The sequence below is a fragment of the Lactuca virosa genome, chromosome 5, assembly GCF_052849685.1.
Source record: "Lactuca virosa cultivar CGN04683 chromosome 5, Lactuca_virosa_CGN04683_v6, whole genome shotgun sequence".
Taxonomy (NCBI): domain Eukaryota; kingdom Viridiplantae; phylum Streptophyta; class Magnoliopsida; order Asterales; family Asteraceae; genus Lactuca; species Lactuca virosa.
This window is the reverse complement of record NC_136430.1, coordinates 229475811-229547899: the sequence shown is the minus strand read 5'-3', so window position 1 is coordinate 229547899 and position 72089 is coordinate 229475811. Positions and strand designations below refer to the sequence as shown.

The 72089-nt window shown below is 35.7% G+C and overlaps 2 protein-coding genes and 1 long non-coding RNA gene across 11 annotated transcripts; 1 reads left to right on the top strand and 2 right to left on the bottom strand.

Moving 5' to 3' along the window:
* Positions 1-41933: 41933 nt before the first annotated feature.
* LOC145112449 (uncharacterized) lies at positions 41934-44025 on the bottom strand. The gene is made up of 5 exons (XM_079048612.1): positions 43998-44025; positions 43133-43884; positions 42672-42878; positions 42561-42595; positions 41934-42234 (listed from the first exon to the last, which is right to left on the bottom strand). The coding sequence occupies exons 1-5, from the start codon at positions 44023-44025 to the stop codon at positions 41934-41936; spliced, it is 1323 nt and encodes a 440-aa protein (XP_078904738.1).
* Positions 44026-52066: 8041 nt separating this feature from the next.
* LOC145117388 (FBD-associated F-box protein At2g26860-like) lies at positions 52067-54795 on the top strand. 2 transcript variants are annotated; one of them, XM_079053682.1, is made up of 3 exons: positions 52068-52671; positions 53499-53666; positions 54450-54795. In XM_079053682.1, exons 1-3 carry the CDS (start codon positions 52234-52236, stop codon positions 54615-54617), a joined length of 774 nt encoding a protein of 257 aa, XP_078909808.1. In that variant the 5' UTR covers positions 52068-52233; the 3' UTR covers positions 54618-54795. The 2 variants fall into 2 exon arrangements, with proteins under 2 accessions (XP_078909809.1, XP_078909808.1); XM_079053683.1 differs by lacking the exon at positions 54450-54795 and having other exon boundaries at positions 52067-52385; positions 52485-53619.
* Positions 54796-58574: 3779 nt separating this feature from the next.
* LOC145115422 (uncharacterized) lies at positions 58575-61101 on the bottom strand. Of its 8 annotated transcripts, none has more exons than XR_013711565.1 (4): positions 60786-61101; positions 59975-60565; positions 59437-59891; positions 58575-58909 (listed from the first exon to the last, which is right to left on the bottom strand). It is a non-coding gene; the product is annotated as an uncharacterized LOC145115422 (long non-coding RNA). The 8 variants fall into 8 exon arrangements; XR_013711566.1 differs by having other exon boundaries at positions 59975-60538; XR_013711564.1 differs by having other exon boundaries at positions 59975-60032; positions 60279-61099.
* Positions 61102-72089: the final 10988 nt, after the last annotated feature.

Here is a 72089-nt window from a genome sequence, read left to right as displayed (position 1 = left end):
AGTTTCAAATCGATCTGATTCTGGGGGCGGCACCTATTGCCAATGCACCTTATTGCCTTGCGCCGCCCAAGATGTAGGAGTTATCCTCGCAGCTCCAGGAGCTGCTGGGGAAGGGTTTCATTAGACCGAGTAGCTCACCGTGGGGAGCGCCGATCCTTTTTGTCAAGAAAAAAGATGGTTCACACTGGATGTGTATCGACTACCAGGAGTTGAACAAGCTGACGGTCAAGAACCGTTATCGATTACCGAGGATCGACAATTTGTTTGATCAGTTGTAAGAGGCATCTTGGTTTTCCAAGATTGATTTGAGATATGGGTATCATCAGATGAGAGACTATGAGGAGGATATCCAAAAGACGGCCTTTTAGACTCGTTATGGGCATTACGAGTTTGAGGTGATGCCTTTCAGGCTCAACAATGCACCAGCAGCATTCATGGACCTCATGAATCGGGTGTGCAGGCCCATGTTGGATCGGTCGGTGATTGTGTTCATCGATGACATTTTGGTGTATTCGAGGTCTAGGGACATCACGAGGAGCATCTTCGGGAGATTCTTGGAGTGTTTAGGATGGAGAGGCTTTATGCCAAATTCTCCAAGTGTGATTTCTGCTTACGAGAGGTCCAGTTTTTGGGACACCTCGTTAACCAGAATGGGATTTTGGTCTATTCGGCCAAGATTGAGGCAGTTATATGATGGGAGGTGCCGAGATCCCCGTCCGAGATCAGAATTTTTCTGGGTCTGGCAGGCTACTATCGGAGGTTTATCAGAGATTTCTCCAAGATTGTTGTTCCTCTCACCAGATTGACCAGGAAGGGTGTTAACTTTGCTTGGGGGGCTGAGCAGCAGGCATCATTTGAGACTCTTCGCTAGAGATTGTGCGAAGCTCCAGTGTTAGCCCTTCCGGAGGGACTAGAGGACTTTGTAGTCTACTGTGATGCATCCATATCGGGAATGGGTGTCGTGTTGATGCAGAGGGGGCACGTGATAGCATATGCGTCGAGGCAGCTGAAGCCTCACGAGACGAGGTATCCCACCCATGATTTAGAGTTAGGGCGGTGGTGTTCGCCCTCAAGATTTGGCACCACTATCTTTATGGTGTCCGATGTACCATATATACAGACCATAAGAGCCTGTAATGCCTTATGGATCATCCCAACCTGAATGTGAGACAGAGGAGGTGGTTGGATGTAGTGAAAGACTATGACTGTGAGATTTTGTATCACCCTGACAAGGCTAATGTGGTAGTCGATGCCGTGAGTCATAGAGGAACGAGTGCTCCGATCTAACACGTGTGTATGAGGATGACGGTGATAACTCTAGTCTTAGATACCATCCGAGAGTCCCAAGCGGTGGCCATGAGATTGGAGAATCGTAAGAGAGAGCGGGTGATCGGGTAGATTTCTGAGTTTGAGACTGATAGTCAGGGGCTTATGACCTTCCATGGGCGGATATGGGTGCCATATACGGGTGGGGCCCGACGGATTTTGATGGAGGAGGCCCATAGGTCGATATGCTTGATCTATCCTTGGGCGACCAAGATGTACGTGGACTTGAAAAAAGATTATTGTTGGCCCTGTATGAAGAGAGATGTGGCATAGGTGGTCGAGAGATGTTTGGCATGTCGTCAGGTTAAGGCAGAGCACCAACATCGCCATGGCCAGTTGTAGCATTTGGAGATTCCCCTGTGGAAGTGGGAACAAATTTCCATGGATTTTATTACCAAATTACCGAGGACTGGGCGGGGTGTCGATGCGATATGGGTGATTTTAGATCGGTTAACGAAGAGTGCTCACTTTCAGGCTATAAGTGAGAGCTCTTCTGTGGAGAAATTGGCCAAGGTCTATGTTCGAGAGGTGGTGGCACGGCATGCGGTGCCAACACCAATAATGTCAGATCGTGATGTGCATTTTACTTCCAGGTTCTGGAAGAAATTTCATGAGGAGTTGGGTACCCGACTATATTTCAGCACCGCATACTGTCACACCCCCAAACGAGAACGGCGAAAACGTTCGGGGGCGGAGGACGTCATGTAAGTATCACAACACATGCATTATAGTAATCAAAGTACAAACAACCATTCTATTAATAAGTATAAGTTTTACCTAAGTGTTTAAATATTACATATTCAAACATCAAAGTGGATATAGTAGAAGACAAGAGTCGCAGTACAGTACTAGGAAGTCTTCTCAAAAGCTTCAGGAGTGTACCTGTCTACTGGATTCCTGACAATACAAGTTATTTTGAAAGAGTAGATCAGCATTTAAGCTGGTGAGTTCATAAGTATTTTAGTTATATGAAGTATACTCTAAGTTCTTGGAAAAGTTAATTGGTTCCTCCAGAAAATCCTATATTTTCTGACGTGACAATATGATAACCATAATAGTTCTCTCTACAATTACTTAGTTTATACTAATCATATATAACCTAATATCGAACTGACAGTTAAATGGGTGAATCTGCCCTAAGCCCACAAGCAAACGAGGAACAGGAAGTAAGGTGGGAGTCACACATTTCACTGTCAGTCGGATATTAATTATGTATAACTTTGGTGTACAAACTAAGGAATTATAAAGTTAACCATTTAAGGTCCTTTATGTTATACTAATTTTAAGAGAACGAATGACAATGTTCCAGAAAATTCTATATTTTCTACTTTATAACTGATAAGTAGTTTTAATTCCATAAAACTGTTCCATATAAGTAATATTATACTTATAATAAGGTTTAACATAATTTTAACTATGTATAAAATTATAAGAAGGATTTCTTCCTTCTTTTTGATGAAAAGTGGTTTTAAATCCCATAAAATATCGTTCTGATAAGTAGTTTTAACCCCATAAAACCGTTCGGATAAGTAGTTTTAATCCCATAAAACCATTCCATTTTGAATTATGAAAAGTGAATACTACAGTAGTATTTCTTAAAAAGAATAAACTACTGGTGAATAACTACCCTAATATTATTCTGGTTAATTATGGTTTAAAATGTGATAAAGTTGTAATGTTGGACTAAAATGAACACGACGACCTACTGGTGTCGAAACTGAATATGTGACATTTGTCACCCCATGGCTAGTCTGCCTGACTGTAGCTAGCAATCGGGATGTGGGATTGTCAGTCCGGTATAGATCTATACACACAATGCCCGCTCTCGCTCCAGGAGACTCTGGTTACAAGAGTATAACATAGCAAGTATTGTTATGTCCTGAATACGTACCATCACATTTTACTTTGAATAAAGATCGAATTATATCCTTTTCTTGATAAAGTAGTTTAGATCTCGTATATTTATCTAGGAAAAATAGATTTTTCGTTTGTTTCATAAATTATACATATTATAATTTATACGTTCTATCTGATTAGCAGGATATATCCTGAAAGTATCCCTTTGCTAAGCATGAAAGAAAGGTAATGATACCGAATGAAGTAACCTTTTATATTCCCATATGTATAGTATATATATATATATATATATATATATATATATATATATATAATTAATTAAGAAGGAAATGACCTTCAGACAAATATCCTCACCTTAAACCACATCCAAACAAGGAAAAGGAGATAAGGCAACTCATTAGTCCTAAGCCCTTTAAGTCTTATTTATATACTTATACATATATGAACATGATTTTGACAATTACAATATGAAATAGTTTATAAAACCTTTTTCAAAGAGTTTAACAGTATTAAAAGAGGTTTAACAGTGTTTCAAAAAGAGTTTACATGACTTTAAAGATATAACATGACTTTAAGTCATTTTGGAAGTATTTGGTAATCCTTAAAAGCATAAGAAAATCCTTTGTGTAATAGATATCATATACAATTATTAACACAATTTAACAATTGTTTTGAACTTGTATTCCCCCCTTAAAAAGCGTTAAAAATCATTTGAAAGGGTAGATTAAAGGGGTATGAACTCACCTTATGTGGGTGATTCAATTGCAGATTCGAGTAAGGATGAGAAGTTCCACAAATGAAGTCCCGCGACACAAACGAGTCCTAAATGACATATATTGATACATATATGTACATAATTAGTGCAAAAACAACTAATTATGAAGGGAAACAACCTACGGGACTAAGTAACACTTGAAATGAAGTGTTATAATCACATGTGATTGCATCAAAGGGGTTTAACGCCACACAAAGGTGTGTACGGCCAACGTGTGTATGGCCATTGTGTGTACGGCCACATGGGTGTACGGACATGGAGTATATGGTCGTACACTAATGGAAGAGGTATGCTAAAATAGTGTTTTATGGTCCTATCTAGCTTCCACTAAGTGTTCATGATCCTATGTTGGGACATGAGGTGATTTTGAGGCCTAATCATGAACTAAACAAGGGTTTACGGCCATATGAGGTGTGTACGGCCGCACACCCTTGGTGTTCATGCATTAGATGAGGAATCAAGGCTTGGAATCATGAGTTTCACAAGCCTAACTAGTATATAGAAGAGAAACTCACCCTTTTGAAGGTTCCTAAGGAGTTCACGGCCCAAGAACAAGTAGGTGTTCTTGGTGTTCTTGGTGAAAGTGTTGACTACTTGAAGATCTATCCAAAAAGACGAATTTCATGGATGAAATCAAAGGGCGATACTAGATTAAGAAGGTTATCAACCAACAAATGTAAGAATCACTTACACTTTGGAAGATTTGCATGAAGAATCTTGATGATACTTGAGAGAGAATTGGATTTCTAGACTTAAAAGTGTGAAAAGTGCGAAAAAATGAAGGAATGACTTATATATAGGCATGGGTTCATGGCCACTTTGGGTGTACGGGCGTACACTCCTCTTGATGGAGTGTTTGGCCTGAATGCAACCCGACGAACCTAAGTTAACTCATTCTTACATTATGCTAAGATTAGAAACTCTCAATCAGACTTTTAATATGGCCAAAAGGTAACAGAAACAAGTCTGACTTTGGATTTGAAGTGAATTGACTTTACAATGCAGAATTTCGGGTTGTCACATCATCCCCCCGTTAAAGGGAATTTCGTCCCAAAATTAAAGTTCAAGCGATTATAGAAAGATTAAACGAAGAGATGAGGATACTTCAGTTTCATTTGGTCCTCGCACTCCCATCTGAATTCGGATCCTCGCTATGAACCTTAAGCGGACTCTCACTATCAGGATAGGGATCTGATTAATCCTATTGACTTCACTGTCTAGGATTTCTACGGATTCTTCCACGAAGTTGAGGCTCTCATCGATCTCGATTTTGTCGAGTGGGATTACAAGAGTCTCGTCGGACAAACAGGTTGAAAGATAAGGACGTGGAAGGTAGGGTGTATGCTATTGAATTCTCAAGGTAGTCAAGGTCTCGAGGTAGTCGAGGTCTATACGTTACTGGATCAATTCTAGTAAGAATCTCGAATGGTCCTATGTACTTTGGATTTAGCATTCCACGCCTTCCGAAGCGTATCATGCCCTTCCGGATTGAGACCTTCATATGACCAGGTCACCCACCTGGAATTTCAAGGGTTTTATCTTATGGAAAGTGTAGCTTTTCTGATTGACTCTGGAAACTTTACGTCACTTTCTCGACCAACGAAAGTGCCATCTAGAAATCGAACCTCTAGCTATGTGTCACCTAATCTAGTCCAGCACAGAGAGGATCTGCACTTACGACCACAGAGGTATCTAATGGAGCAACTTTAAATGCTAGCATGGTAAAAGATTCGACTAGTTGAAAAATGGGCATCCCTTGCTTTACCCAAGTCGATCTTATATGCTCTCAGCATGACTTCTAATGCTTAAATCGCTCTCTTATTATGTCTGTTGATTTAAGGATGGTAGGCTATATTCATGATAAGCCTAGTTCCCAGAGATTTCTGAAGTGACTGCCTGAACTGGGAGATGATTCTACTATCTCAAACGGAGACAACAGATATTGGAACACTATGCAGTATAACTAATCTCTTGGACACATGCTCTAATTAACCTCTCTATTTTGCCTATTTCTTTACAATGGCAGGAAGTGTGCGGACTTGGCTAATCAGTTGATGATCACCCAAAATGGTATCAATTCCACCTGTTGTCTTGTGTAACTTGATTATGAAGCCCATTATAATACGCTACCACTCCCACTCAGATATCTCCGATTGTTATAGTAAGCATGCGGGCTTTTGCTCAGAAGTTCATGAAAAGACTCATACTTGGCTTATCCATCATCACTTCATGTATACAAGTCGTATATAATTTAGATTTGACAAAACGTTCGGATGGGTGATTCTGCCCCAGGTCCACAACCAGACAAGGAACAAGAGATAGGGCGGAATCACACATCCTAAATCTTGTTAAGTCTAAATTATATACCACTCTCACGTATACACTTAGCAGCGATAGATTAACCTAATGAGTTCTTAGTCTCTATTCTTGAACTTGACCTACAGTATAATGATTTTCCTATGAGATCTATTGGGGTACTTCGGTGGTTACTGACTTCTAAGACTACTTTGGTGCTTTTCGTTTCAAGTTTCCTATCCACTGAGTAGGCTAGAAGGGCGTGGTACCCTTCGCATGGGTACTTCTGAAGTTTTGAAGTGAGAGGTGATATAAGGGTTTTCGTTATGGATTAGAAGAATTTCGTCTGACGGCTGATTAAGGAAAAAGTTCTTTTACACAGCATAAGAATTTTGCATGGTAACGACCAAGCCAAACCATGTCAGATGAAGATGTCAGAATTTCTTGACGAAATAGATATTAAGTCGATCTGGGAGAAATGATTATTAGGATGATGAACTATCCTATGTACATAAGTTTCCAGCACTTCCGGTTTTATTTTGTTATTACTGAAACGAATCCCCTTTTTGATTTGAAATTGGCGGGTACTACCAATACGAGGGTTCTGATTATTTGAAATTATGAACTTTCATGAAATGATCCTTACTAGGTCTCTCTATAATCGCTTGGTGTATACAAGTCATGTATAATTAAGATTGGTAAGACCTTTGACTGAGCAACCCTGCCCTAAATCCACAACCAAACAAGGAACAGGAAATGAGGCGGGATCACTCACTCTAAGTCTACAAATCTTACTTATAAATGACTCTAATGTATACACTAAGCCATCATAGCTTACCTGTTAGGGTTTCAAATTTTATATGAGTGTTGTGATTTGGTTCGAACGAGAGAGTAAAATTAATTATTGGGGTTTGGAAGCGTACCAAAATATAGTAGGATTCTTTGATGCTTCCCCATTCTCTGGGGTCAAACTCCTCCTGCTCCCCCGTCGTTCTTCTCTATTGGACAGTCCCTATTAAAATGTCCTATTTCACCACAAAGGTGACATATTGGAATGGTTCCAACATTGGTAGTTGAAGTGATGAACTCGACTGGGGTCCTACAGATGCGAGCGGTGTGTCCCTTCATATTGCATCTAATGTAATGCACCACTCGGCAGACTCCATGATGATGGTAGTTGCATTTGCTGTAGTATGGGAGGTTTCCCAAGTATGGTGTGGTCGAGGTTGGAATAGCAGGGCTGATGGGGGTATTGAATTCCCCAGTTTGTTGCCTTTCAGTAGGTCCTTGAGTTGAACAACTCCCTTTCTCGATCTCGAACTTTCGTTTCAGGATATTAGGTTTGAAGTCCGGAGTGTCTTTATAAGTAGGCACTTGTTGCTGAAACTGGTTATCACCACGATCGAGATTGCTAATTACATTTCCACTAACATTTGTATTGTTAGAATTAAGGTGAGCCATGACAAGTGCTACGGCTGCTGTGACTGCAGCTTGAAACGTAGTTGAATCTATCTGAAGGATTGGGGTTTACTGGTGGGTTGGCTACGTTTCTTCGGAGGCATGATTCTGCAACACGATAAGAAAATGAGTTTGTGAGCAACAATGGTTGCCTCTAGATGTATTCTAAACATTTATATATACATATAAATTTTTCGTTTTGTTATCCGTTTCTCAATGGTTCAACCTGCAGTTCTAGTAAGAGTAGAAGTAAGTTTCTAGAATGGTTAGAAACCGAGTGCCATCCGAACTAAGTTACCTTCTATTGGTGGATATCGTTTTCCATCTTTCGAAAAGATTTGAAAACAATTCATAATAAAGTCTACATAAAATAGACTTATGAATTTGAAAAGTAATCACTCTCAATTGAGATTTTTGTGATCCAATTTATTGTTATTAGTTGTGACAAGAAAAGACGGTAAGCTCAAAAACCTAATGTGAGTAATGTAATCACTAACTCACTCGGTTGTATTAATTTATTAGTTATTAATGAGATGAAAAGGCGCTCAAACACTTCACATGAATTACGTGTGATTTTCCTCTGTTCTCTGATCTATTCTGGACGGTAATGATTTGTTCTCTCCTGGTATCTATATGGTGTCCTTCTCTTTCATAGGTATATTGAATTCCTATGCCTTCTTACTTCCGATTCTTACACTAATCCCTATTACTTCGTAATGAAGAGTTCGAATCCCAGAAATTCATGCGAACCTCTCATTGGTGTCCTTAATAGGGTAGGGGCACTAAATGATTTCTATAGTTTCTTTACTTCTCATCTATTTCTTCTTAGAATTCTCCTAATGTAACTCTGTTGGATTCTCCTTGACTCTTCTATTGGTTGCTGGAGTAACTACATCTATCTAGGGGTTTATACGAGAATGGGAATGTCTAAAGAATCTATGAGAAAATTTAATTTTTTACGAAGGTGATCCCTTCCAATCCTTCTATAATCACATAGTGTGTACCGATTATATATAATCCAGATCAAATAGACCTTTGAATAAGTAATCCTACTCTAAAACCACATCCAAACAAGGAAAAGGAAGTAGAGTGAAAATCAGATATTCTAAGTCTATAAAATCTCAACTATCTATAACCTTAACGTATCCACTTAGTAATTATAGACTTACCAGAAAAGATCTTTTAAAATTTCCCAAAAGTTTATTTATGGTATTTAAAATACTTCTATAGTATTTTAATTATATGATTGATTCTTGAACTTCTATATATAGGAAGTTTATAAGTTTTCAGTTTTATTGTTATAGCATCCTAAAATACTCCTATAGTATTTTAACCTTTATGTTTGGTTCTAGAATTCTTCTGGTACCTAGGTTAGTTTTAGACTTGTTGCAACACTATAATCTCTCCCAAACACATGTTGGTCATATCTCAAATGAATATAGTTGATCAGGCTATATTGATCCCATATATGATTACATAACTGTCCAGGTTTAACTGCAATGTCCAACATCCAAATACTTTTGTTTTGTTCTTCTTGTGATACTCATTCTAGTATATATATTCTGCATGTACTTATACTTTTATAAAATATTGTTATATTTTAAAGTATAATTCTTGGTCAGAGTGTTTTTATCCCAATGTGTTTATAGTTGTATATCTTTTATGACTGATATACTGAGTTCACTATAAACAATGCTCTGATAGCAATCTGTCACACCCCCAAACCAGAACGGTGGAAACGTTCGGGGGCGGAGAACGTCATGTAAGTATCACAACACATGCATTATAGTAATCAAAGTACAAAAAACCATTATATTAATAAGTATAAGTTTTACATAAGTGTTTAAACATTACATATTCAAACATCAAAGTAGATACAGTAGAAGACAAGAGTCGCAGTACAGTACTAGGCAGTCTTCTCAAAAGCTTCGGGAGTGTACCTGTCTACTGGATTCCTGAGAATACAAGTTATTTTGAAAAAGTAGATCACCATTTAAGCTGGTGAGTTCATAAGTATTTTAGTTATATGAAGTATACTCTAAGTTCTTGGGAAAGTTAACTGGTTCCTCTAGAAAATCCTATATTTTCTGACGTGACAATATGATAACCATAATACTTCTCTCTACAATTACTTAGTTTATACTAATCATATATAACCTAATATCGAACTGACAGTTAAATGGGTGAATCTTCCCTAAGCCCACAACCAAACGAGGAACAGGAAGTAAGGTGGGAGTCACACATTTCACTGTCAGTCGGATATTAATTATGTATAACTTTGGTGTATAAACTAAGGAATTATAAAGTTAACCATTTAAGGTCATTTATGTTATACTAATTTTAAGAGAACGAATGACGATGTTCCAGAAAATTCTATATTTTCTGCTTTATAACTGATAAGTAGTTTTAATTCCATAAAATGTTCCATATAAGTAATATTATACTTATAATAAGGTTTAACATAATTTTAACTATGTATAAAATTATAAGAAGGATTTCTTCCTTCTTTTTGATGAAAAGTGGTTTTAAATGCCATAAAATATCGTTCTGATAAGTAGTTTTAACCCCATAAAACCGTTCGGATAAGTAGTTTTAATCCCATAAAACCATTCCATTTTGAATTATGAAAAGTGAATACTACAGTAGTATTTCTTAAAAAGAATAAACTACTGGTGAATAACTACCCTAATATTATTCTGGTTAATTATGGTTTAAAATGTGATAAACTTGTAACCATGCTGGACTAGAATGAACTCGACGACCTACTGGTGTCGAAACTGAATATGTGACATTTGTTACCCCATGGTTGGTCTGTCTGACTGTAGCTAGCAGTCGGGATGTGGGATTGTCAGTCCCGTATAGATCTATACATACAATGCCCGCTCTCCCTCCAGGAGACTCTGGTTACAAGAGTATAACATAGCAAGTATTGCTATGTCCTGAATACGTACCATCACATTTTACTTTGAATAAAGATCGAATTATATCCTTTTCTTGATAAAGTAGTTTAGGTATCGTATATTTATCTAGGAAAAATAGATTTCTTGTTTGTTTCATAAATTATACCTATTATAATTTATACGTTCTATCTGATTAGCATGATCTATTCTGAAAGTAAACCTTTGCTCAACATGATACAAAGGTAATGATAACGAATGAAGTAACCTTTTATATTCCCATATGTATAATTTATATAATTAAGAAGGAAATGTCCTTCGGACAAATATCCTCACCTTAAACCACATCCAAACAAGGAAAAGGAGATAAGGCAACTCATTAGTCCTAAGCCCTTTAAGTCTTATTTATATACTTATACATATATGAACATGATTTTGACAATTACAATATGAAATAGTTTATAAAACCTTTTTCAAAGAGTTTAACAGTATTAAAAGAGTTTTAACAGTGTTTCAAAAAGATTTTACATGACTTTAAAGATATAACAAGACTTTAATTCATTTTGGAAGTATTTGGTAATCCTGAAAAGCATAAGAAAATCCTTTGTGTAATAGATATAATATACAATTATTAACAAAATTTAACAATTGTTTTGAACTTGTATTCCCCCCCCCCCCCTTAAAAAGCGTTAAAAATCATTTGAAAGGGTAGATTAAAAGGGTATGAACTCACCTTATGTGGGTGATTCAATTGCAGATTCGAGTAAGGATGAGAAGTTCCACGAATGAAGTCCCGCGACACAAATGAGTCCTAAATGACATATATTGATACATATATGTATATAATTAGTGTAAAAACAACTAATTATGAAGGGAAACAACCTAAGGGACTAAGGAACACTTGAAATGAAGTGTTACAATCACATGTGATTGCATCAAAGGGGTTTAAGGCCACACAAAGGTGTGTACGGACAATGTGTGTATGGACATTGTGTGTACGGCCACATGGGTGTACGGCCATGGAGTGTACGGTCGTACACTCATGGAAGAGGTATGCTAAAATGGTGTTTTATGGTCCTATCTAGCTTCCACTAAGTGTTCATGATCCTATGTTGGGACATGAGGTGAGTTTGAGGCCTAATCATGAACTAAACAAGGGTTTACGGCCATATGAGGTGTGTACAGCCGTACACCCTTGGTTTTCATGCATTAGATGAGCAATCAAGGCTAGGAATCATGAGTTTCTCAAACCTAACTAGTAGATAGAAGAGAAACTCACCCTTTTGAAGGTTCCTAAGGAGTTCACGGCCCAAGAACAAGTAGGTGTTCTTGGTGTTCTTGGTGAAAGTGTTGAATACTTGAAGATCTATCCAAAAAGACAAATTTCATGGATGAAATCAAAGGGTGATACTAGATTAAGAAGGTTATCAACCAACAAATGGAAGAATCACTTACACTTTGGAAGATTTGGATGAAGAATCTTGATGATACTTGAGAGAGAATTGGATTTCTAGACTTGAAAGTGTAAAAAGTGTGAAAAAAAATGAAGGAATGACTTATATATAGGCATGGGTTCACGGCCACTTTGGGTGTACGGTCGTACACTCATGTGTACGGCGGTACACTCCTCTTGATGGAGTGTTTGGACCGAATGCAACCCGATTAACCTAAGTTAACTCATTCTTACATTACGCTAAGATTAGAAACTCTCAACCAGACTTTTAATATGGACAAAGGGTAATAGAAACAAGTCTGACTTTGGATTTGAAGTGAATTGACTTTACAATGCAGAATTTCGGGTTGTCACACATACCACCCTAGACAGAGGGGTAGAGCGAGCGAACGATTCAGACGCTGAAGGACATGTTGCGCGCCTGTTTTATGGACTTCGGTGGGAGTTGGGACTCCTACCTGCCCTTGGCTGAGTTTTCATACAACAACAGCCATCACTCAAGTATTAGTGTGACAACCTGAAATTTCTATCTTCTACAGTCATTCAATACAATCACAGTCAGACTCGTTTCTGCTATCTTTTAGCATTGTTTAGGGTCTGTTTGAGTGTTCTAAGCCTAGTACATTCAAGGTTTGGGTTTAGGGATGAGTTAACTTAGGTTCATCGGGTTGCATTCGGGCCAAACACTCCATCAAGAGGAGTGTACGGTCGTACACATGAGTGTACGGCCGTAAACATGAGTGTACGGGCGTACACCCAAGGTGGTCGTGAACCCAAACCTATATATATGCTTTTCCCTCATTCTTTCACACTTTCTCACACTCTCACCTCAAGAAAACCGATTCTCTCTCAATTATCATCAAGTTCTACACCCTAGATCAAAGATGTAAGTATTCCTTCCATTGATTAGTTGATACATGGCTTTATCTAGTAAAGATCCATGTTTTCATCCATGAAATTTCATTTTTGATTAGATCTTCATCTTTCACCAACAACACACACTAGTTCTTGGGCCGTGAACCCTCATCAAGCTTCCAAGTCGTGAGTAACGGCTTCCTATGCTTGTTATCTATTAAAAACACTTGTTATTCATCTTAAAATCGACCATCTTAGCAAGAACATGAAGGGTGTACGGCCGTACACACCTCATATGGCCGTAAACCCTTGTTTAATGCATGTATAGGCCTCAAAATCACCTCATGTCTCAACATAAGATCATGAACACTTAAGGGATGCTAGATAGGGCCATAAGCACCCTTTTTTGCATACTTCTTCCATGAGTGTACGGTTGTACACTCCATGGCCGTATACTCCATGGTCGTACACTACATAGGCTGTACACACCTTGACCGTACACACCCTTGTGTGGCCGTAAACCCCTTTGATGCAATCACATTTGATTGTAACACTTCAATCTAAGTGTTTCCTAGTCCCTAAGGTGATTTCATTGCATGATTAGTTGTATATACACTAATCTTATCCATATATGTATCATTATATGCTAATAGGATCCGTTTGTGTTCAAGACTTCACTTGACACTTAGCATCCTACCTGGACCTTTCACTCGAATCACTCACTACAGGTGATTTCATACCCCGTATTTTCATAGTTTTTATTGTTTTAAGGGGGGGAATACAAGTCAAGCACAAAGATTTTGTGTTATAAACAAATGGTTTCAAATATCTTCTCAAAATGGATTTCAGTTATCATCAAATCAAATGGTTTTCAATGATTGTATCAAAATGACATCAAGTCACCAAAATGAATTTCAAAATATCAAACTTCTTTTAATGTTTTTATAAACTTATATTTCTCCCAGAAATCATACTTGTATATATATATTTATATAAATAAGATTTAAAAGAATTAGGACTGATAACCCACTTTGGTTCCTTTTCCATGTTTGGATGTGGGATTATAAGTAACAGTTATTTGTCCGAGTGTCATTTAAATTTTACTTATATATACATTTGTATATGTATACAAGTATAAAAGTTAGTTCATTAAGTTCAATTACCCTTTGTAACATGTTGAGCAAGGGGTTACATTCATGAATACTCAGTATCAATTCAGAATGTACATATAAATTATAATAGGTATAATTTATGATTCACATAACATTAATTCACGATTCAAGTATAATAAAGTACATAGTTTTACAAGAACAAAGGTTTGATTCAAAACTATTCAAGTGTATACATCTTTCTGATACATGTTAAAAATACTAATTCAAGTACATACTATCAATCATTTATTTCAGAATGATTGGTTTTTCATAACTATTATACATGTAACGTTTATATGCTTTTTATGAGTCATTTGATACATGTTGTTTAATTCATTTAAATAATATAGTTAAAGTCCTAACATTATATCCAGAATCTCGAGTCGGGGATCGAAACAATGTGTGTATAGATCTATATTGGGACTGACAACCCCGCACTCGGACTGCTAACTACAGTCAGGCATACACGCCTATGAGTGACAGTTGTTATCAACAGCTTTCAACGCATTCATAGCGTTAGGTCAGGCCATCTAGTCAGTATGGTTATAATAACTCATATAAAAGATATTAACAATACGTTAGTGTATAATTAATCAAACTTAAGTACATTTTCAAAGTACTAGTTTACAAGATACAAAATTTCAGTATTACATTACAGTTTACAATAACAGTTGATGAAACCAGGCACACTCTCGGATACAATTTTAAAAAAAGGAATACAAATACAGAACGTTGGTTTACAAACAGAATAGTTTTATGTAATTAAAACTACTTTTCATATACAACAGAAAATATAGGATTTTCTGGAACAGTTTACATATTCAAGAAACAGAAAATATTCTTTCAAACATAAATACTTATGCACTCACTCAACTTTATGTTGATACTCTCTTTTCAAATTACTTGTATTCTCAGGGAACCAGTAGACAGGTACTCCCCGTGCTTTTGAGAAGATGGAGCTATTATTGTCTTGTCTTCTTCTTTTGTATAACTATTTGGTTTCAGTATACAATGATGAAACACATGTAAATACTTATACTTTTTAAATACAGTGGTTGTTTGTACTCTGATTACTATAATGCATGTGTTGTGATACTACAAATGAAGTCCTCCACCCCCGGACGTTTCCGCCGTCTGGTTTGGGGGTGTGACAGATTGGTATCAGAGCATTGTTTATAGTGTACTCGGTATATCAATCCATAAAAGATATACAAACTATAAATGCATTTGGGACTGAGAGCTCTGACTAAAAGTATACTTTTTAGACATTTAAGTATTTTTACAAGAAGTATACTAACACTCATACCTACAAGTACAGTATCACAGTCATAAGAACTTAAAAGTATTTGGAAGTTGGACATTAGAGTCAAACCTGAGCAGTTATGTAATCATATCTGAGATTAATATAGCCTAATCAACTATATTGATTTGAGATATGACCAACATGTGTTTGGGAGTGATAGTGGTGTTGCGACATGTCTAAAACTTACCAACCATACATATTCAGAAGAACTCTAGAACAGAACTTAAAGATTAAAATACTATAGGAGTATTTTAGACACTATGTACTAATAACAAACATGTGAAAACAATAGAACAACTGAGGGTAGAACTATAAATATTAAGGGTATATTACAGTTATATATAATTAAAGCTATATAGACTTAGAATATGTGATCTAGCTTCATTTCTTGTTCCTTGTTTGGTTGTGGATTTAGATCCGGATCATTTAATCGAAGGTCGATTATACCCAAGTTATATATAATTAGTATACACTTTATAGTTATAGTAATACCTATAACAAGTCATAAAGAATACATTACTTTTTAACTGTAAGTCTCTCTCGTAGAAACTTGTATCCTTAATCTATTGTTACTAACTATATTATATATCTCTTATCCCTATTCTCGCTTAGATAACAATGGCTGGATTTCATTTACCCGGAGACCCATACTTTCCTAATCAAGGACAAGATGCAGAGGCAGAAGATAATCATGTAATTCCATTAGATGATGACTTCGTAGAGAACTTCCCGGAGAATTCTGACTCTGAGCCAGAGGTCAATGATTTACCCTTAGTAGCTCCAATCCCAAATCATAACCCTCATCCAACTTTTCAAGGTCTGACGCCTCTGTGGGCGGAAAGCTTGGAAACATGGAGTCAAGAGCAGGGTCAACCTATGCCATACAACGGAGACAGAAGCTTCTACAACCTGAGCGAAGGAGGCTCGGCAGACAGAGTCCTGCCAATTCTGGTCCGCAGGGTTGCTCGAAATGAAATACAAGGTAGGAAAGCCATCAACCGAATCACGGAAGATGATGCCAATGCAGGTGTTAATACAGTTCGTATTCGTCTTCTTCAAGATGCTCGTGACAGAGCAATGAGAGACAATGAAGCCTTATTGCAAGAGTTAGCTGTAACTCGAGCTGAAGTCATAGAGCTCCGAGCACGTCTGACAGTATATAAAAGACATCTGCTTGGTGTGGAGCGTCAGCTGGCTGAGTTGAGGTTTCGTTCAAGTGATACCTGTCGCCAGTAGGAGATGCTCTACTCGTTCTCTATTCACTCTTTTGATTATAGTTAAAGTCTACGAATATGTTCTAGCGTTATTTTTCATGTTTTTCAGTAAGACCACAAAAATTTTATTTTTGGTAGGTCTGTATGATGTCAATGTTTTTCCCATAATTTGGTATATTGTAGACCTGTTTAGGGTCAAGTTTTCCAGACTTTATGTATTCAATATACCAATTTAATCGACATGCATTTTCATACTCTTTGAAAAATAACCACTCAATTTCATATCATCCTGTTACAAGTTGTACATGTTGTAGACTTCTATTTCCAATTCATTACAAGGATCATGTTAAACTAAATGTTTTAGTTCAGAGATATCAAAATTCATATTCACTCTTGATATCTTACCATCTTTGTATCTTTTAACTTTTATAGAAAAAGATGCCTCCTCGTAGAAATCCAAGACGTAACACTGTTAATGAAGCACCGGCGCCACCTCCGCCACCACCTCCTCAATTCGACGCTGCTATGTTCCAAGCGGAGGTCACGGCGGCTGTAGCTGCCATGTCTCATATAAATACTCCTGGTGCTAGTGGGTCGGGAGTTGGTGCACATCCTTCTAACCATGGCGAGAGTCATGGGCACTCGCGAGAGTGCACTTATAAAGAATTTTCGAATGCCAAACCTAGGACCTTTAATGGGACTGGAGGAGTTATGGCATTAAGACAGTGGATTGAAAAGACAGAAGCAATTTTCGAAATCTGTTCCTGTCCAGAGAGCAGCAAAGTCATATTCGCTGCTTGTACCTTTTCGGATAGAGCTTTAACGTGGTGGAATGGCCATGTTAAGTCACTGACTCTGGTAGTGGCTAACTCGATAAGCTGGGAGAACTTAAAAGCCATGCTAATGCGGGAATACTGTCTGCGAAGGGAAGTTCAGAAACATGAGCAAGAGCTCTGGGGTCTTACGATGGTTGGTTCTGACATATCAACCTATACCAGTAGATTTTGTGATCTGGCAATTCTTTGTATGGATATGGTTGCTCTGGAGAGCAAAAAGATTGAGAGATATATGTGGGGACTGTCACCCCAAATTCAGTCGAGTGTTTTAGCTTCAAGGCCTGTTACTTTTGACAGCGCCAAAGAGCTGGCACAATCTCTTATTGACCACGGAGTCCGTCAAAACTCAGTGGTTGCTGCACCAGAACAACTGAAGGGAAACAACAACAACAACAATAACAACAACAATAACAACAACAACAGCAAGAAGAAGGGTTGGAACAAGATGAAGGGAAAGTCTTCATAGGAATCCTCAAAGAAGCAACAACTAGTTGCAGTCAATGCTACTACTGTACCTGCTGCTGTTCCTGCTAACCCTGCACCAGCTAAGCCTTATGCTGGTAATCTCCCCAAGTGCAACAAGTGCAATTTTCACCATAACGGAAATTGCCGGGAAATATAGTGTCGTAACTGCAACAGAAAAGGGCATACTGCTCGATTCTGTAGATCACCACCCCAACCACTTAACCAAGTGCATGCCGCTGGAGTAGGTCAAGCATGCTACCAATGTGGTGAGGTGGGGCATTTCAAGAGAGATTGTCCAAAAGCTGGAAATGTCGGTGGAGTTGGGAGAATTTTGGCTTTGGGTCATGAAGAAGCGGTAGCAGACCCTGCAGTGGTCACGAGTATGTTTCTTCTCAACAACACTTATGCATGAATTATATTTGATTGTGGTGCTGAGAAGAGCTTTGCGAGCCATAATTTCAAACACTTGCTAAATCAAAACTCCCAACCACTAAAAGAAACCTTCACAGTTGAAATGGCTAATGGGAAATCCGAATCCACCAACGATATATTCATAGGATGTACTCTTACCTTGAATAACATTTCTTTCCCAATAAACCTTATGCCGGTCTCTATCAAAAGTTTCGACGTCATAATAGATATGGATTGGTTGTGTCCTAACCATGCTGACATCCTATGCTATGAAAGAGCAATTCGTCTGAACTTGCCAACTAAGGAAACTCTTGTTATTGACGGCGATAAACCCGAAACGAACCTCCAGATCATTTCTTGCATAAAGGTACAGAATTACCTTCGTAAAGAGTATTGTGCTTTCTTAGCTCACGTGGTAGACAAAAAGCAAGAAGTGAAAGATATCGCTAACATTCCTGAAGTCTGCAACTTTCCCGACATTTTTCCCGATGATCTTCCAGGAGTGCCTCCCGAACGGCAAGTCGAATTCAGAATCGACTTAATCCCTGGGGCTACCCCTGTAGCCAAATCCCCCTATCATCTTGCACCTTCTGAAATGCATGAATTATCCAGCCAGCTTAACGAACTCCTTAGCAAAGGTTTCATAAGACCAAGCTTCTCACCCTGGGGAGCACCGGTTTTATTCGTGAAGAAGAAGGATGGATCATTATGTATGTGCATAGACTACCACGAGCTGAATAAACTTACCATCAAGAACCGATATCCTCTGCCTCGCAATGACGATCTGTTCGATCAACTTCAAGGTGCGAGCTACTTCTCAAAAATAGAATTAAGATCCGCGTATTACAGGTTACGGATTTTGGAGGATGACATTCCCAAAACCGCATTCAGAACTCGTTATGGTCATTACGAGTTCGTAGTGATGCCATTCGGATTGACGAATGCACCTGCTATGTTCATGGATCTAATGAATAGAGTGTGTCGTCCATTCCTGGACAAATTCGTCATAGTCTTCATTGACAACATCCTTATCTACTCAAGAAGTGGAGAGGAAGATGGCCAACATCTTCGTCAAGTATTGCAAACTCTTAGATCAGAGAAACTCTATGCGAAGTTTTCAAAGTGTGAATTTTGGATCAGGAAGGTTGATTTCCTAGGTCATGTGGTCAGTTCAGAAGGAATACACGTCGACCCTTCCAAAATAAAGGCAATTGAAAACTGGTCAGCACCCAAAACACCTACAGAAATCCGTCAATTCTTAGGTCTTGCTGGCTACTATCGTAGATTCATCCAGAATTTCTCTCGAATAGCTAAGCCTCTTACCACCCTGACGCAAAAGGGTGTAACTTTTAGCTGTGGAGAAAAGAAAGAAACAGTGTTCCAAACGCTGAAACGAGCCTTGTGTAGTGCACCAATCATGTCTCTTCCTGAAGGGACAGAGGATTTCGTAGTGTACTGTGATGCTTCTAATCAAGGGCTTGGATGTGTTCTTATGCAAAGAGGAAAAGTTATATCCTATGCCTCAAGACAGATAAAGACACATGAAGTCAACTATACAACACATGACCTTGAACTAGGAGCAGTGGTATTTGCTCTGAAGATCTGGAGACATTACTTATATGGCACGAAATGCACAGTATTCACGGACCATAAAAGTCTCCAGCATATCTTCAATCAAAAAGAGCTAAACATGAGACAACGACGATGGGTGGAGCTACTGAATGACTATGATTGTGAGATTCTTTATCACCCTGGTAAAGCTAACGTGGTAGCTGATGCCCTTAGCAGAAAAGAATACTCGGGACGCCGAGTAAAGTCGTTGACCATGACAATCCATTCACATCTGTCCACACATATCAGAGAGGCTCAACTCGAGGCCTTAAAACCTGAAAATGTGGCAGGTGAAACCTTGAGAGGAATGGATAAAAACTTCAAAGTTAGGGATGATGGAGTTTATTGTTTCATGAACCGGATCTGGACACCAAAGTTTGGTGGTTACAGAGACGTGGTTATGAACGAAGCATACAAAACCCGATACTCCATTCATCCAGGTTCAGACAAGATGTATCTGGACCTCAAAAAACTATACTGGTGGCCAAACATGAAGGCCGAAATCGCTACCTCTATGGGCAAGTGCCTTACTTGCGCCAAAGTCAAGGTAGAATACCAGAAACCTTCAGGTTTATTGCAACAACCCGAAATCCCTGAATGGAAGTGGGAGCGGATTACAATGGATTTCATAACCAAGTTACCCAAGACATCGGGTGGCTATGATACTATTTGGGTAATCGTCGATAGATTAACCAAATCCACACACTTCTTACCAATCAAAGAGACCGACAAGATGGAGAAGCTAACAAGAACTTACCTCAAGGAAATCGTAAGACTGCATGGTGTGCCAATATCTATTATTTCTGACCGAGATAGTAGATTCACTTCTCGTTTCTGGCAGTCTTTAATAAAATCTTTGGGAACTAGTCTAGACATGAGTACAGCCTACCATCCACAAACTGACGGGCAAAGTGAGAGGACGATTCAAACTCTAGAAGATATGTTGCGAGCTTGCGTGATAGACTTTGGAAAGGCATGGGATACTCATTTACCCCTTGTCGAATTCTTGTACAATAACAGTTATCACACTATCATAAAGGTTGCTCCTTTCGAAGCTCTCTATGGCCGCAAGTGCAGATCACCTCTATGCTGGGCTGAAGTGGGTGACACGCAGCTAGCTAGAAGTCAAGTTCCTGACGGTACTCTCACTGGTCCGGAAATCATTCGCGAAACTACGGAGAAAATCGTACAAATCCGGGAGCGACTTAAAGCTTCCAGAGATAGACAGAAAAGCTACGCTGACAAAAGAAGAAAACCTTTGGAGTTCCAAGTTGGTGACCACTTCATGTTGAAAGTCTCACCCTGGAAGGGCATGATACGCTTTGGAAAGCGTGACAAGTAGAATCCAAGGTACATAGGACCATTCGAGATTCTTGCTAGAATCAGTCCAGTAGCTTACAAACTCCGACTACCTCAAGAACTAAGTAACATACATCCTGTTTTCCACGTCTCGAACTTGAAAAAGTGACTGTCCGACGAGACTCTTGTAATTCTACTCGACGAAATCAAGATCGACAAGAGCCTCAACTTTGTGGAATAACCAGTAGAGATCATGGACCGAGAGGTCAAGCAAACAAAGCAAAGCCATATTCCTATAGTGAAGGTTCGCTGGAATGCCAAGCGGGGACCTGAATTCACTTGGGAGCGCGAGGATCAAATGAAACTGAAATATCCTCATCTTTTTGCTTAGTTATTTGTAATTGCTTAATTGCTTAAACTCTAATTTCGAATTCTCTCTAACGGGGGGATAATGTGACAACCCGAAATTTCTATCTTGTACAGTCATTCAATTCAATCACAGTTAGACTCGTTTCTGCTATCTTTTAGCATTGTTTAGGGTCTGTTTGAGTGTTCTAAGCCTAGTACATTCAAGGTTTGGGTTTAGGGATGAGTTAACTTAGGTTCATCGGGTTGCATTCGGGCCAAACACTCCATCAAGAGGAGTGTACGGCCGTACACATGAGTGTACGGCCGTACACCCAAGGTGGCCGTGAACCCAAACCTATATATATGTTTTTCCCTCATTCTTTCACACTTTCTCACACTCTCACCTCAAGAAAACCAATTCTCTCTCAACTATCATCAAGTTCTACACCCTAGATCAAAGATGTAAGTATTCATTCCATTGATTAGTTGATACATGGCTTTATCTAGTAAAGATCCATGTTTTCATCCATGAAATTTCATCTTTGATTAGATCTTCATCTTTCCCCAAAGAACACACACTAGTTCTTGGGCCGTGAACCCTCATCAAGCTTCCAAGTCATGAGTAACTGCTTCCTATGCTTGTTATCTATTAAAAATACTTGTTATTCATCTTAAAATCGACCATCTTAGCAAGAACATGAAGGGTGTACGGTTGTACACACCTCATATGGCCGTAAACCCTTGTTTAATGCATGTATTGGCCTCAAAAGCACCTCATGTCTCAACATAAGATCATGAACACTTAAGGGATGCTAGATAGGGCCATAAACACCCCTTTTTGCATACTTCTTCCATGAGTGTAGGGTCGTACACTCCATGGCCGTACACTACATAGGTCGTACACACCTTGGCCGTACACACCCTTGTGTGGCTGTAAACCCCTTTGATGTAATCACATGTGATTGTAACACTTCAATCTAAGTGTTTCCTAGTCCCTAAGGTGATTTCCTTGCATGATTAGTTGTATATACACTAATTTTATCCATATATGTATCATTATATGCTAATAGGATCCGTTTGTGTTCAAGACTTCACTTGACACTTATTATCCTACCTCGACCTTTCACTCGAATCACTCACTACAGGTGAGTTCATACCCCCGTATTTTCATGGTTTTTACTGTTTTAAGGGGGGGAATACAAGTCTAAGACAAAGATTTTGTGTTATAAACAAATGGTTTCAAATATCTTATCAAAATGGATTTCAGTTATCATCAAATCAAATGGTTTTCAATGATTGTATCAAAATGACATCAAGTCACCAAAATGAATTTCAAAATATCAAACTTCTTTTAATGTTTTTATCAAACTTATATTTCTCCCAGAAATCATACTTGTATATATACATTTATATAAATAAGATTTAAAAGACTTAGGACTGATAACCCACTTTGGTTCCTTTACCTTGTTTGGATGTGGGATTATAAGTAACAGTTATTTGTCCGAGTGTCATTTAAATTTTACTTATATATATTTGTATATGTATACAAGTATAAAAGTTAGTTCATTAAGTTCAATTACCCTTTGTAACATGTTGAGCAAGGGGTTACATTCATGAATACTCAGTATCAATTCAGAAAGTACAAATAAATTATAATAGGTATAATTTATGATTCATAGAACATTAATTCACGATTCAAGTATAATAAAGTACATAGTTTTACAAGAACAAAGGTTTGATTCAAAACTATTCAAGTGTATACATCTTTCAGATACATGTTAAAAATACTAATTCAAGTACATACTATCAATCATTTATTTCAGAATGATTGGGTTTTCATAACTATTATACATGTAACTTTTATATGCTTTTTATGAGTCATTTGATACAGGTTGTTTAATTCATTTAAACAATATAGTTAAAGTCCTGACATTATAACCAGAATCTCCAGCCGGGGATCGAAACAATGTGTGTATAGATCTATATTGGGAGTGACAACCCCGCACTCGGACTCCAAGCTACAGTCAGGCATACACGCCTGTGAGTGACAGTTGTTATCAACAGCTTTCAACGCATTCATAGCGTTGGGTCAGGCCATCTAGTCAGTATGGTTATAATAACTCATATAAAAGATATTAACAATACGTTAGTGTATAATTAATTAAACTTAAGTACATTTTCAAAGTACTAGATTACAAGATACAAAATTTCAGTATTACATTACAGTTTACAATAACAGTTGATGAAAGGAGGCACACTCTCGGATACAAATTTACAAAAGAAATATAAATACAGAACATTGGTTTATAAACAGAACAGTTTTACGTAATTAAAACTACTTTTCATATACAGCAGAAAATATAGGATTTTCTGGAACAGTTACATATTCAAGAAACAGAAAACATTCTTTCAAACATAAATACTTATGCACTCACTCAACTTTATGTTGATACTCTCTTTTCAAATTACTTGTATTCTCAGGGAACCAGTAGACAGGTACTCCTCGTGCTTTTGAGAAGATGGAGCTATTATTGTCTTGTCTTCTTCTTTTGTATAACTATTTGGTTTCAGTATACAATGATGAAACACATGTAAATACTTATACTTTTTAAATACAATGGTTGTTTGTACTCTGATTACTATAATGCATGTGTTGTGATACTACAAATGAAGTCCTCCACCCCCAGACGTTTCCGCCGTCTGGTTTGGGGGTGTGACAATTACGATGCCTCCCTTTGAGCTTTTATACGGGAGAAGGTGTTGGACTTCCATCTGTTGGTGGGAGTTTGGGGCAGAGAGCGATGGGGAGCACTGAGATAGTGCTCAAGATGACAGAGCAAATCCAGCAGGTCAGATAGAGGTTGTTGACAGCCCAGAGTCGTCAGAGGAGTTACGAAGACCGGAGACGTTCCGAGCTAGAGTTCCAGGTCGGTGGATTTGTTCTTCTAAAGATATCCCCATGGAAAGGGGTGATCCGATTCAGGAAGCGGGGCAAGCTGGGCCCTAGATACATTGGTCCTTTCAGGGTGATTGCTCGAGTAGGTAAGGTAGCTTATCGATTAGAGCTGCCTGTAGAGTTGAGCCAGATTCATGACACCTTCCATGTATCCCAACTGAGGAAGTGTGTAGCTGACGAGAGGGCAGTGGTCCCTTTGGAGGGCATTCAGGTTGATGATCGTCGGAACTACATTGAGAAGCCGGTGTCGTTTTTGGATAAGAAGGTGAATATCTTGAGAAGTAATGAGGTGCCCTTGGTTAAGGTTCAGTGGCAGCATCAGAGAGGATCCAAGTGGACTTGCGAGTCGGGGTCTGAGATACATGAGCAGTACATAAAGCTGTTCCCAGAGAATGACTTCGAGGGCGAAGTCTGATTCTAGTGGGGGAGAATTGTAACATCCCGACTCCCAGGTATAAATTTAAATGTTTATTTTATGAATATTGTCAGGGAAACTCAACGAGTTGGAGACCCCAACTCGTCGAGTAGAGACTGAGATTGGCCGCATGGTTTTAGAGCCAAATCGACGAGTTGGTGGATCGAACTCGACGAGTTGGATCTGAGTGAGAAAACCCTAATTTTTAGGGTTTACACCCTATTTAAAGGACCTTAAGTCCTTTACCCCACCTCCCCCATCACCTTATCACCCTGATACAAACCCTAATCGAGCTATCTTCCACTGTGAGAGAGAGTGAGGCTAACAGTGTGTGTTTTGGTACATTCTTTGAAGAAACTTGAGGAGTAAAAGGCTTGGAACAAGAAGGAGTCTTTGGATCTGGCATCCATTCAGTGTTTACGACCATTTGGAGGTAAAAAGCCATTATCTTGATCACTTGTTTGTTAGATCTCTCCATTAGAGAGTTTATGGCCATTTTTAGCGTTTTCTTGATTCATTAGTGGTTTTGAGATTACCTTGAAGCTAAGACTTCAGATCTAGACATTATTAGGCCCTTTAGGCCAAAAGACTCAAGCTTTATCAAGCTTTGGCCAACTTCCATGCCTTAAACCCTTTTTTGAAGCTTTGTTTTGGCAAACTTAGCCCTAAATGCCATGCATGGACGTAAAGCTTGCATCTTTACGTGGTATTTCATCCTTAGAAGGCTAGATCTAGTGTCTGGGTCTTTAATCTCGCTTAATAACGTCTGAATGAGAGAGAAGGCTGAAAGAACTCGACGAGTTGGTTAGCCAACTCGACGAGTTGGTTAGGGTTTTCCACGTTATCCTGGACGCTGTGCAAACTCGACGAGTTGGTGAGACATCTCGACGAGTTGAGTTGGATTTTCTCGATTCTTCTGAGAACGGGAGGAACTCGACGAGTCGCATAGATGCACTCGACGAGTTGGGTCAACATGGACTGTTGACTTAAGCGTTGACTTCCGTTGACTTTTAGGGTTTGGTCAAGTTATGGACTTTGAAGACCATGGAGGGGTAAAATGGTCTTTTACCCTTTCCGAGAATTAGTAAAGGGGTTAGCATAACCTCTTTAGAGTTGTTATTATAAAGTGTTAATTAGAGATTATTATGATATATGTAGGCGGAGTCTAGACCGACCATTAAGTACGATACATACTTGCTTTCCCTACGAGGTGAGTCTTCTCACTATACTTACCTAAGTGGTAATATTGTGTGATTGGAGTGTCTTGCCTGAGTTATTGACCGCAGGGTCTTATGTGCTTATATTGAGTTATGTGATATATTATGCATTCTGTCTTTGTGATTTATGGTGTATATTATTCTGTGCCTAATTGAGTTAGGACCAGAGGGTCCAAACCGAGCTTTGAGACCGGAGGGTCCTCACTAAGATACAGGAGTGGAGGGTCTAACCCGAGCTGTGAGACCGGAGGGTCCTCACTGAGACACATGACCGGAGGGTCCTTATTGAGATATAGCCATGAGTGTGGTGTTTTGGGGAACTCACTAAGCTTTGTGCTTACAGTGTTGTGTGAAATGTGTTTCAGGTACATCTCAGGATCGCGGGAAGGCGCCGACATGATTGTACACACCAGCTTATTGATTTATGTTTTGAGGATTCTAGGATATGAGTCAAACAATTTTTGTGATTGTGTTTTGAGACACTTATGATTGAGTATGAGATGTAAAACCGTGTTTCATGTGAAATTAAAAATAAAAATTTTATTTGAAAATTTTCATCGTTACAATACTTCTATTGATCGCTTCGATTATCTTTCACTTCAATCTTATGGCTTAAGTCAGATGCTATATCGATCTTAGTTTTCTGAACCACATAACATACTCGTCTTAGTCGGACTCAATTTGATATGACCACTAGGGTCGGAATAATAATCATCTTCTTAGTCATCACCGAAATGATGGTAACAACATACTTGAACAAAACGGAATCAATTACTAGCTTCTTGGTAACCTTGTGACTTTCCCTGATCCAACTGTGACATGCCCAAATTCATGGTCATTTTAAAAAAAAATTATGCTTATTTGAAAATCAGAGTAAAAATAATATTGCAGAATTTGTTCCCAGAAAACATGATAAATATATTATCAAAGCATTTCCGAAGAAATGTATTTTGTTTATATTAAAACTTTGGGTGTCATCTTCAATACAGAAACATAAGCATAAACAGACCTTACATTCATTTACACTAGTGATTTATATCTCCTTTAATCTCTCAGTGTAATGTAGCTTCGTTCTTCTTTGGGAAATTCTTCGAAATGTGCCCACCATCTCCACATTCGTAACACTTCCTGTTGTCGAATATACAATCTCTGGAATAGTGACCAGTCCTACCACACTTATAGCAGGTCACTTCTCCATCGCATCTTCATAAGGGCTTCTTCTTGCACTTCTCACACCACTTGGTTCCACCACTACCTCCATACTTTTGGTCATCCAGGTTAGACTTCGTGAATCTTCCTTTCTTATCATATCTTGAGGATACCTCAATCTTCCTCTTTTCTCCCGCTTTATCTATTTCTAGACCCTTTTCTCTTATCTGGGTCTCTACATTCTTAGCTACTCTAATGATTGTTTTCAAAGTAGTTGCCATTTTGACCATTGGGCCAAAGTCCATTGGCAATCCGTTAGCAAATCTATCTATCTTGGAAAGTTCAGTAGGCACCAAGTAGGGGAACAGCTTCATCCTCTCGGTCAATGCGGTGGCATACTCATCAACACTCATCTTCCCTTTCTTCAGGTTCTGAAATTCGTTGTTTAGGTCTATCAAATCTATCTCTGAGCAGTATTGCATTTTCAATTTCTCCATGAATGCTTCCTAAGATATCCACATGGATTCTCCCTGTAGCATTGTATCTGCCAACAACTTCCACCAACTCAAAACTCCAGTCTTTAGTTGTCTGACTACAAATACGGTCTTTTGCTTATCGCTGCAGTTGCAACTTTCAAATAACATTTCCACCTCAGAGATCCAGTCCATAATTTCCACTGGTTGTGGGCTTCTAGAAAGACTTGGTGATTTGGCACCCAAGAAGTTCTTATACATACGCCCATCCCTGTCAATCCCTCTGTCGGGGTTGTTCCTCCTGACCACTCGGGGTCCAACTTGACTCATAGTATGCCTGTAATTTCCCTCCTCTGACAGTTCTTCATTCAGTTCGGGCTGCACAATAGGCACAGTAGGTTCATCCATATTAAGCAACATTTTACACATCTCCTCCCTTTGTTCGGCCATCATACCCCGAATCATTGCTTGGACTCCAGCCAACGTGATTGGCTCGGGTGCTGTTGCTACCTCTGGTGCACACTCAATCACTCGTGGCTATTGGTTTCCATTAGCATTTCCTAATCCGCTTCTAGTTTTCACCATTTGGATCTATACACCAAATCAGACGTTCGGTGTACCGAGGCGAGAATGTAAAATAGGAAAGCTTTATTTACCATAGACTTATAAATCTCCTTCGTTACTCCAAAAAGTTATCCTGGTGAGTACATATGGTTTTCAACCCACAATAATATAATTATTATGCTTAATCATCAAACAATTAACCCAATTACTCATCCCCATTATCTTCATTTAATCTTCCCTAGAGATTTTATCCTAAGGGTCATCTCCTATATCGTATTTACCTCTCATCTCCTTACATCGCATTTCCTTATATGTTTGTTCCTAAGGACTTTTCCAAAGGATCATCTCCTACATCGCATAGACAGTACTGATTCGGGGATTACACCCTCAATACGTGTCCAGTAAGGGTTAGGGTATCACCGCATTAATACGTAGTTACAACATCGCCTGAACTCGTAATTCATAGTAAGGGTTAGAGTATCATCGCATGAATATGTAGTTACAACATCGCCTGAACTCGTAATTCATCACCTATAGGTTATGAGCCTGTTGGTGTTTCCACATAACTGTCTAGAGTAGTCCGTGGTTGCCATCTATACTCTCGTAGATGACTACATTGCCACATCGCCGGTCAAGATTATGGTATCTCCTTTCATCTCACATCACCTATTTATCATCACCTATCTATCATCACCTAATTATCATCACATTTCTATCATCACCTATCTCTTATCACCTAATTATCATCACCTTTCTATCATCATCTATCTCTCATCAGCTAATTATCATCACCTTTCTATCAACACCTATCTCTCATCACCCGTCGCTACCCACTATATATTTATAAGTATAAAGATATGTATATAGTTTAATTCACGTAAACATGTATAAATCGTTCATCTAGCATAGATATCAAGAACACAGATAATATGCACACATAACACGTAATTTATATTAAATACTTCATATCTATGCATAAGATGAAAGTAACTATGTACTCACCTTAGTAGTGTGATTTTATAGAATCTATCTAGAAACAGTCAGTGGTTCGTGATTGTCGGGCTCGGGACGCGGAATGCCTTCAGCAAATGAGAGAGAGAGAAAAGAACTTGGTGTAAGGAATGAAAGGGTCGAACTTGCTATTTTAGGGTGTTCTAGGCAATTTCACGTCTTGGCCCATGGTTGAATCACTTCGTAGGCTTGTCATCTGCGTTCTAACTTCGAAAGGTGTCCGGATGACATTTTCATGTTGTGAAATTGATATGTTCACGTCGTGAACTTCCATGAGTCATCCCGTAGCCTTAGCATGTCTTTTCTAGCATCGATTAGTGTCTTTGACTAGTTTCATTTCATGGACTTAATGTTCATGTCGTGGACTTGAGGCGGCTAAGGTTCTACCACGTGTCATGCCCTTGGACAACTATATCTTCGGAAGGTCATAACTTTTACATACGAACTCTGTTTTTGATGTTCTTTATATCCACACTTAGGTGGAGAAGTACTCAACAAATTTATTTTAGATCACTAAGGCTAAAAAGTAATTTATCGTAAAATCACTTTTTACGATTCCCGGTGTCGTGATGGTTTTGTCGCGAAACTTCGACAGGTCATAACTTCTTCGTTATAACTCGGATTTCAGCGTTCTTTATATGTACGAAACCATTGTGACATGTATTATAACTTAGTTAAGATTATTTATTCTATATAATCTTCTATAAAAAGTCATTTGTGATGCTTACGGACTATATTGACTAGCCCGAATCTACGGGCGTTACAAGTACGGGACCAATACTACCTTCCACACCTATCCATATTTTCCTCAAGGATCATCTTGGGTCCTCTAAGACCTATCCATAAAATACTCCCAATACCTGCTCCACAGTGAAAAAAACCGCACTAAAAATACTTCCTAGGCTCTCTTAGGATTCTCCCCACCTTCTCTGCCATCAGTTGCTAAAGAACCCCTACCAATGTCAGCTAACCACTTCATGAATACAATTACATGCAACAAAGCTTAAATAATCTTTCGACTAAAGGACTCAACCTTACAACAGTTGGATTCAGACAGGAGCTACACAATAGGTCCAAGTCCTTCATTCTAAGATTATCTAAGATTCATAGCATGTAAATTTATGCATTCATTTGATGGTTAACTCACATCAACATGGGTCCCACAAAGCACAAAGCAAGCAACACTCAATCAGGGGAGCTGACTGGAACTAAAGCATAATAAAATCAGAAAGATCCTCATATAAAACTTCTCGATCTCTATCTCCCAGCATCACGGGTACACTTTCATCCTGCCCTTACTCTCCCTCAAGAGTGGCTAATCATTGCTCATGCTGACCCGCTATAAACTGCACCCATTCATGAAACTTCCACCAACCCTGTAGCCACTCGTGCATGCTAATTATACATAATGTTGGATCACATAGACAGTCGAATACCTGAATATACTATAAGCCCTTAATCAGACAAGAACAGGAAATAAACCTAAATCATGCATTCTCAGGCTATAGAATCTTTGTTATATACAACTATGATGCACACACTAAGAAACTACAATAATGATGTCAATTTCATATAAGGAAGATCCTAAGCTTTCAGGCATCATGTAATCAGGCAACACTATCATGCAATTCCTGAAGATTCTTAGCCTATCACTACCATGCAGCTCTAACATATCACAATATCAAATAACAGTGTGGTAACTTGGGGTAAACTTACTGGCTCTGACTGATCGTACACATCGTATCCTCTTTTGATTATTTTGAAAACAATTTTGAAAATCATCTTTAAAACCTTTTTATTTCCTTAGTTTGAGACTGGATTCACACAAATGTTCTTCCAATTCACTCAAACCAAGGCTCTGATACCAACTTGTAACATCCCAAAAATTTAAACAAAATTAAATTTTTCAAAACAACCCATTTACTAATAAAAGTGTTTACAAAATAAGTATTTCCAAAACATTATTTAAAATCAGAGTCTCCCAAGATCCGTTCAGTCGTAAAACCAAGGATGTGTACGGTCTCGCCTTCGCCTTGCCACAGTCCTCTGAGGTACCTAAAACCATAAACCAAACTGTAAGCACGAATCTTCGTGAGTTCCCCCAAATACCACCACACAACAGATAACAACAACTAGCATGCTCAAACACTCATGCCTGGCCCAGTCAGCATCGGGCTGGAATACCAAGCAAGTCTACGATGGGTCCACTCATCCTCCGGATGGAATACCCTCACATCCTAAGCAGTTTGGTCCAATCAACCATCGGGTTGGAATACCAAACATGTCATGTCCAATCAACCATCGGGTTGGAATAACCCATGCCTATTGACTGGCGCACAAAGCAGTCCAGTCTCACCACGTATCATATTAGGTCCAATCAAACATCAGGTTGGAATACCCCCAGACCCAATAAACCATCAGTTTGGAATGCCAATATACAACAGGTCCAGTCATCCTCGGGATGGAATACCCTCGGTCCCAATCAACCATCGGGTTGGAATGCCCCCGGTCTGTTGGCTCATGCACATAGCACTAAAACCTCAACCACCAGTAATATGTGCCCATATATAACAGATAAACATATAAGAAGTCTACAGGCAGCCATGCAAATTTACAGATCACTAAGCATAGCATCACTCTATATACCAGGATACCGATCTAACAGATCACTACAGCACGATAGCATACTATCACATAACAACATATCTAATCCAATGGGCCGGCCTTGGTTCCTTCAACCCGTAAGTACAGTGAGGAAAACTCACCTCGCACTGCCGAATCTCACAGAAAGAATCTCTAAATGCTGGCCTGCAAGAATCCCCACCCTATTAATCATAAGTTAAACATCCATCAATAATCGGATCCGACCCACACTAAGTGTCCAAACTAGGGTAAAAGACCTTTTTCTCCCTCTTCATAACTTTATCCAAAGCCAAGGCCCAATCCAAAAAATCCAAAAGCCCAAAACCCATTAAACACCCAAGGCCCAAATGTGGCCCAATTTTCCAAATTGGGCCCAAATCCTTTCATGGGCCTTAAACCAAGGTCCAAAAACATTCCCAGTCCAAAAACACTTGAATTCTAATGGCCCAACAAGACCCAAAGCATCAAGACCCACAAAAATGTCCCAAACCGAAGCCTAACGATTTTGAGGCCCACTCTGCTGAGTACGTGAGGCGTACTCAGCTTGTACTCGCAATGTACTTGCCTCAGGGCTTGTACACTAAGCCTACTTGCTTGTACACCTAGCGTACCCTCGCATACAGCCAATATCTATTTTAAGCTCTTATTCGATAAAGACTTTACACCACAACCTAGATCTGACTTCCATGGACCGATTAATCACATAAAGTTATCAACTTTACGTTCATGCATGGCTAAATGAAGCTCTTAAGCTTTTAAAGGACTTAACATGTGACTTAATGCATCCATGAGACCCAATACCCCATAAAGTTGGCACCTTTATACATAAGGAACTCCCAATAAACTCATATCCAAAACAATAAATCCTTCAAACATCTTAACTCATCAATCAATCGAAAAGGGACCCAAAACCATGAAAAGCAAGACAAGAAGAGATCTAAGCATTGACAAGTCAAGATTTGAAATTGACACCTCTAGGAGCTTGCAAAGTGAAAAATGATCATGGATCTCTAAGTTCCCCATCAAGCTATGAACCTTCCTCCTTCTTCAATCTCTTCAAAATGGGCAAAAACAACACCAAATTCTCTTCAATAGCTCAAATTCACATTAATGGAGGCTAAGGGGCTATTTCTAGGGTTTTGGGGGCTTGGAGGCTGGTAAAGAGGCCAGCCCTAAAGACTTAAGATGCTTAAATAGGTTACACACACCTAACTACTGACTACGCTCAATGTACGCCAAGGTACCTCTCGCGTAAGGGTCCTCGCACGAGTACGCTCTACGTACTCAGCATGTACGCCCCACGTACTAGGGTTTTTCCCCAAAACCCTAAATTCTTGTGAAGGCCATAACTTCTTCATTAAAAACCCGATTCCGACGATCCTTATATCCATTAAAAGGTAACGAGAAGCTCTACACTTTAATCATCTCATGATCGCCTCAAAACTTCCCAAATAAAAATCTAATTTCCTTCAAAGTCTGTGCTGACACTTTACCAAAATACCCCTTGGCTCTAAAACACAACTGAACACCCAAATCATCTAAATTACATCACCCACACCCAAATGGGAATGATTCGGGATAGGGTGTTACATACAGGGTGACCAAGTATACTATGCCAAGTAAATTTGGAGACACAATAAGAACTTTTAGTAACAGAGGACTTATTACCTAAAAAATTAGGTTCAAGATAATAACCCCCCCCCCCCCAGATAGATTACCAGTCTCCACCATCCCTTTGGACAGTGAATCCTGAATATATAACAATTGTGTTCATTAAAAACAACTTCACGTTTGCTATCTTTACACAGCTTATAAACAGATAAGAGGTTAACATTGAAATCAGGAAGATCAAATACATGAAACATAGTAAGAGAGTTTGACAATTGCAAGTTCCTAATCTTATTAATTTGAGCTAAAGAACCATATGTATGACTAACCCTAAGATTCATTCTTGAAACATCAACAGAATCCTAAAGGTGTAACTCAAAAGATATCATATGTTGACTAGCTCCTGAGTCAACAACCCATTTATGAAAATTAGAATTAAGGAAGGAATTGCATGAAATACGTTCCATATTGGCACTGAAAAATGCTTCATCCAACCCTTTGTTTATTGTCACCAATGAGCTTAAGAAACTTGGCATATTGTTCATTAGTGAGATAACGACAATCAGATATATTATCATTATCTCTAGTTACAAGTGACTCAGAATGGAAACAAGAAGTAGAGTTACCAGAAACTGTTTTATTTTGATTGTTAACTTCAGGCCTTGGTTTGTAATCCTTAGGGTATCCAATTAGTTAAAAAACAATTTTCTATAGAATGACCTTTAAGACCACAGTTCTTACACTAAAGTATTTCACCCTTAGGTTTAGTTTTATTTTGATCAACAAATTTTGAGTAAATGTGGAAGACGAAGTTTTATTGTTAGAACTTAAGAAATTTGATCCATGTTTTTTATTGGACTCTTCATGAGACACTAAGAAAAAACAGTTTTAACATTTGGGAGACGTTCCATAAACAAAATGTGACTTTTAACCTGATTATAAGACTCATAGAGGCCACTAAAAAATTACACTAACTTCATTAATTTGGAACGATTGTTAAAACTAGCAGAAGCTTCATAAGTACAATCAGTTAGGTTAGTTAACCCATCGAATTCTTTCCATAAGAATCAAGTTTATTAAAGTAATTAGACAAAGACAAACTACCATGAGTGACAGAGTTAATTATTTGATGAACATTAAAAATGGCAGGCCCATCAGCTTTATGATAGGTTTCAAACAATCCAATCCATATTTCTTGAGCACTTTTCAGAACAAGCATGATTAGCATATATGTTTTCAGAAATAGATCCAAGAATCAAAGAAAAGGTAATGAAATTAGCCCTTTCCCATTTAGGTTTTTTATTGGGATCAGATTTAGGTTTGGGGACAGTTCCATCAGTAAAGCCAAGATTATTACGAGCTTTTAAGTCCATAATCATGGAGCTACTCTAAGCCCTATAATTCTCAATTCCTAATAGTTTGAAGTTAATCACAATAGTCACAACATTATCAGAAGGATGAACGTAAAGAGGATCATCAAAATTAACGGATTCATTTTTGCTACCACTAGAAGATTCATCAGTTGGACCATCCATAATAACAGAAAATCAACAAAAATAAAGACAACTGCATTGACTAAGTCTAGATATCCACGATATGTTGGGATCCAGGATAGTGAAGATAGAGTCAACAAAAGGAAAGCACAACAAAACAGGTAAAAGATAGGACAAATCAATAGTTAACTGGTGTACTCAAGACAAATAGGATCTCCCACATCTACAACTATGAACGAGAGATAGAAAAGAACAAGATACGCTTATAGAGGCCCTATAATTCGCTTTTGAAGATCAAATTTTACAAATCGAATCCCTAATTCCATTCCCTTTAGAGTTAATTGGTGATGAACTCCGTTCTCTAGAGAGTTATTTTCGAATATAACAAGGATTGGTCGATTGATGAAGAAAACTTTAGCGATTCACCGGAAGAAACACGATCTCTGGTTTTTCTATAACAACGAAAACTTCAATGGCTCTGCAATAGTACTCAAACCACTCGTAGTAACCAAGATCTTAACAAAGAGAGAAGGAATAAGGAGTTTTGATTAAGAGAAATCAAAGAGAAAACCCTAGATCGAAATAAAAAACCCTAGATCTTCACAGTTTGGTTCATGAGTTTTATAAAAAAAAAAAAGCAAAGAACGACTTAGACTGAGAAGAAAATAAGGATAACATAAATCTAAATCAAAAAAGCGAATAAAGAAACGATTGTACCTCTTGATTTAGAAGAACGATCGAAGCACAATTGATGATAGGAACATCGAATCGAAGCACCAAGGCTCTGATACCATGTGAAAAATATAGAAACACGATTTACCCAAACACTGAAAACAGATCCATGGTTGCAATCTTCTCAGTGTTCTTCAAAACATCGACATTATGTTCCTAACTATCTGATATGTGCATATCTACACATATATTTTACATCATATCTTAATACTTTTAGCTATAATTATGCTTATTATAGAACAAAAGGTAATTATTATGTTTAATATATGTTATGTAGCATAAAAGACATGCTCGGAAGCAACATGGAAGCTGGAAGCAGGAAAATGCAAGCTTAGGCAAGAAGAAGACACAAGAAAGATGTTGTTGGATATCTTGACCCCTCGTCAGTATTTTGACCATATCTCATGACTCGTAACTCCGATTTACGAGATTCAAAATGATCTGAAAACTAGATACAATTTCGGATGACTTTCGTGTTTTGATAAAAGTCGGATTTTCAACCACCACGACGTGGTGAATGGAATATTCGCGATTCTTGACGCCGACTTGGAGAATACAGGATAAACTTGAGGACCACGACGTGGTGCCTTTACCACGTCGTGGTGTCGAGATTTTTGGTAACTATATATATCTCAGACATTAGCTCGATTCCAGAGGAGAGAGGGCTGAAGGTTGCGACTATTAACGAAAAAATACCCTTCCAAGACCCCTTTGAGGGCAGAATTCAACTAGAGATCAAAGGATAAAGAGATTGGAGCAAGGATTCGCATCTACACATTCGGTTTGCCTAGTTTAATCATTATTAGTCTAGTTTCCCTTATGTTTATGTGTTTCCCAGCTGTGATTATGGGCTAAAAACCCTTGCTTTCGCTTAGATTAGATGAACTCCTAAATACTATGTGTTGATTTCTTGTTTGATGGATTGATGAAGTTGGTTTTGCTTTAAATATTGTTTGATAAATCTAAACCTAGCTAGTTAAAGTTTCTATCTTTATTGCCTAGTCTCAAGTTTTGTGTAGTTAAACTGCAGTTAATTGCATGAAAATTGATTTACCTAGTTGTTTATGACCATTAAATTGCTAGAGCTAGAGATTGACCATATCCTAGTGTAGGTGATAAGTTAGTTGCTTAAATGTGTTAGAGAGCAATATTTGATCATAATATTTGCTTAATTACTAGACTTGGCCATAGAATAGTAGTATGTAGATTCTATCATTCAGAGTCCAAATTACCTTTAAAATCAATTTAGTATCCTTAACTTGCATGATCATTTGGGTTAAAGTTATTAAATTGACTTATGCTAGTTAGTCTGACCATCATGACTAGTAACTTTTATTTGGTAACTAATGGAATTAATCCATTGACTTGAAATCAACCGTAGGAAAAAGGAGGGATTCGAAGCTAAACGATAGTATCTTTTATCATTGGTTTTAAACTGTCTTTCTAGTTGTTTACTTTAGTAATTAGTTTGTTATTTTAATTTAAGTTTTTCTGAACTTGTAAAATCAGATAAAAACCCCCCATTTTAGTTGTTTTTCTTAGTTTAGCTTTTAGTAATTATTTTATTAGTTAAATACTGTTCCCTGTGATCGACACCCGACTTACCCAAGCTATACTATAATCTGACTAGGTACACTGCCTAGGTGCATATTAGTTAGTTAAGTTAGTTAGGATATAAATTTAAAACTAGTAGGTACTTTTGTGCACATCACTATCGTTCAGTGAGTCAAGAATCTTGAGTACTAGAGAGTTTCTAGTTTTATTCATGTTGAGATGGCACATATCGTTCACCAAATAGTTGAAACGATTGAAAACTTGAGCGAGAGATTCATTTTTCTGCTGAAAGAAGTGCTCATATTGTTAATTTAGGTTGTTCTTGTTAACGATCTTAACTTCATAAGTTCCTTCATCAGCAACCGTCGGCATACTCATCATCTCTTTGGTAGATCTTCAATTTCGAACAAAATGGTAGATGTCATAAGGAAGAGCATTTCCTATAGAAGCATGAGCTTTTACATCAAGAGCAACAAGACGCTTATTGTTGTCATCAAATTCATGTTTCTACTTCATCCTCGTCTTTAACATTGTCCTTCATGAGTTGATACATGGGAACGTGAAGACCATCTTTGATGATATCCATCATGGAGTAGTCCATAGTTCCATGGACCATCATGGATTTTGACTTCCATATGGTAAAGTTCTTTTCATCAAACTAAGGGATATTGTAATTAGAAGTGGTTTTAGGGGGTTGGATGATGAAAAAGAAGAAAAATACATTGTTAATCGATATCAGAAACCTGCTCTGATATCAGTTGTAGGTTCCCTTGATCGAGATCGATGAACATAAAAGTTAAAAAAACAAGACAAAAGGCTTTATCACAAAGGTTTTTCACTAAGAAAGTTCTCACAAAGAGAACAAGCACAAAGCCTTTTAGGTTTTGTGAATCAAGGTTAGTTAGAATCCCTACAATTCAGGGATCTAACCTATCTACATAAATAATAAAGAATATCCAATATCTCTAAGATAACAGATCTTCTAACTAACTACGGGTATATCTATAAATACAGAAGATTACATAAATTCAAACTTCACGCTGGTGCTAGTGAGACGTTGGCACTGATGGAGCTCAATGTGGCACAATTTTACATCATCAGATTCTAAGGCTTGACCTTACAGTATAATTTATTAAGTCATTTACTTCCTTTTGGACTAAAAAGACTTTTGTCATTTAGCTAAAAGGATAATGGTTTATATCTTATAATAGACTTGGACAACTTTTTGTAAAAATCTTGTCTTATTATATATATAAACCACATGCATAAAGAGGAGACAAAAAAGACTTGCTTTTCATTTGTTTATTACTTACGCCATGCTTTAGAAGCACGGCTAGTTTACATCACAAGGTGTGAGTCTTAAAAGTGTTAAGACCCTTAGGTTAAAGACTTGCTTCTTCTTTTTTTACTACTTGTAAAAATTCAAAAATTAGAGTCTTTCTCTCCATCTTTCTCTCTAGGATTTCTTAAGGAGTTAAGTGAGTTCATGATAAAAGTGATACTTGCATCTTTCTCTCTTGTAAGTCAAAACTGATTTTTAACTTCAACCTTAAGGGTGTTCTTATTCTTACAAGAAGGACTAGCGTACATATCAAGTTTAGCTCTTGTTGGTGTTTCTACTATGGTGGGGTTCTACTCTACATTCTCCATCAATTTCCAACCACCCACGAGGAACCAAAGTGTTCAAACGTTGTAATTTTTGTCGTATGTTTTTTTTTTAATCTTTCCATGTTTGCAAAATGAACCTTGGTAGGTTAAAATAGTTTTAAGTTTATTCAAAATTTTAAAGTTGATGTTGTTATTTCTAGTATTTTTAGAAATTGTTTTTTTAATAAAGTCTAAAAATTGGTATCAAAGCCATTTTTGCAAGCTTTATTAGATTATTATATTATTTGGTATAATCTTTGTTTTTGGAAAACATGGATGGTTTTCTTTTTGTAAGAAAATCTCATACATATTTTCTATGACAACTTTAAAATATTTGTAACTGTTATTTTTATTACTAGAAATTTACATGCATCTTTTTAGTCATAAAAGTTGTCTTAGAAAAAACAAAGTGTTGTTATATATATATATATATATATATATATATATATATATATATATATATATATATATATATATATATATATATATATGTGTGTGTGTGTGTGTGTGTGTGTGTGTATGATGTGCATAAACTAGCCATGGACCATTTGTGATGTTTTGTTTTGATTTGCTAAAATAGTTGGAACATTTATTTATTCATATGGTATTTAAAAATTAAAATGATAGTTTTTCATTTTGTTTATTTTGTAAGTAATAAATTAGTAAGAATAATTTATTTTTATAAAAATATAACAAAAATAAAAATGGTGGCCATTTTGAAGATCAAAAGTTCATGTACTTCATTTTATTAAAGTTTTATAAACCTTATAAAAATATTTCATGAATATGCTAGTAGGTGTTGAAGCATGTGGGAGCATGAAGACATGATTTGGTACCTTATGTTCCTTACGAATAGACTTGACATTTTTATTTTATCCTTTTAATTATATTTTAATTTTAAATTATTTCTGTTTTTATTAATTAATTATTTCTATTAAATATTTAGTAAAATTTTCATTTATTAAATATTAATTTTAGGGTAAATTACATGGATGTTCATTATGGTTTGATGTAATTTACATATTTTATCCCTAGCTTTTTTTAAAGTCGGATAGTCCTCATAGTTCATTTTAATTGCGACTTTGGTTTCTACCAGGCATAAAAACACCATTTTCCCCTTTATATATAAGGTTTAAGTCATATTTGGTCACTTAACTTTTGGTTCTTAATTCGTTTTAAGTTTTAAAATGTCACTTAAATTTTATATTTTTGCTAAAATTGTCACTATGACCGACAATAACAGGTTACCATATTATTTTTGCTATCTAAGGTCATCGAACTTTCTTTTTTGGCTATTTTAGGTCACTAAACCTTTTTTAAGCTATAATTAGTCACTAAACTTTTGAAATTGTGTTCATTTAGTTTTATATTTTTTTTTCCACAATTCATTTTTATAGCTTTATTTTTTTACTTTCTTCTTTACATGTTATATTTCATGATTTGTTTTTATATCTTCAATTTTATTGTATTTTTGCATTTTTTTTTCATAATCTATTTGTACAACTTAACTTTTTTTTTATTTTACCTACCACCCACCACCACCGCCACCACCACCCGCCACAACCACCAACCACCACACCCACCACCACTACCCACCACCATGCACCACCACTCATCACTACCGACCACCACCACTCATCACCACCACCCACCTCCACCACCGCCCGCTACCACCACCCCCACCCATCACCCACCAAAACCGCCACCCGCCACAACCATCACCACCTACCTCCACCACCCTACCCACCTCAATCACCTATCACCACCACCCTCCACCACCACCACCTATCACCACCCACCAAAACCACCACCCGCCATGACTAGCACCCGCCACCACCATCACCACCAACCTCCACCACCCATCACCACCACCCTCACCCACCTCAATCACCCATCCCCACCACCTGCCACCAATCACCACCCTCCACCACCAACCACCACCACCACCCATCACCACCATCCGTCACCACCACCTCCACCTACCACCCACCAAAACCACCACCCGCCACCACCATCATCACCCACCAGCTACCACCACCCAACCATCACCACCAGCTACCACCACCCACCACCACTACCTACCAACCACCACCACCTCCACCACCCATCACCACCCCCCGCCACCACCACCACACCCACCCACCACCATGTACCACCACTCATCACTACCGACCACCACCACTCATCACCACCACCCACCTCCACCACCACCTGCTACCACCACCCCCACCCACAGGGCCGGTCCTAGACAAAATGGGGCCCGGGGCCAAAAACAAAATTGGGGCCCTCATATTGTTTTTTTTTCTTTAAAAAAAGAGGGCGGCACCTCCGGAAATTTTATTAATTAAAAAAGATAAATACAATTGAAGGTTGGGGACTCCCCATCTATAGAAAGAAAAGACTTCGGGACAGGCCCCGTAAGCCAAACAACCTATCAACTATTAATACAAAACAATAAAATAAAAAAACCAAAACATGCTCTAAACCCTAATACATAAACATATCAAAGAAAAACTAAAGAAATTTACATTTACGAGTTTTTTTAGATGCAAAGTCATCAATTATAGAATCAAGTTTAATATTATCCAACAAATCTTTTTCAATGCATAACATAGCCAAACCATTTAATCTTTCTTGTGACATTGATGATCTCAAATAATTTTTTTAATAATTTTAGTTTTGAAAAATTTCTTTCTGTTGATGCTACAGTAACAGGTATGGTTAATAAGATTCTATATGCAATACAAACATTTGGATAACAATCTTTACCTTTGACAAACTCTAAAATTTCAACCGATGACATAACAACATTTGGCAAAGTTTTTTGTAATACTTTAAGTTCCATCAAAAATTCATTTAAATCCACATCACATAAGTTATTATGAGTAAACTTATTTACAAAAATAGCACAACTTTTTTAAAGTTCAATATCATCCAATGACTTTAACCTTTTTGAATCATATAAAAATCCAAAAATGTTTTCAAAGTTTGTTAATTGCTCAAATCTACTCTCTAATGACGCAATTGCCACATCAACAATATATATAAAATACTCGATTCTAAATGATTCTTCGGGTGATAGTAATTCATCTTCACAATTAATTTCATCAAATTGTTTTTTTTCTGGATATTTGGCGTTTTTGGGGAATATAGGTTCAACTTCCATATCCGATGCAATGGCTTTAGATTTATCGATACTAATGGCATAACCTTCATTTCTATAATTTTTAAAAAATGTCATCATATTTTTTAATAGATCAATTGTGGCACCAATACACATAGTTTTGGTTTGCATTTTTTTACTAACTTTATTTATAGAAAATAAAATATCATACCAAATTACCATACCAAGTAAAAAATCATAACTTTCAATAGCATGAACTAAACTTTCAGCTTCACTTTTAGACTTTGCATCATCACATGATGAACTTAATTCTATCAAGGCATCCCTTATATGAGGAGCTTGAAACCTAATGGCTTTGACACTTTTTATTCTACTCTCCTAACTTGTATTAGATAAAGATTTTACCGTTAAGTTAGGGACTTTATCAAGTAATATTGACCATCTTTTGGTTGAACCTGAAAATAATACAAAAATGCATTGCAAAACTCCAAAAAAAATGGCTTTAGCACAAGAATGAGCCATATCACTAACCGTGAGGTTAACACTATGACAAGCACATGGCATAAACAATGCTTTTGGATTAATTTCAAGTAATCGTTTTTGAACACCTTGGTGTTTTCCTTTCATGTTAGTACCATTATCATAACCTTGTCCTCTTACATCATCAATATTAAGACCATAAGAATTAACTGCATTTAATAACTCATTAAAAAATCCTAAACCCGATGTATTTTCTACCTTTAAAAATTCTTAAAAAAATTCTTCAACTTTTATTTTATTATTAGACATGTTCACACATCGAATAACAAGCGTCATTTGTTCTTGATGGCTAACATCGGGGTGAAATCAAGGATAACAGAAAAATATTTTGATTCTTTTATAATATTAATTATAGAATTTCTGACATTATTAGCTAAAATAGAAATGATTTCATTTTGAATTTTGTGTCCTAAATAATGAAGATGAGTTTGATGATTTTCTATGTGTCTAACATGCTCTTGCATTATAACATCAAATTTGCCATCATTTGAATTGCTCCCAAAAAAATTACCATTAGATTCTTGAAAAAGTTTTTCGTTACAACCTCGAAAAGCCAAATTATATTTTGTCAAATATTTAATGACAGTAATTATTCTTTTTAAAACTTGCCTCCAACGTTCTTTTTCAGTTAAAACTTTATTTTGTAAATCTTTATCAATTGTTTTATTCTTATCCAATCTTGCTATTAGTTCATCCCTAGAATCCATACAAAAAAGATGTTGGGAACTATTTTCATGTTCTTTGAGTCTATCAAATAAATGTTTCCAATCATTAAATCCATCATTTGCTAAAGAAATTTTAGTAACATAATTATTAGGTTTAAACAATTTACAACAAAAACAAAACACTTTATCAACTTTTTTTGAGTAAATTAACCATTTTCGATCACTCGTCTCACCATTACCTAACTTTCTAGTATAAGAAGCATAAGAAAAATGTCTAGATAGATTATCTTTAGGATATACAAAATTTGATTCTCTTATTGGCCCCTTTTCAATCAAAATATCTCTTAAGTTATTGTCAAGATTTTCCCAATTACTAGGATCATATATATCTAAAGGTGGAATAAATTGTTCATTGTTATCATTCATGACATTTTCATTCTCATTCTCATTTGAAATGTTAACATTTTCATTATTGACATTAACATCTTCATTATTAATATGTTCATCATCAAAATCAACATTTTCATTTGAAACTTTTTCTGTAGAAACATTTTCATTCAAGACATTATCTTGCTCATTAAAAACAGTTTCATGTGTGAGATTATCTTGTTAATTTACTTGTACATCAGCAGAACTATTTTTTTAAAAAAACTTTTGCATAGACCCTTTTTGAGTTTCATTATCTTGTTCAATTTTTTGTTTTTTCTTTCGTTTTTCAGTTCCAGACATATACTTTCTAGGATGCATATTCAATAGAGTGATAAGAGGCAATCAGGCAAACAACAAGCAAACAGATAACAAATAATAAAAGAAGGGTTCTTGTTCTTTGTACCTACTGCCAGTGATGCCTTGATGGTAATTGGTAAATTGCTGATGCTTTAAGCCTTTAAATAACCTCTAAGCAATTGCCAAATGCCAAAGCCCCACAGCTACAACAGAAAATTCTGAAGTTAAAAAAAATCAAATTAAAAATATTAACATTAAACAACTGATATTAAGCAAATGAATAATAAATTATCTCTAAAACAAACCGAGAAGGCTACTTACAGTTATAGAATCAGAGTTAGTGAGTTACAGGGATTCACAATCACACAATCAAAAGGTCATTTTCCTGGATTGATTCTACATAGCATAAAATTATGAATATCAGATTCATAAAAAAAATAAAAAATCACAGAAAAATAAGAAATATGAATGCTAGAAATTAGAACTTACAGATAAAAAAAAGAAGAAGATATTTTATAACTTGGAAGAGGGATGCCGTAATCCAAGCTATAAAATATTTGAAGGTAGGCGAATGACGATTCACCAATTTCCACCATGAAAAAGCGAAATAATTTATTAGGTTTTAATTGGATTTGAAACTCCTAGATCTTTTGAGATTCATTGAACTTTTCAATGGCATGTTTCAATATCGATTGTGCCCTCTCAAGTTTTGTGACTGGGATGCCGAGGATCACAAAACAAGGTGTGAATAACCATGCAAATATACTTGGTACCCTTAATATTTATCACTCAATCAATGTGCCGGTTAACCACATGCGCTCCACCGATACTATGATAAACATTAAGTTACCCTTTGCCTACCTTGTTAAATCAACCTAGTGTGTCGGTTAACCACACGCGCTCCACTAACCGACTTAAGCAAAGTGCAAAGTGTAATTTCAAGGGTTAGCACCAAATTCACATTTTCCTAAGTAACTAAGATTGGGAATTCATAAAGGTTTAGTTACTTAGTATTTATCATTAATACTTTTAATGAAGGGAGAATTCTAGTCCTTGTCCTACCCGTTCGGCTAACGACCCTCCACCAGTCAAGGAAGCGGTGGGTGAGAGTGGACACCCATTAAACTGCCATTTTATAGGCAGTAACCTTATCCCCCCCCCCCCCCCCCTTATAGATCGGCTTCGTGAATGAGGCATACTAAAGGTAAGACTGACTTTGTTCTTATACATATATTTAACTATTAACTATTAATATTATAATAGTATAAGGGTTGAATTTTAACTTTTAAAATTCTAAGGGCTTAACTTGGAATTAAAGTATTCATGAGGGGAAACTTTACAAATTCCAAAACTTGAGGGCAAGTTTTGAACTATTCAAAACCTTTTCAATTCCATAACTTATGAGTTTAAAGTAGTTTTAATGAAAAAACTCTTCAAGTTCCATAACTTGAGGACAAGTTATGGAAGACTTTAAAGCTTTTAAAAATGAGACTCTTCATTTTTATAACTTATGAAATGAATTCAAAAAACCTTTGGATTTTCATAACTTATGAGTTTAATTAAGTTTTAAAAACGTTAATGAAGAGACTCTTGAACATCCATAACTTGAGGACAAGTTATGTAGTCCATAAAACTATTTTATGAGAAAGACTCTTCAACTTTATAACTTATGCATTTTAATGGATCTTTAAAACAAATGACTTTTGGTAATCCATAACTTGAGGACAAATTATGGACTCCATTAAAATACATTTAGATCAAGAATTAACTAACAAACAATTTTGCAAATAATTCTTATGGTCTACCAAAACTCATAAGTGTATGAACAATCCTATCAACAATTTCAAGAATTACATAAACACACATAAAACTTGAAATTTTGATAATAACTTTGAAATTGGTTTACCGCAATCATTACCACATCAAAAACAGGTTTTATAAGTCCAAAACAATTTAAGGTAATGATTCTAGACCAATTCCAACCTTAAAACTCAAAGATATGTTGTCTGGGGGTCCAACTCGTCGAGTGCAAGAACCAACTCGACGAGTTGGATGATTTTAGGCATGGACTCGTCGAGTCCCTTACTGGACTCGTCGAGACAGCTGTGCAGACAGCATACAAACTTCGATTTTCAGCCATTTGCATCAAGTATAAATGAAAACAACCCTAGTCTCTGATACCACTAAAAGGATTTGAGCATTCTAACACTCCTAAGGTGTACATGCAACCCTAAATACCTTGGATCTATGTTTTCTCTATTATACATGCAAATATCAATTTTCGAAGGTATTGTTCTAACTAGCATAATATGAAGTACATATAATATAAATTCTAGTAGAATTACATACCTCTTTGTTGTAGCTTGATTCCATGGAGCTTAAGAGCCTAGTGTCTCAAATGTGACACCTCAAATGGTTCACACAACATCACCAACATCTTGGAATAACTTGAGAGAAAAGGTTCCTATGCTTAAGTCGGCTAGCCCTCATGTGTACACACACTAGTGCCAATTTCTTGAGCCATGGGGTCCTTATATATTGTGGCTATTAGGGTTACACCATGTAACTCATGTCTTTCCATATTCTTCATGCTACATGGGTTAAAACCTCCATGGGCTACTCCATGGGTTTAGCCCAACATGAAGAACTATTGATCATAAGCCCACATATATAAGAATGAATGATTTACATAATCAATCCCCATATATTTAATTAGTCTCCTTTTGATCACAAAGTTAATTCCAAATTAATTCTTGATCAATACTAATTAAATAATATGATTTCATATTAATATATTAGAACTTATAATATATTAACAAATCATTAATATCCTTTTCTCACAAAAGTCAATTCAAATTGTTCCGATGCCATGCAACCCAAATGGACCATGTCAAATCGGGTCAAGTACATACCAATTATAGTTATAGGCTTAGACACTAATCCAACAAAAACTGTCTCACAACTTTGTTCCCAATTATTTTTATTTTTTTTAAATTTGTTCATAGTTTTCCTCTATGCACAAATTTAGGGGGAGAATTAAAAAAAAATCAAAAATCAAACAAAAATCAGAAAAATCCAAAATCCAAAATATTCTTGTTTCTGTTTTTATTTTTCCATAAAATATGAAAAATCCAAAAATATTGTGTGCTAAGTTTTCTTTTAGTTTGTTTTGTCTTGAAAAGTGAATTCAGATGTAGATGAAATTCATGGAGTCTGTGTCGAAAATTTCTGAGCCAAGGCTTCATCCGTGATCATCAAAGAATTCTCATTCGAAGGAGCAAGAAATGAAGATTATTCTTTCAACATTCAATCCTTCAACCCCAGAAGCAAGGTGAAGTTGTTCTTGAAGATTATGTGACATATTCCATTGAAGCCTACTCAACAATCAATTTGCTGCTATCTATGAACCTGTTGAAGTGATCCAGAAGATTAGATCTCTCTATTGTTCTCTCTGAAGATTCTGAAGCTGAAAGCGCTATCTTTCAAGAATCAGTACATCAAGCCTCCTCACCCAATGTTCGTTCAAAGTCAAATTTTGAAGAAAAGCTCAACAGCTCAAGATGAAGTCATTTATTGAAGATTCATCAAGTTCATCTTGAAGCTGTGAAGAAATCGAAGATAAACGCTGAAGCCAAGCTCCCAATGAAGATTGACAAGAAAAGCCAGCTACAATTTTAGGGGGAGTTTGTTGGGTCAATTAGAAAAGAAAGCTATAAACCAAGGGGGAGATTGTTGGGTCAAAAATATGGTTTATACTTTACTTTTCTAGGCAATTATATTTTTGCAGTCTAGTTTACGGCTGTATGGGTGTTTACGGCCGTGAACCCATTTGCGGTTGTTTGTCTCATATAAATAGTGTTAGTAGAGTCATATGAGTGTGTAAGGCTAGGAGAGAGTGTACGGTCTAGAGGAGCTTAAGTGTATGAAACTCAAGGTGTGTTTCAGAGAGAGAAGAACTAGTGTATGTGTGTGTACTATGTGTATGGAGCATCATTCTATTCATTGAATACATCACATATTCACTTATTCTTCTTCTACTTATCTTCTATTTTGATCTGGCATCATCCGTTTGATTGGGATTCTGCACCATCAAACGGATCTGATTGATACACAAGCAGATTTGGGACTTACAGATAGACCACCACATCCACTTCTGGAGATCACCCTAAATCACTTCCAGACCATTGCTTACTTTGTTTCTATATTCTCTTAGAGCATTTGGACTACCGCCTATGCCCAACCCACCCCGTCTATGGTTGAAACTTCTTCCAAAACGACATCCACCATTGGAGGCTACTAGCTTACTAGAAATAAGAGTTGTGGAGGGAAACTACATCTCCTGCCTAGAAACCTTTGTTTCAAACTCTCTAACAACCTCTTGTCTTGCATCTACCGTCAACTACCTGCACAAGATGAAGCCACCAGAAAATTGTCATCTTTTTCACTTGAATCACCATCTGCAACCACCGATGAAACCCACCAAGATTAAACCCACACCCTATGTCTCTTCTCTTCCACCCCTTTTGAGCCTACCTCATCAATTCATCTTCTCTTACCACCCCATAGGGCTTCTTGCTCATCGGAAACAAATATATCGGAGATGCAGAAAGAGGGTAAAAAAGAGGCAGGGGAAGAATGATATCAAAGGTACTCATCCTCTCGTCTCATCTGTCTATCTCTCTTCTCCGACCACCCCATATGGATTCTCCTCCTTTTTCGGAAAGTTTACATGTCCCTTTTAACGGATCCAGTCGATGAAGGTGTGGAAAGTTCACCATAATTGATCTCGCAACCCACCCTAATGAAGTTCACTAATCACTTGCATTTAAATTAAGAAATCGTCATATGTTGTTAGCTAGAAAGAAATCACCATCTGTTAACTATATGTACAGGGGTAAATCAAAGATAAAGAGCAAAAACATCCAGATTTTGGAAATCACATTTGGGAAGTGATATTGAATGCATATTGGATATTTGATTATTATTTTCAAATATTTTTAGAAATTGGGTTTAATGATAATAATGTATTTGAATTTACTGATTTTTTTTCTTAAATGGACTTTGTATATGGATTTTGAATTGGAGATGGCAGTGTCAACTACAACTTGAATCGATGAGGATGGAGAGGATCTTAAAGGACTGAGAGGTATTGGTGGGTGGATGTTGGGAGTGAGGGAGAAGGGTCTATTTTATTTTTTAAAATTAAAAATAATAAATAAATCAGAAAAAAATATTAAGGACATAATATTCTTTTTATGTGTAACCAAAGACACACCAAAAACATATCTTAAGGACTGTCTGAGTTAAAGAAAAAAAATTAGGAACCAAAGATGCAAATGACCCTAAATCATATAGACCATTCGTGTAATTTTCTCTAAATTTTATGACGGTTATGTATGTAATGCTTGGTTCGGGTATAAAATTTCATAAATATTTAAAAATTATTGTTGGAATTCGACGAGTTAGGGAGCTCCAACTCATCATGTTGAGAAGGTTTGTGGTCGTGGGTTTTAATGATCCAACTTGGCGAGTCGGGGAGTCCTAACTCGACGAGTTGGCGGCTGTGAGGAAAACCCTAATTTTTGGGTTTTGCATCCTATTTAAAGACCTTAAACCCCCTTGGTTGGCCTCCTTACCAGCCTCCCCTGTCCAGAAACCCTAGATACGTGTATTACCTTGCAAGTTTGAGTGTGTGAGCTTGGAAAGTTGATTTTTGGTGATTGTTTGGAAGAAGCTTTGAAGTCGGAAGTACCTAGCTTGGAAGGAGAACCTTGGATCCAAAAACTCTTCTTCAATAGCAGTCTTTTTAAGGTATAAAGTCGACATCTTGCTTTGTTATCATTTAGATCTCTTTACTGGAAGTTTTAGCATGATTTTGGGATTTTGGTTGGGCTAGCCAAGATGTTGAAGGTTCCAGGGGCTATTATGTTAGATCTAACCCCTTCATGACTTCTCATGGCTGAAAGTTGCAAACTTTATTAGTTCCAAGCCCCATTCATGCAATAAGTCGCTCATTAAGTCCTTATTAAGCTCTAGAGTGTATTTCTAGCTTACATGGACGTAAAGTTGGAAACTTTACATGATTATCCGACCTTTGGACTCTAGATATGTGTTTTGGGACTATATTGGGATAGTTCAAGGGCTTAATGGATTAAGACTCACTCTAAAGAGCCTAGGGTTTGGGTTTGCTTCTTATTGGATGGTTCCTAAGGGTAAAGTTGGAAACTTTACCCTTCTAGACATCATCAAGGATGAGATCTGAGATTTGGAGTCCCTAGATTCGATGGTATTAGCTTAATGCTTTAAGAGGTTGGATTTCTGGCCAACTCGACAAGTTCATTAGTGAACTCGACGAGTTGATGGGATTTATCCCGATCTGTTCAGATGATGGAGAAACTCGACGAGTTGAGGGACAACTCAGCGAATTGGGTCAACTCAGGGCGTTGACTTTGACTTTTGACCTCAGTCCTTGACTAAGTTTGACCTTTAAGGGGTTTTAGGACATTTTGAGTTTTATTTAAGGAATTGTTTCTGTTATAGGGTTTATGTAGAGCGGATATTTGGTGTCCCGATCTAGTCAGCTACCGTTTAGTATTGAGGTAAGTCTTCTCACCACACTCATGGGTCGAAGGCACCAAGGCCAGCCCATTAACTGATATGAGATGATTAGTATTGGAATGTGTAATGGTTTGCTATTTGATCTATGTGTGGGCTTATATGAAGACCATGGGAGGAGCCCATGGAACGGGATATAAGACCATGGGGGTAGCCCATGACATTCCATTGAAGACCATAGAGGGAGTCCATGGCAAACTTGTATGTATATGTATGAGCATAACATTATGTGATTATATTGATTTGTGTGATTGAGAAACTCACTAAGCTTGTGCTTACAGTTTTATTGAATGTTTCAGGTACTTCTATTGATAAGGGCAAGGGCCCGACTTGATGACATGGCGTGCATTCTCCAGTGTTTTCACATTTAGGTTTTTGTACTATGAATTTACAAATAATATGGATATGTATTGGGATTTTTGTACTTCCTATGGATGATATTTATGAAATTAAAAGTTTAAAATTTTTCTGAAAATTGGTCTGTTTCAATGCAATATTTTTGTTAGTTGTGATATTTTAGGTATAACGTATATTTAAAAAATTGGGACAATTTCATTTAAATCCTTGTAAATTTTGAATATTACTTCAATATCCTTATAAACTTTAAAATTACGTCTATATCCGTCTAAAACTATTAAAATTACATCAATATCCACAATCGTATTTTAATTAGGATTATATCATTTTTTTATTAATTGGCTTATCTAATATTATAAATTAGAGAAAATTACAAATATAGTCTAATACTTTGTGAAAAATAGCCAAAAAATAACTCAAATTACAAAAATAGCCACCAAACTCGGTCCATCTATGATTTTACTTGTCCATCTGTGATTTTGCGTCCATCTGTGATTTCCCCTTTTTCAAGGATATAAAAACGTAAATTTTTTTCTTTCATTTTTCAAACTTTTTGTTGGAGAACTTTCTCTCTAGAGGCACTATGGACGAATTCATTTTATTAGAGAGATTTTAAACAAATTTTCCAAAATAATAACATCTAAAGTGATAATTTTTTGCAAAACTTTATATATAATAAGGTTGTTTCGTAGTCAAATCCTATTAATTTCGTTGTTAAAAAAATTTTAAAAAAACGCAAAATTGCCGGTGGGATGAGAGGAAATCGTAGATGAACTTACTTAATTTGCGATTTTAGTTAGAGATTGGGGTATTTATACGGAAAAAAATAAAAAAAAAACTAAAAAAAACACCTACGAACATACAAGTCGGTAAAGCATATAGTAAAAATGTAATTTGGGTTTTTTTACTATGTTCGCAGATGAATTTACTCTAAAAATATAATTTGAATTTTTTTTTTCGATTCTCCACGAATATCATTAAGATATTTGGCTAAATTTGTACTCTTTCTTTGAAAATTACTTACCAAAATACCGTTTCTTTATCTCTTCAATTGGTTGAACCCTCTTCTTCCTTACTTCAATATATCTTCTATTACGAAAACTTAAGTTTTCTTACTTTCTGTAGAGGCTGCGAGATAGATCAATAGAACTGTGGTGATTCTTTTTTTTTTTGTTCACATCACCAAAGGCATGAACAATTCCGTGCAGCGAAAGGCTTCTAAACATGAAGATGGGGTTGATTTGATCAGCAACTTGCCAGATCCTCTTCTTCTTCTAATTCTCTCGGGCCTTCCATCTACCGAAGAACAAATCCGAACAAGCATTTTGTCCAGACGATGGAGGTATTTGTGGACATCAGTTCCTTCTCTAGACTTAAAACCCTTAGCAAAATTGCAAAAGAGCAAATTCAAAGAATTTGTTTATTGGGTTTTGTTAAACAGATCCGTGGATTTGGATTGTTTTCGTTTATCTGGTTGGGATTCCTACAGAACATTGACAGTAGAGCGGTGGATTCACGCCACCATTATGAAAAACGTCAAACAACTTGACTTGAGTTTTGAGCCCAAGGAGAAGTACTTTGAGGATATGGTGATACCCCATTGTCTTATGACTTGCACGTCTTTGGAGGTATTAAGGTTGTCTTGTAGACTTCGTGTAATCTTGCCTAGAATTTCTGGGTTTCCTGCACTTAGGGTTCTTAAGTTGGAAAATGTTGAGTTATTTGACAATGATTTAGTGAAATATTTTTTTCTTGAAAGCTGCCCATTGCTGGAGGATTTGACGTTGTATGAGTGCGTGGTAGACAAACTTGATCTTCTTTGTATCTCATGTCCAAACCTCAAGAAGCTGACACTTCTTAACTGGTGTAAGTACTACTTGTGTAGTTCTCTTAAGCTTTCATGCCCAAAACTGGTGTATCTGGATTTAAAAGGTGAAGTAGCTTCAAGTTATATCTTTGAATGTCTATACTCATTGAAGGAAGCTGTATTTTATCCCGAGTGCGACGCCATATTTAATAAGCTGTTTCATGAATTTTCTCATTTGTAATCTTTTAGTACTAACCTTGACTACTTGCCCGAGGTAAATGTTTAATTATTCTCTTCATGAACATATTGTTATTTCAGCTAATATAGAAAGAACGAGTTAATAGAGGAAATAATGGATCAAAATCTATAGCATCACAGTAAGGGCTGAATATGTAGTTTTTAGCTCGAAAACTTGCCAAAAACGAAAATTTTGCAGTTTTTACCAGACAAATGGAGTGAATGGCTGATATATAGAGGTTTCTCGATCGATGTTTTTTTCTTTCCAAAATTTGTATTTAAATTGTATATACTCCTGAGTCCTGATTAAATTGCATCATTACTTGTTTTTCATGAAATCTTTATCAATTGTGTACCCATATGCCTATTTGTTACCATGATTAATAACTCTACTTGCTATCATTATTATAGTGGATTGATGATGCACATGATCTGGCTCTACAAAATCTGAAGACTTTGGAGCTACACTCATCAATTGATGAATTTACTGCTGAACGACTCATCCAAGCCCTCGAATATTGTCCTGAACTGGAGTCCCTCAGTTTAACCTTTGAAAATGTCATCTCATGTGATCCACTGGTATTTTATTTTATGCATCACATTCTTGAAAGCATGGTGTCTCACTTTCACAATTTTCTTGGTTGCAAGCATGGTGTATTGTGCATACCTAATTCCTGACATAAGCATAGAGGGAGAAATTCGGTCTATTTACCTATAAACGGGTTATATTTTATCAAATGAGTATAATAAAAAGAAACACTAAAATAGCAACAGGTCAAATAGGCTGAACGAATTGAAGCTGCAAAACTCTATTCAAATGTTTATTAAAAAAATAACTTCTAATCTTAACAATATATAACATATATGTGTTGAAAGTTGAAACTAAAGAAATGGGCTTGTTTTATAGAACACCTCAGAGAAAGTTTAGACTGAATTATCACAAACCCTAGACACAATCTCAAAGATTTGAATTTGGGACCTTTACATTATCCTAATATATATATATATATATATATATATATATATATATATATATATATATATATATATATATATATATATATATATATATATTGTTTTATAGAACACCTCAGAGAAAGTTTAGACTGAATTATCACAAACCCTAGACACAATCTCAAAGATTTGAATTTGGGACCTTTACATTATCCTAATATATATATATATATATATATATATATATATATATATATATATATATATATATATATATATATATATATATATATACACAAAAAAGCAATTCACCTCGATAAATGCATTTTTCAAGATTTCAAAAATCAGTTTGGATTTTCCCCCTTTAACATGAAATAAAAATACTTATGCCTTTTTTCGATGAACCAGGAACACCCGAAGTTGGATGATGCTGCAACAAGGAGGATCTTGCCTCCTGATGTGAAATGGCTCGAATTTTTTGAATTCAAAGGAGAAAAGCCGAAACTAGTTTTAATGTATGAAAATGGATATGGATGGATGGATTTAGTTGCCAGGTGGGGTAAACAAGCCAGTTAATTGTCAAAGTGACTACTTTAATTTACTCTTTAGAAACACGGATGTTACAACACAAGCTTTATGGTAAACTATCAGAAGTAGTAGATACCTGTTCATGTGATCAAGTATCTAAATTTTGAATTTTTGTTTCATGCTGATTCTTTATCTACTATTACTAGAAAATAATTGTTTGGTTCTACAGTTTTGTTCATATTCTTTCTGCTATAAAAACTACAACAAGTATGTACGTATGAGATTGTTATTTTGCCACAAAAACAGCAATTGCAACATCAGTATGTTAAACCAACTGCCTCATTTGCACCACGACATAAATAAAATACAGAGTTTAGGACTTTAGGGCATATAGAGCAAAAGTGAACTACTGATATATGTATAGCAGGACAGATATGTATGCATGTACGAATGTATTATAGATATTTTATATGTATGATAGAAAGGTGAAGATTAAGACAATCAGTCTAGAGAATCATACATACTTGATACTTGTGAGCTTTTTGTAAACAAAAAATTGACCTTGCATTGTTTGCCTATGTGAAGAAACAATATTAAGCATTTACGCTAACAAGAGCAGTGGCCATGGAGGACAAAAAGTGACATTACTTGAAGGTGATGGTTAAAAAATTCGTCCCCAAAATCTGATTTTAACAATTGAGTGAACATATAAGCTTCATTTGATTGGGTTGACAGTCTAAAACTGGAATTCTCCATCAATTCTCAGGGTTTACACGTTTAGACCGTCTTGCAAGTTGTAACATCCGGCATTTAAGGATGATGTATAAAGTAGGTGAGAAATTAAGTATTTTAAATAAGTGAACAAAACAAGAATTTTGAAGAGTAAATGAGGAGTTTTAGCGAAAATCTTAGTACGATGCTATTTTTAGAGAAAAAAGTGTTTTATTTTTTATAGAGATAAAGTGTTTTAGCGAAATCTGAGGTAGGGAGGGAGGTTGTTAAAGAATATATGATATTAGTGAAGAGCAAAGAAAACGCAAGCCACTAGGATGATTTTGTAATCTACTTTAAAAAACGAATATTTTGTTTGCATTGTACAACGTTAGGACACGGCTGTTTTAATTTTTAACTTTGCTCCATGTATGTATTATAGAATGAACTTTACGTTGTATTTTACGTTTTTCTTTCAATGATATTTTCATTTATAAAAATATGTAAAATGAAAATAAATATTCTTTCTACAAAAATCAATAACAGGAATTTGTTAAGAGATCGAATATAATAATATTAATTGAAAAAAAAAACGTAATTGTATAACTTATAGTTTTACCATGTTTTATAACTATATACATAATCGATAACATAAACTAAATCATCAAATCATTGATGAATAACAAATTAATCTTTTTTTTATAATTTATTTTTAGTTTGTATTTTATATGCAACCCAATAAGTCTATGTATTTATTAGTAGTGTTACAAACTTGTTGTATTGGCAGGCTTATCTCCATTAGACTTCCACTTTCACATGGAATATTCACTACAAGAAAAAGTTAAAATAACTATGGAATTTTACTATGGAAATAAAATTTGTAGTTATTATACTATGGAATATGCTACAGAATGGGTTGTCATAGCTATTTTTCTATGGAATTTTCTATAGAATTGCATTTCGTAGCTAATTTTTGAATAGTTACGGAATTTTGCTAGGTAACTATGGACTATGCAACAGAGTAGTTAGACGTAGTTGTATTTGCTAAAGAATCAGCAACAAAATTACGTTTTGTAGCTAATATTTGAAGAACTACGGAATTTTGGTATGTAATCGGAATCCGTAGTTATCATGCTACAAAATTTGCTAGAGAATTATAGGTCGCAGGTATTTTGCTACAAATTTACTACAGATCAAAATTTGTAGTTATTTTCCTACAAATATTGTTACGAAATCAAAATTTGTAGCTATTCTGCTACAAAATAGTGGTATTGATTTGTTTATTATACCATCATAGTTTCATTTCCTCTTATTATAGCATTTTACTTTAATAATTTTACTTGATTATAACATTGTAATCTATATGCATATATAGTACAAAGCATTTTATAAAACGCTCCAACCTTTACTCGTGTATCGCATGAAAAGGAAGGGGAAAAAGGGCACATAGTGATTCTTCATCTACTCAGTGTTGCTTTTTCCTACCATGGGTATTTAAGTCTTTTTAGTTTTTCTTTCGGTCCTACAATCCTTTTGGTGGAAACTTTTGTTTGTGGAACAAACAATATGGTCCCTGTTACGGTAGGCTTTTGTCTCATCCTTATATTTTTTATGCAGGTAACTTAAAATATCAGCACAACAACAACCTATTAGGCCTAGAAAGCCTCTAAGCAACATCAGGGGTAAAATGGTCAGTATTCCAGGATGACACCAAATAGTTTTCTTTGAAAATGGTTTTCACAACCTTGTATCTTGATATTACTTCCCACATGAAATAACTTCTATTGTTGTTTTTTGGTAGATAACGATTCATATAGCCATACAAATTTTTTCAGGTAAGAAAAATTTAAAATTAATATATATATATATATATATATATATATATATATATATATATATATATATATATATATATATATATATATATATATATATATATATATTCAGTCTTACAGGATGACACCAAATAGGATTCATGTAACTTATTTATTAGCATGCAAAAAAATACAAATATGTTCTATCCACAAGGGAATTTGTTCCACCTGTATAAATGTATTAATTCATTTTCTATCCTAATGACTATAACGTAGTTGCAGTGAATATGAGTATGTGTATGGATGTATGTGTGACTTTGTATGTAGCTTCATATGCATCTAATATCACTTATAACATGTTACCTAATTAGATAAACAGTTCATGTGTAACAGAATTACATAAACAGTCCATGTGTACCTTGGTCCACTTACATCCACTCACCTCCCTACTACTTATGTTCTATCCCTGGTTGGTAGTTTTTGTTAAGCCTCCAAACATGCTAGTTTATCAAAGGAAGACTCATAGGGGCAAAATGGTCACAACCACAAGTTAGAGCAGATCGGTTACAAATTTGAGGGGACAAAAATTACTTTTTACTTGATGAATTAAAGTTGGTAAAATTTTATTGTCCACTTTTGAACGATCACAATGATTGAGCTAAAAAAACATAAATTCACATGTAGGGGTTTCGCATGAAAGAGACCATCAACTAAGCATGTATGGTCCCCTATTCCTTTATGTTTTATCACTCAATGATAAATTTTGATATGATGTATGGAAATAAGATCTTAAAAACTTAAAATACACTACTAGAAAACTAAGTAATTACCTACAGCAGAATTTGTAGGAAATCCGTACGAACAAGGCGTTACCTACAGATTTCCTACAAAAAACGGGTTGTAGGAAAAACCCTCGTGGGTAATTTTTTCCTACAAATTAGCTACAAACGTTCCTACGCATTTCCTACGGAATATTCTGTTACAAATTTAACTACGGAATACCTACGGAACACGTTAACTACAGAGTACTTATAGATTACCGGGTTATTTAGCTACGAAACTCCTACAAAATACATACGAATTATTTTCCTACGGAATACCTACGAAATGATTTTCCTACAGAATACCTACCAACTACTTTACCTACAGATTACCTACCAACACTTTTTCCTACGGAATAACTACCAACTGATTTTCCTACAGAATACCTACCAACTACTTTACCTACAGATTACCTACCAACATCTTTTCCTACGGAATACCTACAGATTTTATTGAATTTTATTTCCCACAGAATACCTACTGAATATTTATTTCCTACAAATTTTCTATGAATTTTTTACCAATTTTTATTGCTATATAAAATTTATAATTCCTACAGAATATTTATTTCCTACAATTCAGTCAAAAATCTATTGCTATATTAAATTTATAATTTAAAAAATATCCAAATTTTCTGCTAAAAAAACCAAATAAATAATTAAAATAATAGTCAAATACCATTACATTCATTAGCATTAAAATAGTCACTAACATACCATTCATACATTCAAATACTCAAAATACCATTACAATACCATTACAAAAGCTAAGAACTAGTCAATAACATAACATTAATTTAGTGTTCTAAAACAAAAACTAAGAACTACTTGGTGGATTACCGGACGGATTGATTTGTTTCATAAAGGCCGCCAATTGTCGTTGCACTTGCCATTCCATTTCATTTCGCATTTGTTGCATTTGCAAATTCATTTCACTTTGCTTTTCATCCATGGCTTGTTGCATGTTTGACATTTGTTGTCGCAACTCATTTACCTAAATATAGCAAGACAAACACATGCAGTTAGTAAATGTAATTCAACTTTAAACCATGATAGCAATGTACTTTACTTTTAATTCAATAATAAAACACACTATTCATAATAACAATGTACATTGTTTTTAATATCCATAATAATAACTTTTAATATGCATAATAATAACATACAATATATTTTTATCCATTATACCATTGTATTTTTACATTTACAATCCATAAGATCAATGTACTTAAATTATTATCAATAACAACAATTTACTTTACCAAATATCAATAATAGCAACATACTATACTTTTCACCCATTATAGCATTATGTTTTACCTAATTTAATAATAGCAACATAGTATCATGTTCAACCATAATAACAATGCACTTTACCTAATATTAATAATGGCAACATATTTCAATTTTCACCCGTAACAACAATGTACCTTACCAATATGAACATATTTTTTTCAGCCATATTAGGTACCTCTTTACTTGATTTTTTTTCTCTATAATATATTATGTAAATAATAGTACCTCCTGTTGTGACTTTGCAAAGTCAGCAGAAGCTGAAGTTGACTCATAAGAATATGCACCCGTCATCAAAAAGTGAAGATCCGAGTATCCTGCCCCATAGATAGGACCTTTTTGTTTCCCGCCTTTCCTAAGCAATTATGTTTGGGTCCACAATTCAGGATCATTCACATTATGTTGAGTCGGATCATCACCATATTTTTTAGATAGGGCTTTGTTATATGATTCCTATAATATACCAAAAGAAAGCTTTTGTTATTGTACTAAAAAGTAAAAACTAATATTAGTAAATATATAAAAAGATAAAGACAACTTATGATCGCCACCCTAGATGTCTCATTCACAAAATCCACTGGCGCCTCTTTATCTCCCCCAAAATATATTTTCTTTGATTCGGCGGTAAGATGTGTCTTATAATAAAGATCAATGAATGAGGGGTCTTCACCCGTCAACTGTTTCTATATAAACGACACAACATAATTGATGTAATTAGTGTTGAAAGAAAAATGTATCACTAAAATCTATAATTATGATTACTTACCAATTTAAGACGGTGCTCCTCAAATCCAATGCTACCACCCGTATGTCTCCTGCAACTCCTAATCATAATAAATTTGGGGGTAGAATTGTCAAAGGTTTGACATACAAGGTAAAAAAAGGATCTCAAGAAACTATGACTTTGGAAGTAGGTTGCTGTAACAGACTTTTGAAACATGTTTCATTTGTTGTTTCAGATGTCCAAAGTGAACCATGGTTTGGATCACAGTATAAAGAGGAAAGTATTCCTCCATCCATGTTGGAATCATGGAAGAATCCTCCAGAAATAGATGTTGCATTACATCTACCTGCAATGAACGAATTCATTCCAAAAGAGTTCTCCATTCGTGCAAACGGTGTAATGTGTTATTTCGGAGATGCATCTCCTCCGGAATGCATAATTGATGAGCCATTGATGAAGTTCTGGTACAAGCTCGATAAGCCATTAAATGGAATTCTCCATCTCACCACCAGTAGTAACTAGTAAGGCCGATTTCTGATCCAAGCATAAACATGGAGACCAAACAGGTGTTTGATGGAACTCCTCCTCCTACTTTACTGGATGATTCTAAGCAACAAGCGAGTCTTGAGAAATCTAATATATTGTGGGGGTTCAAAATGGTTCAAATCATGGCCAAAAGGTTGACAATCACAAGACGTTTAATATATTGATAAGGGGGAGAAGAAACCGAAATCACAGAAATCGACAGGTTACAAGTATGGAAAGCACAATTGAAATCACAGAAACTGAAATTGATTCTCTAGGGGAAAAATTTGTGAAATGTGAGCAAACTGAAATCGACATACATACATACCTGGGGTGTCGTTGATGGTGGTGTGGGGCAGCAACGGTGGTAGTATGGTGCAGCGACAATTGTGGTGCGACGGAGCGTCGGCGGTGGTGTGCGATAATGACAGCCGGAGGCAGGGACGGTGGCGGTATGAGGAGGTCGGTGGTGGTGAGCGACAGCGACAGCAACAGCAACAACCGGAGGTCTGGAACGGTGGGTCGGCGGAAGTGTGCAGGAACAGGGGTGGGGAATCGCCGGTGTAAGGCTAGGTTTTTGTTTCAGAACCAATCTGTGCGATGAGATGAGGAGGGAATTGAAAAATTGGTTTCTTTTTCATTTTGTCAAAATTTTCATATATCGGGCCTTTTTTTTTTAATTCCAAATGGTTAAATCATATTTAACTAGCAATTATATTTAAAAATTTTATTATAATAGTTAATATAAAATTCAGTTTTATATAATGTTTCTTTGATATATTTAACTAGCAATTATATTTAAAAAATTTATTATGTGTTAAAAAATTGAAACAAAAAAAAAACATTTTTGGATGGTTAAATCAAATAAATTTAAAAATATCATAGTTAATATATCAGTTTTATATAAGGTTTTTTTGATATATTCAACAGACAATTATATTTTTAATTTCATTATGTGTTAAAAAAATGAAACTAAAAAAAACATTTTTGAATGGTTAAATCAAATAAATTTCAAAATATAATAGTTTATATAAAATCAGTTGTATATAAGTTTACTTTGATATATTTAACTAGCAATTATATTTTTAATTTTATTATGTGTTAAAAAATGAAACGAAAAAAAAAACATGTTTGGATGGTTAAATCAAATAAATTTCAAAATATCATGGTTAATATAAATTCAGTTTTATATAAGGTTTCTTTGATATATTTAACTAGAAATTATATTTTTAATTTTATTCTGTGTTAAAAAATGAAACTAAAAAAAACCACTTTTGGATGGTTAAATCAAATAAATTTAAAAATATTGTAGTTAATATATGAGTTTTAAATAAGGTTTTTTTGATATATTTAACTAGCAATTATATATTTAATTTTATTATGTGTTAAAAAAATGAAACGAAAAAAAAAACATTTTTGGATGGTTAAATCAAATAAATTTCAAAATATCATGGTTAATATAAAATTTAGTTTTATATAAGGTTTCTTTGATATATTTAACTAGCAATTATATTTTTAATTTTATTATGCGTTAAAAAAATGAAACGAAAAAAAAAAAACATTTGACACTCAAATAATAGAAAATACAAAAACTACCGTAGGTAATCTGTAGGTAATACCTACGGATTGCCTACAGATAAAGGTAATCTGTAGTTAATCCGTAGGCATTTACCTACAGATTGCCTACGATATTTCTTAATTTTTCGATTTTAAAAGGTCAAATATAGTTTTTTTCGTTTCGTTTTTTTCACAACTTAATTATACTTTGATTGCTTTGTTTTAACCAATTTATACATAATATAAACTTACAAACAAACGTATGCATCATTAGAAACCATTACTATATACATAATAAACAAAAAGCTATCTATGTTTGTCCTTAAGCCACAATTAACATCATTAAACAAATACATGATATACTAAACATAATACATACATATGGTGTGTATGTACATGTGTGTACTGATTTCTATTTGTGTTTAGAAAATAACATTGATTTAAAAAAAAAACTTCTAAATGAGTAATGGGTTCTAATGGTGCATACGTTTGTATGTAAGTTTATGTTATGTATAACTCGGTCAAAACAAAGCAATCAAAGTATAATTAACTTGTGAAAAAAATAAAACGAAAAAAAACGACATTTGACCGTTGAAAAATAGAAAAATAAAAAAAGACCGTAGGTAATCTTGTTGGATTAGTGTCTAAGGCTGTAACTATATTTGGTAAGCACTTGACCCGGTTATGCATGGTCCTTTTGGGTTGCCTTCACCATAGCAACTTGACAGGATGATTTGTTAAGAGAGAAGAGATATTATTAATATATATTTAAGGAATAATAATATTATTTGATTAATATAAGTCATATATTAATTGAGAATTAATTTGGTGACTTAAAGAGGTTAATTGAATAAAGGGCATAAACTGTCAAATGTGTGATAGTTGTATTTTGAGCTATGTATCCTTATGGATATTGGGGTGGACGAAATTTAGGGTTTGGGAACCTTAAATTCGTCCAAGCCTTGTATCTAGAAGGATCTTGGATTGCTTAGGGCCTAAGTCATTCAATTAGGGTTAAAGGAGAAACCCTAATAGCTCATAGTATAAATAGGACCCTTGGGGTGGAGAAATCGGCACTCTTGCAAGCCAAGGAACCCTAGGGCCGATTTCTATCCCTCCTCCCTCTCTCTCAAGATCATCTTCTTGCTAGTTGGTGTTTGTAAGCCATTAGAGGAGTGACAATTGTGACTCTAAGCTCCAAGAAGAAGAAGTATCAAGCAAGTAATTCAAGGTATTCTTTCAGATCTGATTTCATATGATTAGATTCAATATATTACATTAGATCTAGTATTGCAAGTCTTGGATTCAATGCATGTTCAATTAGAGAAACCTAGATCCAAGCAATTAGGGTTTGCATGTGCACATAGGAAAGTTCTTATGGCTCAAACCCATCAGTGGTATCAGAGCTTTGATTGATTTCTATTGAATTGATGCATTGGTTGATTGCTTGTTGCTTGAAAAATTCGATTTTGTGATTCTGACTGCTGTACTCGGCGAGTTCCTCTGTGGACTCGGCGAGTAGCTCCAACTCGGCGAGTCCATAGAGGTACTCGGCGAGTTCGAGCGTCAGAAGGAGGAAGTTTCGGGATTTCTTGCTGTTTTACTTGATGATACTTGCCTTAACTGTTTTGGGTCATTAAAATCCGATTTTAATCATATATATGAGTATATTCTTGACCTAACAAAAGATAATTACCAATTAGTTGAATAATAATTTCCTTATATGATAATTGTTGATTATTTGAATTGAATTGGTAAATTGTTTTGCAAGTAACATTAAATAAGATCAAATTGAGATAATCTAATTAGATAATTTATATTATTTGCTATTTGATCCTTATGCTTTGAAAAAGTTCAAAGACTTGTCCTCAAGCTTTGAAATTTTAAATTTTGTGATTAAAAGTTTAATTTGGATAATTTTAAATTTCAATCCCTAGAATTTTACAAGTTTAAAATTCAACCCTATACTATTATATTATTACAAGCTTAATATATATATATATATATATATATATATATATATATATATATATATATATATATATATATATATGTATGATTTACAATGCTAGTCTTACCGTTAGTAGGCCTCATTCACGAAGTCGGTCTATAAGGTGGGTATAAGGTTGCTGCCTATAAAATGGCGCTTAATGGGTGTACATTCACACCCACCGCTTGCTTGACTGGTGGAGGGTCGTTAGCCGAACGGGTAGGATAGGGCAAAACCTTCTCTCATTAATAAGTATAATGAATCTATATAAAGTAACTAAACATGTTTTATAAAATTCCCAATCTTAGTTACTTTAGGAAAAGTGAATTGATGTAATCCCATGAAACTACACTTTGCACCCTTGCTAAGACATTAATGGAGCGTGTGTGGTTAACCAGCACATTAATTGGGCTCTAAGCAAAGGTGGCAAAGGGTGACTCATTGTTTGTTATAGTTCAATGGAGCGTGTATGGTTAACCAGCACATTGAATAGGTAACTGTAACAGTGGGGGCGCCTTGTACATTTGCATGGTTATTCACACCCACTTTGTGATCCTCGGCATCCCAGTCACAAACGAGAGGGGCATATCGAGATTTAAACATGTCATTGAAAGGTTCAATGAATCTCAAAGAAATCTAGGAATTCTCAATACATTTAAAAACTTAAAGCTTATGTTTTTTATGGTGAAGAATTAGTGAATCGTCATTCACTTACCTCCAAATTATTTGCATATTGGATTACGGCATCCCTTTTCTAATGTGTAAATAACGTTGTTGGGTCCTAGCCCTAATTTTTCATTTTGGGTGTTAATTAGGGACTTAATCTAATCAAACTTTGTTCTTTCTATTTGTAGATGTCTAACGCAAACAACGCAGCTGCTAGCTCATTTCCTCTAATGAGCCTTTGTCAAAAAGTGACATTCGATGGAACGAACTTTAGCGAATGGATAAGATACATTCGCACAATCGCGCGCTACGAGGACAAAGAGTATGTTCTCGATGAGAAGCTTGAAAAGATCAATCCAGAAACTGATACTCCTGAAGAAATGGCTGTCTTTGAGAACCATGAGCGTGATGCAACGAAGGTCCATTGCATCATGATAGCCACAATGAACACAGAATTCCAAAAGTCCTATGAGGACATGTATCCTTATGAGATGCATTTAGACTTGATGGAGAGGTATCACCAAAGCGCGAGGCAAGAGCGCTATGAAATCATAACGAATATGATTACTGCTAAAATGGGAAGTGGAGAGTCTCTTACTGTGCACTTGCAAAAGATGCAAAGGTATGTTGATCGTCTTCGCAAGTTGAATGTCAACTTTGGGGAAGATTTGGCTATCGACATTGTTCTTCACTCCTTGCCCTCATGCTACAACCAATTTAGGATGACCTACCACATGAACAAGGAAGAGGTCACCCTAAGCAAACTCCAAGGGCTCCTGAGGACTGCTGAGAGCAACCTCAAGGACAAGTCTGTTGCACCAACTCCCAATCCACCCGTTGCTCCTGTTTTGGCTATTGGACAGGGAAGGGGCAAGAAGAGGAAGGCTTTTTCAAAGAACCACCACAAAGGAAAGTCCCAAAATGGTTCCTCTTCTAGTGGGACCAAGGTTGATCCTGCTAAGCCCAACCCAAACCCAAAGGAGGCAGAGTGCCACCATTGCCACAAAATAGGGCATTGGAAGAGAAGCTGCCCGGAATATCTGCAAGCCATCAAGGATGGGAAGATCAAGCCATCTTTCGCAGGTATTTACACAATTAAATCTAATGATTCATCTCATGCTATTTCTTGGGTTCTTGATACAGGGTGTGGTTACCACATTTGTTCTGATTTGCAGGGACTGGGAAGAAATAGGGATGTGGAGCTTGGAAGAATAAATCTGATCATGGGAAACAGAAGAACGTCGCCTGTCACCAAGATTGGAGTGTATTCTTTAGAGCTTAGGAATGGTTTGAATTTAGAATTAAATAATTGTTGCTACTCGCCAGATATGGCAAGAAACATCATTTCTTTTCATGGTTTATTTAGACAAGGATTTAGATATTCGTTTAATAATGAGAATGGTTCGATTTATGCTTATCTAAATGGTGTTTTATATTTTGAAGCAATGCCTTGTAATGGAATTTATGAAACTGTTATGGTTGTAGATAACCTAGGAAATGATGTGTTGTGTATGGATTCTTCCAATGGTATGGATAAAGCATCCTTGTGGCATTGTCGTCTTGGACATGTCAACAAGAAGCGCATAGCCCAACTCCAAAAGGATGGAGTGTTGGAGTCGTTCGACCTTAGGGAAAATGACACGTGCGAATCTTGTTTACTTGGAAAGATGACCAAATCACCCTTCACTGGCACTTGTGCGAGGGGTGAGGGTTTATTGGATCTCATACATACAGATGTATGTGGACCCTTTAGATCCACCACAAGGGATGCAAATCGCTTCTATGTGACTTTCACAGATGATTATAGCAGATATGGGTATATCTACTTAATCAAGCACAAGTCAGAAACCTTTGAAAAGTTCAAAGAGTTTAAACAAGAAGTGGAGAATCAATTGGGCAGGAAAATCAAGATGCTTCGATCTGATCGAGGTGGAGAGTACCTAAGTCTTGAATTCCACGACTACCTCAAGGAATGTGGAATAGTTTCACAATTGACGCCACCTAGGACACCACAATTGAATGGTGTAGCTGAGAGGCGTAATCGAACCTTGCTAGACATGGTTCGTTCCATGATGAGTCGTGCTTCACTACCTATCTCATTCTGGGGGTATGCCTTAGAGACTGCCGCCCATATCCTTAATTTAGTACCCACAAAGAAGGTTGCCAAAACACCTCACGAGATGTGGACAGGGAAAGCTCCCTCGTTGGCACATATCAAGGTTTGGGGCTGTGAAGTTTTCGTAAGACGAGAAACTCACGACAAGCTCGAACCTCGTAGTGAGCGATGTATATTCATCGGCTACCCACATAAATCCTTTGGATATCTCTTCTATAGGCCGAGTGACAATGTTGTCTTCGTTGCGAGGAGAGGGGTTTTCCGAGAGCGAGAACTCATAAGCCAAGGAGACAGTGGGAGGCAAGTCGATCTTGAAGAGATTCAAGAATCTAGCGATGAAGGAACCTCTAACACTGGCGCTCAACCCGAGGAGGAAACTCCAGTTGAACCAATTGACGAGTCCTTACCTCTTAGACGTTCCGAAAGAGTTAGAGTTCAACCCCAGTTTTATGGTTTTCATATTACAACCGAAGGGGACACGTATATTAGTGATGGTACACTAATAAATCTAGATGAACCTAATAGCTATAAGGAAGCCATGGCAGGCCCAGAGTCTGTAAAATGGAAAGAGGCGATGGACAGCGAGATTCATTCCATGTATGACAACCAAGTTTGGAATTTGGTTGACAATGTACCAGGTCGTAAGACGGTCGGGTGCAAGTGGATCTTCAAGAAGAAGACCGACGTGGATGGGAACGTGCACACTTATAAGGCGCGATTGGTTGCGAAGGGTTTCACTCAGACTCCTGGAGTTGACTACGACGAAACCTTCTCACCAGTTGCGAAGATAAAAGTCTATTAGGGTGATGCTAGCCATTGCTGCATTTCATGACTATGAAATCTGGCAAATGGATGTAAAAACCGCTTTCCTTAATGGGAAGTTGGCTGAGGATGTTTACATGGCTCAGCCAGAGGGTTTTGTCGATCCAAAGCATCCCAATAGAGTGTGTAAGCTTGAGAAGTCCATTTATGGGCTTAAGCAAGCGTCTTGCAGATGGAATCTTTGCTTCGATGAGAAAGTCAAAGAGTTTGGATTTGTACGAAGTGAAGATGAATCATGTGTATATGTCAAGGCCAGTGGGAGTATAGTTAGCTTTCTCGTTTTGTATGTCGATGACATACTGCTCATAGGAAACAATGTCCCGACTCTGCAGGAGGTTAAGTCCTGGCTCGGGAAGTGTTTCGCTATGAAGGACCTCGGAGAGGCTTCCTATATTTTAGGAATAAGGATAGTGAGAGAATGAAGTAAGAGACTAATAGGACTTAGTCAGAATACTTACTTGGATAAAGTACTAAAACGTTTTTGTATGGAAAACTCGAAAAAGGGAGAACTACCGATACAGAGTAATGCCAAATTGAGTAAGACTCAAAACCCGAGTACAGAAGTCGAGATAGCTGAGATGAACCGAATACCCTATGCTTCCGCAGTTGGCTCAATCATGTACGCTATGACTTGTACTCGCCCTGATGTGGCCTTTGCTTTGAGCATGGTCAGTAGATATCAGGGGAACCCAGGTAGAGCTCATTGGATTGCAGTCAAGAATATACTTAAGTACCTTCGGAGGACCAGTGAATGGTTTTTAGTCCTCGGAGGGAGTGATGACTTAAAGGTGCGAGGGTATAGTGACGCCAGCTTTCAGACCGACAGGGACAACCACCGTTCGCAGTCGGGCGAGGGTATATATATAATCATTGATTCACAACTTAAATATTATATTTACAGTTTAATAAACCAATTAATTCACTAATTTAGAGTTTAATACAAAATAATTATAAAACAAATATATTTTTACATATTTATACAACATAAAAATAAATATAATCACCAAAAAATTAATACAAACATTCATAAATATATCATTCAGATTTTAATACGAAATTAATTAAAAATTCATAGCTTAATACAATTAATTCACAACTTATACAGTTAATTCATAATTTAATACACAAAATCTACAACCTAATCTATTAAATTTACTGTTTTAATATACAAAACTATATATTCACAATCATATTCTTAACATAAAACTGACATTTATACACTCAGATCTATATATTAGTTCTTTGTTCAACATTTATTTACAAAAATATTCAAAGTTTAATTTTACATACTTTATTCAAAATTAAATAAAATCATGTATGTGTATAATGATTCTTTCATCTCATATTTCAAAACAAAACAAAAAAAAGTCAATGATAACATTCACAACTTAATATACGAAGTACGCAATTTAACACAATCAAGTTACAATTTAATACATAACATTCGCAGTTTAATAAAATACATTCACAGTTCGAACACAAGTTAAAACTTACATCTTGTGGTTTTTGGGAGTTATAATAGATAGTAGTTACACACATCACAAATCACAACCTAAAAAAAATCCTAAATTCATAATATTTGAGAAAACATTAACATAATAACACATTCTAAATTTAATTCACAGCATAACAACTATATAACCTAAATTGTGAATAACATTTTATGCAAATATTATAACAAATAAGAAAACAAACTTGGGTTCACAACTTAATAACAGTTAAAACTAATAATAACATGAATAAACAACAAATGAGGGATTAAAACATTAAATTCACACCTTAACAAAAGGAAAAACAATTAAAACAAAAATCAAAATTTTCTTGTCTTACTATTATGTTTTGAAATTTTGATATCGGCCCCTGATTATTGTGTTTGTGTTCCGCCCCTGACTGTATGCCAAATTTTAAGGTTTGATAATATTTAATCCTAATCAATCTCACAATAAAAGTTCATGTATAATTCATAGATTAATGCTTGTACGATTCTCAATAACTATTCATCTAGATATGTCAAACGAAAAGTAAACAACGGAAAAAGCATATACCATGTCATTATTATTCTTAGCTCTATGGTAGCTGTCAACCTTTTAACATTCTCAATCCAAGCAAAGGAAAAAATGCAAATGTTCGAGCTTCTCCAAAACATCACTAAAGAACAATAACTTCGACCTTTTACTTCTTCTGGATGTTAGATTCTATTTCTAAAGGAATTCTCTTGAAGACCACATGAAATACTCGCCAAAACAGATCTCACACATTTCATGTCGATCCTTCGATAGAGCCCTTTCTTTTGATAGAAATCATGACCAAACAACACACCTGGTCATGTTGAACTCACAGGTAAGTCTAAATTGTCAGATGAACACCTTGTTTGAAGATGTCACCGAAAAAGCACCGTATACTCAAACTTATATCTGATTAAAATATAACCAAATTATATATATATATATATATATATATATATATATATGTATATATATATATATATATATAGTGAGTTTTTACGCTATGAATAGACGTCTAAACAGGAAGGAATGGAACGGCGGTAGAGCATTTACTCTGAAATTTAACAAAATGATCTTCCTTACATATATAAACCCTTATTAAAATATGGATTTTAAATTTACAAAAATGAAACACAAGAAAATCACAAATGGAAAAAAAACTAATTAAAAAATCCTAGAAAAAGATATGTGTAAAATTCAACGAGAACATGAAGTTTGAAAAAATGATTATCATTTTTTAGGTTAGATGAACATGGGTTCTTTTCATGTTTTTATGTTGTTATGAGATATAATTTGGTTATGTGTTGAACCAATCCCTCCCCCCCCCCCTCTCTCTCTCTCTCTCTCTCTCTATATATATATATATATATATATATATATATATATATATATATATATATATATATATATATATATATATATATATATATATACATACTAGGCGAATCCTCACGCGTTGTGCACCAATAAAATTATTTAATTAAAATAATAATTTTTAACATATTGCGATTTAATATTTATATATGAAAAACCAATGTCAGTAGCAAGACAAAACCTATGGTTAACCTATTTTATATCATTGTTTATTTATACTATTAATTGATAATTTTATAAACTTCATTATGTTGTGTAAATTGTATATCAAATATATGTTGATTTCTATATATAACAAATAATAAAGCGGTATAAAAAAATACTACAACTTTTGATGATTTGGTAGACCGTTTTAAGTTGTGTAAATTACATATAAAACGTATGCTGATTTGTATATAAAACAAGTCACAAATAGTATGGAAAAATATTACAAATTTTAATAATATAAAAATACTACAACATCTGCCATAACATTCACATCTAACAAAATTTATTAAACACTTAGAAATCATTCGAAATGAATATTTAGAAATCAACATACATTTGATATATATAAATATTTTTATAAAACAAATCGCGTTGAAATAACCATTGATTCGGCAAAATTCATTTTTTCAACTCTTTCATATTTAATAATATAGTTAAACTGTGTATAAAAAATAAAAATAAAAGGACATTGCATATTAATAACCATAAGTTAAAAAACTAATTACATTCAATTTGAAATCATAACTACATTTAAATTAAAAAACTTTTGAGTTTAGTATGAGTTTCAAACTCTTGAGTTGTGCGCAAAAATATAATATAAAAATTAACAATTATACATTATAATAACTATATTATTGTCATTTATGATTGAAATAATGATTTTTGCACTCATTTGTAACTAATATTATAATTATTTTAATTGCAATCATTTGTAACTGATATTATAATTATTTGAAGTATACAATAAGATAAATATAATAAGTTGGGTTTGAATTGAATTAAACAAAGTTTTTGATATAACGTTATTTTTAAATTTTTAGTTAACTTAGAAACAATGTATTTGAATATTGTTTATTTCATTTATTATTATTATTCTTATTATTATTAATTCAAACAACAATCATTTTAATACAATATATGTAGGAATAATATTACAAAATGTACGGAAACAAATAAGAAATAAGAAAAGTTGAGGCATGTGTTTAACACATTGTCCTTAAAATAAATTCACCCGTTATCGGGTGTTTGTTTTCCAGGATACAACAACTAGAAGTGGTTTTTCTAGACCACCCGAAATCTCATTAGGCCTGGATTTTACCTTTGATTAAGCAAGAAAACTAAGAACATGTAATGGAGAGAAAGGGAGTTTTTGTATTCTTCTTCGGGTTCTCAAATGGTTGTATAGTTGTAGTATTTATACTACACATTCTATAACCTCCCATTTAAAAACCTCTATTAATCACAAAATTAATATGCGTTAATATGCAATTAAATTGTAATATTAATTACAATTTCAGTTACAAAGAAAAGAAATATTTGCAAGAAAGGTCCCTAAACTTTTATTTTCTTTCTCTCAACCATTAAACTCTTTTATTTACTTCTTCCAACACCCTT

Bases quoted from the DNA above. Each gene is read 5' to 3' on its own strand.
- LOC145117388 (XM_079053682.1), top strand. From the start codon at position 52,234: ATGAACAATTCCGTGCAGCGAAAGGCTTCTAAACATGAAGATGGGGTT. The intron at 52,672-53,498 runs GTATTAAGGTTG...TCATTATTATAG, and splicing joins TGACTTGCACGTCTTTGGAG to TGGATTGATGATGCACATGA. The intron at 53,667-54,449 runs GTATTTTATTTT...TCGATGAACCAG, and splicing joins TCATCTCATGTGATCCACTG to GAACACCCGAAGTTGGATGA.
- LOC145112449 (XM_079048612.1), bottom strand. From the start codon at position 44,025: ATGAAACTCAAAAAGGGTCTATGCAAAA. The intron at 43,885-43,997 runs GTTTTTTTAAAA...ATGTTTCTACAG, and splicing joins CAAAAAGGGTCTATGCAAAA to AAAAAGTTTCAAATGAAAAT. The intron at 42,879-43,132 runs GTTAGACACATA...GAATTTTTAAAG, and splicing joins ATGTTATAATGCAAGAGCAT to GTAGAAAATACATCGGGTTT.